Raw genomic sequence first — 70,541 nt, 5'->3', positions numbered from 1 at the left:
CCCAACTGAACAGGTATTGGGGGAGCCGGATGCACAGACCAGCTGTGACCCCGACTTTCACATTGATGGGTTAATGGCAGGTGAGAGGTAATGAAATGGGAATGATGGAGGAAAAGGAAAGCTGCTTGGAGTGTCAGTCCCTGCAGGTGTTGGCCCCTCTCCCTCAGGGGCCAGCTGGGGACCTTTCCAGTCCAGGAAGGCCACAGTTCTTGTGGTGGGCCCCACCTGGAGGTACATAAATCCGAACTCAGCCCATTTACTTCCTGTGCCTTCTGCCTCTGGGTTCAGGGGCAGGAAGAGGGCCCCTGCGGATCTGCTAGTCCTCTTCCAGCTCCCAGGGCCACAGCTGAGATCCCAGAGATCCTGTCCATTCCAGTGAGAAAATGTAGGGTGTGGCTTGGGGGCTGCACCTCACACAAAAGCCCACCCCCCGAGTGTGGTGGGTGGGCGTGGGACAGAAAGGGATCGGGTCTGTCTCCAGACAGCAAAGTTCCTGCAGAGGAGGATGCCTCGAGAGTTAGCTGCTCCGGCCCGGGGCCTGTGTGGGAGTCAGGTCATGTAGCGGGTGATGGCACGGAGGGCATAGAGCAGGGCAGCTTGCATGCGGGCCTCCAGGAGCAGCAAGTTCACGTGGACCTGGGGCACAGAGGGCTTGTCAGCAAATGATGTCAGTCCTCGCCATCCCCATCCCTCCCACATTGCCACCATCCCTGACCACTCACCTCATCCTTCTATTTCCTACGGCTCTGAGCGATTTGGGACAAGGACTGCTCAGGAATTTCAAGCATATTCATCTTTGTTGTGACTAATCTCTTTATCCCCAAAGCTAAACTAAGAGCTACCACTGAGCACCTGTTTGGGATTGGAGATTTACATTCATTTTCCCATTTCATCCTCCCAGCAATCGAAATGCAGGTAGTATTTATTCCCATTGTCAAAATAAAAAAGCTTGAGGAGGCAGAGTGACTTGCCCAAGGTTATACTGCTACTGATGGGTTATGGTTTCAACCCAGATCCTCCTGGCTGCCAAGGAGGACCCTGCAAAGCACATTCCCATCATATAGGTGAATCAGTGGAGTCTGAAATCACTTCGTGGAGTAGTACTTACACCCAGTACAATATACCCAGGTATCCTAGCTGGCAGTACAGACTCAGTCTGGCGAACCTTATTGGGCCCTGACCCCTTGCCCTCTCCACTGGCCAGGCTGATCCAGTTCCACCCTGCCCCTGTACCTTCTCTGAGTGGCGGAAGTGCCTCCAGAAGAGTCTGTACATTCTCTGGGTGGTCTTCTCTGGGTAGCAGGCCACTGTCTTGATATAGACCTTGAGGTTCCGCTCCAGGAGCTGGTTCACCTCCCCGTAGTCATAGTCATCATACCTAGATGAAAAGGCACAACAGCATCACTCAGCTTCCAGAACTAGCTCCTCTCTTCCAGCCCCACCCTGTAAAAGAAGGAACAGAGAGTAGCAAGAAAAGGCAGAAAGGAGGAAGCAACTAGAAGCTTGGTTCCTCTTAGAAAAATAGCTGATGTCATATGTCACAGACCAAGGAATGAATAGAGAATAAGCATGCTTTATTTGGTATCAACTATGTACCATGTGAACATATACTCAAGGAATCCTTAAAACCATTGTACACTACTGTATACAAAACTATTACATACAATATACTGTATTCACCAGCCTCATTTTGTAGATGAGACTGAGATTCAGAGAAGTCAAGTCACTTGTCCCAGGTCACACAGGTGGGAGTGGGATTCAAAGGCAGCTCTCCCTGGCTCCAAGGTCATATTTACTACTGCTTTACAGTAAAGGCCATGGAAAATGGGACAGGAGGTGAGTGCAAGTCTTTACCCTGGAGAAGGAAGGTGGAAATGGCAAAAAGGAGATGGCATTCATTTTAGAGATGGGCAAACGAAGGCCTGGAGAAGACAATTAAGTTGTTCAAGTCAAAGAGCAAGTTGGTGACCAGTCTAGAAGCTACTTTATCATTCGCCAGTCCTGCGAGCCAGTGAGTCATCTCAAATCAGTGTGGATGGGGAAGACTGGTTAAAAACTGGAAGACAGATCCAGTAGATAAAGGTATCAGATCAAGGACTGTGTTGGAGAATTGAGGATCCTGGACCTGAGAGCTGGGCAGGAACTAGCCTGTGCCTATCCATCCTTGGCCTCCTCTGAGTTAGAAACCTGACAATGACGAGTGGGATGGCAGCCAATTAAGTACAACTCAACCCACCCAGTGAAATATGATTAACAGTTAGGAATACACAGAAATTTACATTTATACCCTTTTAAAAATTGGCGATTTTTTTGATGCTTGAACTAAACTGTTAAATGAGAAAAGCAAGAAAAGAATCATGGTTCACTAAAATATGCTCATGTTTGCTTAAGTAAAATAGTGACACATACGCAAGAAAATATTGTTTTCATAAAATTATATGTATGTTTTGGTTATTTGTGCATGGAAAACAAGAAGGAAATACCTGACAATAAGAAGAAAGGATGGTTATCATGGATAGTTTTTATTTTCTTCTTTTTGTTATCTGTTTTCTAAATTTACTAAAAATCAGGCTGTATCTCTTTACAATCATCTATATATATATATATATATATATATATATATATATATATATTTTAAGTGAAATAACCATTATAATTTCAACTATACAAAAGCAACTACATAAGAAAGAAAAGAAACAATATAGAAAAATGTCACAGCCCAGCCTGTGTGGATCAGTGATGAGCATCGACCTATGACCCAGGAGGTGACGGTTTGATTCCTGGTCAGTGTGGGATGTGCAGGAGGCAGCCAATCAATGATTCTCTCTCCTCATTGGTATTTCTCTCTCTCTCTCTCTGATTACACACACACACACACACACACACACACACACACACACACGGCCCGGTGCACGAAATTCGTGCACATTAAAAGGGGATTAAGCCCTAGCCAGTTTGGCTCAGTGGATAGAGCGTTGGCCTGAGGACTGAAGGGTCCCAGGTTCGATTCCGGCCAGGGGCACATGCCTGAGTTGTGGGCTTGATCCCCAGTGGGGGGCGTGCAGGAGGCAGCCAATCAATGATTCTCTCTCATCATTGATGTTTCTATCTCTATCCCTCTCCCTTCCTCTCTAAAATCAATAAAAATATATAAAAAGGGGGTATTAATTAGAGGAAATATTTTAATATTGCATTTGCCCTTTCTCTATAATAGAAGTGTCAGAGATGAAAGAAAATTAGTAAAATGTATATGAAAATCTTCCTCCTGTCAGAGTCTGAGGCGCACCATGGGACCCAGAGTTGTCCCCGCCCACCCACGTGTGCCTCAAAATCGTGGAGACCCAGACCTGGCTGCCCCCCCACCCCCCCATTGGGCTAGATCCAAACCCGGCCAGTCCCACCCTTGTCAAGCCCCACTGGGCAGGGGCACGCCTTGAGGTCCCCAGTCAAGCCCCACTGGGTGGTGTGTGTGTGTGTGTGTGTGTGTGTGTGGCCTGAGGTCCCCTGTTAAGCCCTGCCAGGTGGGGGGCGGAGCCTGAGGTTCCCCAGCCTGGCACCAAGGTGGGAGGTGCGGCCTGAGGTCCCCTGTCAAGCCCCAAGGGGGTGGGGATGGGGGGTGCGCAGCCTCAGGTCCCTGCTGATTGCTCGTTAAGGCTCGTTACAGGAGCTCGGCCTCAGCTGTGGGTGCAGCTATCTTGTGTTATGGAAACCCCACCTCTGCTATGGGTGCAGTCATCTTTGTGGCGGAGTGACAGTCAATTTGCATATTCCCTCTTTATTATATAGGATACTTATCTCTATGGAGTGGGATTAAAGTGTTTCATTTATAAGGTTCAAACAGTAAGCATATTTATTATCTTTTGTAATCAGCAAAGAAAAAAATTTGCTTTGAAAAATAGCATAGGCAGGAAGAAAGGAAAAGAAAAAAACAAAAAAGGAAACCACTGTAAGTGCAGACTGAGGACTTGCAGTGCACACACATCCTGGATGAGGAGACCTGTGCTTACCTGATGCCAAAGACGCAGTGGATGTAGTTCCAGATGGCCCTGCGGAGCATGGAGGTGTCCACTCCACTGTGCATGGCCATGGTGTTGTAGGTGAGGCTGTAGGCTGCCTGGAACTTCTCATCTAGCAGCTGCCCACCCTCCGGGTAAAGCCTCTGGATCAGGGAGTAGCCATGGTCTTCCCAGGTATAATCCTGAGAAACGTGGGAAGGGATCAATAAATGGCTCAAGGCTGGGCAGAGAGACCCCATCCTCTAGAGCACACCTCCCCACCCCACAAATCTAATCTACTGCTTAGTCTGGGCCTGAGAAGCCAAGAGGGATGCACTGAGGGCACAGATGGGTCCCTTCATGATCCAGGGTCTTCCACGTCCCTCAAGGAATCTTGAGGGAGAGAAGGTACCCAACTCTAATCACTCAAATCATCCACCCTTTGATTGTAAATCAGGAGCAATGCCAAGTTCAGTGGGGAAAGCCCACCTGGGCACGGAAGGTAGGGGGCGCCTGCGTCCCTCGCCGGGTGAAGTCCTCATATCCGAAAGTGGGGTCTTCTACAAAGCACAGCATGTCTGGGTGTGGAGAGGGCTCCAGAATGTCAGCTGAGAATATCAGAAAGAGATCACAGTGAGGCCAAGGCATGGAGCACAGAGATCTTCACTCCTGAGTAATCATCAATGTGGGGCCAGGCAACGCAGAGGGTAAGGCCAGAGAAAGCCCCTCCCTACAGTGAGTGGAACCAGGATTCCCATGGGAGGAGGCGAATCAGGCCCAGGGTCGAGGCCCCCAATAATAATAACAGTCATAGCAGTAGGAGTTATTTATGGAGCCACTCATCCTGGGCTGGGCTCTGGGTAAAGAGCTTTGCTTTTCTTGTTCCATTTACCCTACACATCAATCCTTTATGCGTGAGGAGACAGGCCCGAGGCAGGAAATGATTTATTAGTGGTCACTCTGACAGAAAGGCTAACACAGGCCAGATTCTAACTCAGGTCTGACCCCAATATACAAGAGATGCAGTACATAGAGGTGCCTACTCCTCAACAGAGATGGCAGAAGAAGGGGGCAGGCCCTGGAACCTGGACGCCTGGATCCCGTACCCGAGGGGGTCACCAGCAAGCTCTCCGACTTCTCCAGCTCAAAGCGGCTCTCCATCTCTTCCTGAGACGTTCCCTCATCCCGCAATAGGTTCTCCTGCAGCTGCCTCATGCGTTCCATCAAAGCCTCCACGTCTCGGGCAGCCTCGAAGCCCTGCAGGGGGGACCCAAAGATGACCATCTACTCCTCTCTCGGCCGCCCCAAGAAATTCCACACATCTTTTCCACATGCCAGGCCTTTCTGAACGGGCAGCTCATGGTCTATGCTTCCCCAAGTGAAGTTTAAGAAGCTACAGAATCAGCCCTGGCCCAGGTAGCTCCTTTGGTTAGAGCGTCATCCTGATACACCAAGGTTGTGGGTTTGACCCCTGGTCAGGGTACATACAAGAATCAACCAATGAATGCATAACTAAGTGAAACAACAAATCAATGTTTCTCTCTCTGTCTGTCTCAAATCAAGCAATAATTTAAAAAACACAAAACTACAGAACAGACATGCACAGACATGTCTTTTCTGAGCATCAACTACCCTCACAGGTAAGGGACTTTTAAAATTCCTGTATTTTCGTATTAAAACAAGCAAGGCCACCTTACAAAATAAGAAGCAAACGTTGTATTTTGCAAGTGGTAAAACCCAGGAGACTTTTAGTCTATGGATCTACATGTTGAGGGGCCAGTCACATGGTTATTTCACTTAGTCCTCACAATTCATTATGAAGTAGGTCTTTATCCTCATTTTATAGATGAGGAAATGGAACTTCAAAGTCAGATAACTTTTCTAAGGCTTATCACTGTGAGGTAGTGAAGCAGTGGCTTCTGTCCAGGGATGACAGGCCATGCCAGCTTCCTCTCCCACCCAAACCCCGGCCAGTGACTTACCCCAGAATTGTTCAATGAGTCTCTGCTGGGGGGGCTGCTTTGCTCGCTGGGGGGTGAAGGTGCCTGGGGTACAGGGCTGCCCTCCGGGTCCCCCTCAGGGAGGATGCCACAGCCAAACACGAAGGAGGCCAGTGAGTGACAGTGGGTGAGCAGGACCAGGGCCTGGATGAGCTCAGCCAGGGACCAGCTATGCTCACCCGTCTTCAGCAAGGCCTGGAGAGGAAAGAAGGCCAGGCTTGCTCAGTGCCTGCCCCTGGGCTAGCGGCCATACCCCAGCCCGGCCCCTGTGCCGCCTCGGGGACCTGCCTCTCTACCCACTGTACCTGGATATGCTCCTTGGTGATGAGCCATGGGCGATGTGCCAGCAACTTGTTGATCTCATTAAGCTTGCGCAGCTTCTTAGGGGCACGGTGGAGGCCAAGCAGCCAGTCAGGGTCACCGCCAGTCTGCAGAAACTCGGCCATGTGGGAGCCCACCAGGTAGGAACACTGGTGGCGGGCAGCAGCCTATGGCGGTAAGGGCACATACAGCAGCGTGAGCTTAGGTCATGCTATTCTTTCTGTGCCCTCCTCAGGGTGAGTACCCCATGGAAGGTGACAGCATAGACCTCACTGTTGCCTGAGAGGCAGGAAATTTAGGTTCTAAATTTGCCACTGGCTTGTTGTGACCTTGGGCAGGTCATTTACTCCTTTATGCCTCAGTTTCCCAAGCTGTAGAGCAGGCACTAAAGATGCCTCTTTTCTAAAATTCTATAGTCAAATAAAGCCAGGGCTTTCCTCTCCTCCTCCTCATGTATAGAATCAATTCAGAAAGTCCCCAGCAAAAAGATTTGCAGCCCTGACCAGTTTGGCTCAGTGGATAGAGTGTTGGCCTGCGAACTCAAGGGTCCCAGGTTCAATTCCGGTCAAGGGCATGTACCTTGGTTGCGGGCACATCCCCAGTAGGAGGTGTGCAGGAGGCAGCTGATCGATGCTTCTCTCTCATCGATGTTTCTAACACTCTATTCCTCTCCCTTCCTCTCTGTAAAAAATCAATAAAATATATTAAAAAAAAAAAGAGAGAGATTTGAAGACTGAACCCCCCGCCATGTGGCCACCCCTAAGAAAGTCAGGGTCAGACAGGCTCACCATGATGGCAATGTAGTGGCGCCAGGAGCTGGCCAGGGGCCCATCTGTGTGCAGCAGGAGGTAGTGCAGGCGCCAGAATCTGCTAAGGTAGTCGGGGTGCAGGCCCATCACCACTGCCAGGTTGTCCACACGCCCACAGGACATCAGTGCCTCCAGCCCCAGGTTCTGCTCGAGGCTCTCAGCTCCTTCCCGTAGGACCTGCCAAGCAAAGGTGAGGAGAGATGGGTTCCCCTCCCGTCCTTCCCCCCAAAGAGACCAACACATTCATTACAGTGGATTATAATAGCAAGAAACTGAAAACAACCATGCCCCCAAAAGTGAATAAGAGAGTAAAAGATAATTTATTAAGTGATCAAATACTTACCAGATACCTTATATAATAACAACCAAAACTTTTATAATGCTTACACTGTGCCAAGCACTGTTTGAGCACTTTATATGTACTCATTTAATTCTTACAAGTATGAGATAATTCTATTCTCTATTTTTATTTTTATTTTTTTTAATATATTTTATTGGTTTTTTACAGAGAGGAAGGGAGAAGAATAGAGAGTTAGAAACATGGATGAGAGAGAAACATCCATCAGCTGCCTCCTGCACACCCCCTACTAGGGATGTGCCCGCAACCAATGAAAATACAGTTTTCTCCGGCCTTCATGGGGCTTCTGCTTTAACAGTGCAAAACCATACAGCCATGGGAAGTGGGTGCAAAATAGTTCACACTTCCCGAATGCTATCTCCATGCCAGGGCTGAGTTTAGAGCATCCCTTGCATTATCTCATTGAATTTTCCCAATTATCTTGTGAGGTGAATACTACTTTCCCCCATTGACAGATGAGGAAATCAAGGCCCAGAGAGGTTTCATTCCTTGCTCAAGGTTACAGATCTAGTAAAAGACAAAACCAGGATTCAAATCCAGATTAACCCCAAAGCCTAGTTCTTTTCTTTATTATAAAAGAGGAGTGGTTCTTTCTTTTTCTAAAAATATGTTTATTGATTTCAGAGAGGAATGGAGAGGGAGAGAGAGATAGAAACATCAATGATGAGAGAGAATCATTGGTCAGCTGCCTCCTGCACACCCCTCAGTGGGGATCAAGCCCACAACCCAGGCATGTGCCCTTGACTGGAATTGGACCCGGGACCCCTCAGTCTGCAGGCCGACACTCTATCCATTAAGCCAAGCCAGCTAAGGCAGGAGTGGTTATTTCTAAATGAAAATATAAAATACAAGAACAACACTTGAGCTTCAAATTCTGGGCTGCAGACATGAATAACCAGCTAGTGGTTGTTTATTTTCCATTTACAAAGGGTGGAGGGAACTGGGGGCTAAGACATTTGTTAACAATTTATTAACTACTTGGCCTACACGTTTAGGAGAGAAAAGAGGACAAGGAAACAAACAGTTGTTTCCAAAGAAAAAGAAGGAAACTATTATTTAAAAAATGTTCTGTGCATGTGCCTTGAAGGCACCCCCATACAGCAACTCCACACTAGAATGTCAGTTCCATGATGGCAAGGACTTTTGTCTGTCTTGTTATCTGTGGTATCCCCAGCACCCGGGACAGTACCTGACACAGATTAATCATCCAATAGCTATCTGTTAAAAACATTAAAAACAATGATGAATGATCTGACTCAGTAAATGAAAGGAGTCTCTGTTAAATTAAGTGAGAAAACAGAACAAAACAATACACTCCCCCCAAAAACATGCTGTAAACTATGACCTTGGTTCTGCATGAAAAAAAAACAAAACCCGCCAGAAAACAATGGCAAATGGTTAGGCAACACTGATTACTTCTCAGGGGAGAAGGAGATTCCGGAACATTGGGGAAAATTTTTATAATGAACGTATACTTATGAAGTAAAATAAAACTTTAATATATGCACAGTCAAGAGTGAGAAGATAAACACAGATGGTTCTATCTTCTTGAGGAAAAGCAGGCCTTGTTCTGGGGATCAAATGTTTGTTTGTTACCTAGCTGTGTTATTACCACTTTATCTCTTTGAGCCTGTTTCTTCCCAGCAAAATGGGGTGAATTTGCCTGCTTCCAAGAGCTGTCCTGAACATTAAATGAGTCAGGAACCTGAAGGGATAGTTTCAAAACTGCTATTTCAAGAGACAGGAAAAGACCCTCCTCACCAACCCATGTTCCATGTCCCTCCTTCCCAGCGACCAACAATTCCTAACCCCTTCCAAGCTTACCTCCTCCACTGGGATGAAGGCGCTGGGTCCTCGAGGGCCTCCCCGAGCCCACCTCATCCTCTGCTCCTAGAAGGAAACACATCATGGTTAGTTGGATGTAAAAGGGAGGACTAAAAGGAACGTTCTCTCTCTAGTCTTCTCCTCCTACCCAAGGGGCCACACTGAACTTGGAAAACCTCCTTTCTGGTGCAACCTGCATAGAGGAGTCATTTGGGAGATACACACCTGTTTGGTGGGTGGAGAGAGAACAGACCAGAGAGAGGGCTCGCCCCAGCCCCACGGGCTTAGCTCTTCAGAAACTGGGGAGGGAGTCGGGAGCCACAGTAGTGAGTAGGGAGGGCCTGGGAAAGGGAAATACACAGCCACCATACTGCACATCTCCAGGAGACCACCTACTTGGCAGCCCTGGAGAATCCATACAAGAACCCCCTCATTTACATCCTGAAGCCAGGTTACCAAGTACCCTAGATCCCTATGATAATTCTATTCTCCAGTCTGAGTGCTAATTATCCCTAGGATAATTCTATTCTCCACTTCAGCTGCAATCTCTCTCAAATTGTCATTTCTTCATCCCTCCCACCATCACCACCTCACAGACCACTACCATCTCGTCTGTTCTACCAACCACAGCCTCACCAATGGTTTCCCTGCCCTCTCCTACCCATTCCTCTACCAAATTAACAAAAAATAAATAAAATATGACCCCTGAGCACCAATTCTAGGAGTAGGAGCAGATTTAGTGAGTATGTGACCTTGGTGGTTTCTAAAGAGGGCAACCTTTCTACAGCCAGAGTAAACTTTATGTGCACATCTGATCAACTGGCTTAAAACTCTGCCTCCACCTCCCTCAGCCTTTGAGATAAATTAGTGACTCAGGCCCACTATTCTCCCATTAGTCATTACTTTTGCAGAGCTAACTTTTACAGTCTTCCAGGGCCTGGGAAACTTCTTTCAGACCCTCATCTGTGATCCCACAATTCCCAGTGCTTTTGCTTCTGAAAACATTGTCTTCTACTTGTCTGAATTAGGCCTCCCTACTACCAGATCACATTTTTTTTAAAAATATATTTTATTGATTTTTTACAGAGAGGAAGGGAGAGGGATAGAGAGTTAGAAACATCAATCAGCTGCCTCCTGCACATCTCCTACTGGGGATTTGCCTGAAACCAAGGTATATGCCCTTGACTGGAATCGAACCTGGGACCTTTCAGTCTGCAGGCCGATGCTCTATCCACTGAGCCAAACCGGTCAGGGCCCAGATCACATTTCGTGGAGAGCGGGGCCAGGTCATCATTCACACTAGCCTATGAATTAAGAACACAAAGAAAGCACAGAGGCTTCAAGAGAATCAGGACAGGGCATGCATGGCTGACAGTAGCAGCGCTTCTGACATGCATGTATTGGAGCGTCTTTGGAAACCACCAATGATGTACTCACTCAATCTGCTCCTAGTCCTAGAGGTGAGGTTCACAGAGGATGTTTTACTTATTCATTTGATTTAATAACTGCAAGAGGGGCTCTCAGCACTGGCCTTAGAAAGAGTTCAGCCAGCCCTATTCAGTTTAGCTCAGTGGATAGAACATTGGCCTGAAGACTGAAGGGTCCCGGGTATGATTCCCGTCAAGGGCATGTACCTGGGTTACATGCAGGCTAAAACCCCAGCCCTGGTCGGGGTACCTGTGGGAGGCAACCAATTGATGTGTCTCTCACATCAATAGTTTCTCTCTCTCTGTCTCTCCCCCTCCCTTTCACTCTCTCTAAAAATCAATGGAAAAATATCGAGTGAGGATTAAAAAAAAAGAGAGAGTTTTCCCGAAGCAGTTATACTTTCACTGGACAGAAATAACTCTCCCCATCTCATTAAAATCCAGACTCATTACCAATGGACCTACCTGTCCAGGAACTAAATATTATAACTGAACCTTCTTTCTCAGATGGCCAAAACACCCTGAAGGAGGCAGAGCTCTGGGGCTTTGAAAGAGGACAAAGGAAAGAACAATGGGACCTGGAAGTCCCCGATGTGAATAATTCTGCCACTAACCTGCTATGTGCCTTTGAGAAAGTAACCTAAACTCTCTGGGCCTTAAGCTGGGACAAAAAAAGATAGTTGGGCTGATTACTCAGGTCCCTTTCAGCCCACACTTCTGGGAGCTACCAGGCCAGGTGGGTCCAAGTCCAGCATAGAAACCACCAGAAGCCCCAAGCACTCCTGTTTCAGCTTCCCCTCCTCCCTCACCAAAGAGAAAAAGCCTAACAGCTCTGTGTGGGAGATAAGAATTGCTGACTCCACAAAAAGGGCCTCCCCCTCAGGGGATGTGAGGACAGAGAGGAAACCACAGCCAGGTGGGGTAGGGAAGGGCAGGGTGGAACTGGGATTTGGGGGTTGGGGGGATAGAGGACCCACTAGAGTGCTAGCAAGGTACAGGAACAGCCTTAGGAGACCCATTTCACTCTAAAATCTGCCCCATGAGCTGTCAAGGAAAAGGAACCTGTGGGTCTTAAGTAGTAAGTCAGCCCTGATGATGAGGATGATGACAATGGAGTACAGTAAAAGATAGGGGCTCTGACAACAACTGCCTAGGCTCAAACGACATCACCATCTGCTGCTACCTATGTGAGCCTTGGTTTCCTCAACAAATAATGGGGCTAATAGTACCTACTTTTACTGGGTAGTCATAAGGATTTAATGAGATAATGCCCTTACCTCAGTACCTCTATCACGGTAAGCACTTAATAGAAGTCAGCTATCATTAACCTCCTTGTTTTTTCAAACAATGGCATCTCAACCCAAGCAGTACTTTAGAATCCCTTTAAAAGCTTTTTAAAAATACCAGCGCGCTCTAGCCGGTTTGGCTCAGTGGAAAGAGTATCAGCCTGTGAGCCAAAGGGTCCTGGGTTTGATTCTGGTCAAGGGCACGTACCTTGGTTGCAGGCTCCTTTCCGGCCCAGACCCAGGCCCGGGCCCGGGCCTGCCCTGGTCGGGCGCATGCAGGAGGCAACCAATAGATGTGTTTCTTTTACATCAGTGTTTCTCTCTGTCTTTCCCTCTCTCTCCCACTCTCTCTAAAAATCAATGGAAAAATATCCTCAGGTGAAGATTAACAACAACAACAAAATATATATCCAAGGCCCCGCCTCCAACAACTCTAATTTAATTGGGTGGGCATAGCATAATTTATAGCCAGGGTGTGTAAGGCAGTGGGCTAAGAGCTTTCCAATCTGTGCAATTCAACAAATGTTTTTGATGACATTTCAGGTAGCAACAGTACAGGAGTAAAAAGACAAAGTCTCAGCCTTCACAGAATTTACAATCTAATAGAGAAAGGCAAATAAACAAATTAGGAATAGGATTTAAAATTATAGATTATATGAAGTAAATTAAATAGAGCAATGATGGGAGGTGATATGCAATATTGTAGGTCCGAGTAGACAGAGAAAAACCACTGAGCCAGGACGAGGTAACTTTTGAGTTGATAGCTAAATATTAAATATCTAAATGAATTGACTAGGCAGCAGGGCCAGCGTTCCAGTCAAAGAGAATAGAAATTGCAAAGCTTTGAAGGCAAGACCAAGTGGATTCTAACCCGGAGCTCTGATGCTAGGAATGCTTCTCTGACCTTGACACCCAGAACTTCAGAGGAAGCAGACAGGGCAGGAGACACCAAGAGATGATGCCTCCAAATCAGCTCTCCCCTATTCCCTGAGACAGGAAGTCAATAATAATACTGCTAGATAACAACCGTGATTACCATTGGCTAAGCATTTATTTCACACGCACTTTAAGGCAGGTACTGCTACCACTAGGTGCCTATTTTACAGCTGAGAACCGAGGCTCAGAGAGATAGTCACTTTGAGTCACTCAGCCAAGGAGGCAGCGAAGTTGGGATCCAAACCAGGTTTCTGCAACAGCAGACACTATTCCCATTCTCTAAACTTTTCAAGGTCTCAACAGCCCCAAGGCTTTGCATCTGGGGTTCATCCCCAGAAATCCAGTACCCCAAGCACAGCACCTGTCATACTGCATCATTTCCTACCTTGAGGGAGCACACTGGAACTAGTTCCCTGTTCTTAACCCGTGTCTAGCACAGAGCAGTCCAACAGAACTTTCTGCAATGATTGAATAGTCTATCTGCATGTCAAAGGTGGTAGCCCCTAGCCATGGGGGCTGAGCATTTGAAATGTCACTAGTGCAACTAAAAACTGAAAACTGAATTTTAATTTTTAAAACAATTATCAAAATTTAAATAGCCACATGTGGCTAAGGGCTACCATATTAGACAGTGCAGTTTCAGCACACATGATAAAGGCAAGACCCCCCCCCCCTCCAATTTATAGATTAAAGAACGGAAACCAGAAGGGGCAGGTGACCTACCAAAGTAACACAGCTAGCATGGGCAGAGGGAAGATCAACGGTTACTATTCCTATAGTTCCAACTGAGGGGGTCCCTCAGGGCAGCAAGAACACTCATCAGTCAGCCCTCTGGGTGGCCACTCAGCAGGGAGGGTTTCAGGCAAGTTGTGAAAAGAGGATAATCACCTCCGAGCTCAGTGCCTGGCTCCTAATTTAAGCGCTTGCTGAATGTGAGTTGTTGTATCAGCTTAGGCACTTGTATAGTTTCCATCGAATCTTCATCAGTTCTGGTGTGGGGGTGAGGGTCTCTATTTTGCACTTGAGGAAAGATTAAGGTTCCACAAGTGGCCAATCTGAGATTTAAACGCAGCTCAGTCTGGCTTCCAGGGTTCTGTCCACCACCCATATCAGCCTCTTGGAGTAGCCCCAGCCTTCATTCCTGGTATCCTAGCCGCAGCTTGCAACCCCCAGGACTCAGCTACAGACACCTGCGAAGTCACTCTGCTAGCTGGGAAGGGCAGAGACTACTCCGCCCCCGCCCCCACCCCTACCCCATGAGCAGCTGTGGTCTGCTGAACTCAGACACATGCCTGGGTTTACACCTGAGCGGGACACATAGCGCAAGCAGCCTCTGACCAGCCTTGGGGGAGGAGAGTGTGCGCGGTGCTTCGGACTGACCACGGGCGGGGCACCGGGATAAGTGCCTTACACATCTGACCTGGCTGATTTCCCCCAACCATGTGCAGGGAAATAGGTCCTACTATCCCTTCCTCAGCGACAGCTCACTGAAGCTCTTTCTGAGTCCTGTTCCAGACTAGCACAGCTCAGATCGAACTTCAAAGCCTGCGCAGTTCACAAGGGTCAGCTAAGCCAAGAGGGGCAAATAGTGACAAGCACTTATTAGGTGCTAAGAACAGTGCTGGGGATGTGACCTATAGAGGGTTTCCAGCCCAGCAAGGGGAACAGACAGGAAATGCCTGGTTATACAACTGTCACACTGTAATTGGGATAAAAAGCTCCTACAAGGAGAAGGGGGACTGGGAGAGGGTATGCAGAGAGGCCTTATCTGTCGGGGAGGAAAGGCTTCCCCGAGGAAATGATGTTTGAGGAAGTGATTCTTGAGCCTAATAGGGCTCTGAACACATGCTACCAATACTAGAGTGAAGTGTCTAACGGCATAAACCCCTTGAAAGGGTGTGTGAAGTGATGGTAGTTGAGGGGACCATACATGTGGGTTTCCCTTGGACCTTGGGCTACCAGGCTTTGTAAGTTCAGCACCTTGCTGTCTTCTAAGGAAGACATCTTCCCAAGGTCCTCTTTAAGAGAAAATATGTAGAAAGGGTTCAGACACCACCCACTTTCCCCTCTCAGACCTGTGGCTTCCATCTAAAGGCCACTCCCTCACAGCTTGCCCAGAACACTTCCCAGCCATTGTCCCTAAGAGGGATGGACCAACCCTTACCTCAGGCAGGAGGGACACCCTCAAACACACCCTGTGAGACACCCTGGGGAAAAGAGATATAAATGTTTGCTGGCCACATTCTACAAGAGCTGGCATTTTTGACAAGGTTACTGTGTTCCATGTATTGTGCTTTGGCCTTTGTATTCTCAGTCAAATCTGCATGGGAGGAAGATGCAAATCTGAGAAGTGATCACTTGGCCAGGTTCACACAGCAAGTGTGTGGGAGGGCTAGTACATGAACTCAGAGCTCTGCCCAGGTGCTCTTATTTTTATTATTACTATTTCTAAGCCTCACCTGAGGATATGCTCACAAAGAGGGAGAGGAAGAGAAAAATGGATCAGTTGCCTTCCATACATGCCCTGACCTGAGATCGAACACGCCACCCGGGTAAGTGCTCAACCAACTGAGCCACTCTGGCCGGGCTAGGCGCTCTTAATAAATATTACAGCCCTGGCTGGTGTGGCTCAGTTGGTTGAGCATCGTCCTGTGCACTGAAAGGTTGCCAGTTGATTCCCAAGTCAGGGCACATGCCTGGGTGGCGGGTTTGATTTTGTCAGGGCACATATGGAAGGCAACCATTGATGTTTCTCTCTCTAAAAAATCAATTAAAAATCTTTAAAAAAAAAAAAAATATATATATATATTACACCAGGTTCTTAAATAACATTGTTTCATTCAACATTGTTTATATCAATTAGCCTATGGTAAGGTTGGTTTCCTTATGCATCATTTTGCATAAAGTCACAGAACCTATAGACTAGGGTCCTCAAACTTTTTAAGCAGGGGGCCAGTTCACTGTCCCTCAGACCGTTGGAGGGCCGGACTATAGTTTTAAAAAAAACTATGAACAAATTCAGCAACAGGCAGCGGCAGCAAAAACACCCGGCGGGCCGGATAAATGTTTTCGGCGGGCCGCATGTGGCCCGCGGGCCGTAGTTTGAGGACCCCTGCTATAGACCATGTTACTGTATTTCCATTTTTTAAAAAATATATTTTTATTTATTTCAGAGAGGAAGGGAAAGGGAGAGAGAGAGAGAGACAGAAACATCAATGATGAGAGAGAATCATTGATAGGCTGCCTCCTGTACACACCACACTGGGGATCGAGCCCGAAACCCAGGCATGTGCCCTGTCCGGAAATCGAACTGTGACCTCCTGGTTCATAGGCCGATGCTCAACCACTGAGCCATGCCGGCCAGGATGTATTTCCATTTTTTCACAAAGAAGGAAACAGAGTGGAGTGACTTGGTCAAAGTCACACAGCTGAGAGTGGTTTTATTCCCCCACGTGTGACTCCTAAACCATGGTGGGGAAGGGTAAACAAAGTAACAGAAACCACAGGACACAAACCATCCACTGGTGGAGGTAGGACCTCCCCAGAAACCATGCTGCTCAGAGAAGCCCAGCGATTTTCCCCGGATCACCATTTAGTACTAGCAATTGTCTGTCTCCCAACCGCAGTAATACACTTGTGCCACTCTCCAGGCCAGGAAACTAAAGAAACAAACAAAACTCCCTGTAGTGCCAAGCACATTCGGAAATCCTAGAGACACCCAGGCCAAAAAAAAAGAGCTACTCTGTGGTGTTAGAGAAGAAAGCGTCTCCATAGTCCCTCCTGGACCTCAATTTTCCCCTCCTCTAAAATGGGACTACAGTATAGCTCATATTTTGCTAGTGTAGTCCGGAGGACTCAGAGAAAAGGCAAAACCCGAGCCTGGAATCTAATAGGTGCTTTATAAGATATCCATTATCGGTGGTGGGGGGTGGGGGAGGGCATGGGGGAGGCGAATGGTCAGATTCGGCCCAGCCGTATTCCTAGCCTCACTGCAAAGGGAGTCCCCGCGAAACAAACTTTTGAGACCTCAGACCACCTAGTCGGGCACAGCCTAATCCGCGCTTGATTTGGGAGCTACGGCCAGGGTTTTCGCCTTCTCCCGGGAGCTTTGGCCGCCGCCGGCCGCATACCCGGTAGCCGGCCAAGGCCCGGAAGCAACCGCGCCCCCTTCCAAATTGGGGTGCAGGTGGGGCGGGGGACGAGGTCAACCCTCGTTGGCCAGCCCCAGGTGCCCCGCTCCCCGCGCTGGGGGGCTGGAGCGGGAACGCATCCCACCTAGAAAGAGCCGTCCGCCCGCAGCCCCAGCCCGGAGGAGGGCATCTTCGGCGGGGGGCGGGGAGGAGGAGCGGTCTGGCCGCTGCGGCGGAGATTTGCCCGGACTTGACGACTCCCCCGACCGGAGCCCAAACCCCAGGCAGCCTCGAGGAGGCTCTCCTTTCATTGGCCAGGAGTCCGAGGAGCCAGGAGGGCTCCACAACCCCGGGGGAAGGGGAGGGGCGAAGAGGGTCGAGGTTGCCAGTTGATGCAACCCCACTCCAGGTTTACGCGCTCCACTCCTCCTTCCCGAGGCGGGGGTGGAGGAAATGTGGGGGGGGGGGGGGGGGCTGCGCACCGGCTCAGCCCAGGCTAGCCCGGAGCTCGGACGAGGCTCGGGGTTCAAGGGAAAAGTGGCGCGGCACGGCCGCTGCTTACCTCTCCGGCCCCCGGGCTGCTGCTGCTGCTGCTGCTGCTGCTGCCGCCGCTGCCGCCGCTGCCGCCACCGCCGCCCCGGGAGAACGGCAGGTAGCCCTTCAGCTCCGTGCGGCATTCAGAGTCCGCAACGATCATGGTGTGCGCCAGGACCCAGGCGCGGCTGGCCGCCGACTCGGACAGCGGAGGGGTTTGTGGCCGGACGCCCGCAGGAAGCCGGGACCGGGGGCCGCTGGGGAGGTTCTAGAAGCCGGGGTGTCTCTCCGGGCTCCAGACGCTCCCAAAGCCCAGAGTCCAGGAACGGCCGCTGCCTCGCCGGACTCTCCTCGCGCCGGGCTTCTGGGGCGGCGAATGGACTCGGAAGCCTGGGGTTGGCCGCAGCGCGCGGGTCTTCAGGGCCTGGGACGCCTCTGAAGTCCTCAGTGGCGAGGGCTGTTGGCGTACACCGTGCTGCTCGGCATCCCCGCCGCGGAACTGCCAGCTTTCGCAGGGCTCTGACACCAGCAGCGCCTCCAGCCCGCTGCGGTCCCCGGGGGAGGGCGGGGACACAAAAGCCCCACGCCGCAGCCAATCAGATGCCTGTTTCCTAGGGAGGCGGGGCGACACCCTCCTCAGGAGCCGGCGGCTCAGCCAATCGACGCCGGGAAGCGCCGGGAACTCTGGGAGCTGTAGTCAGCCCCGCACGAATGCTGCAAACTTTTGCAAAAGGATTTAGTCAGATTGTTGACAACACCGGACGAGAGTGACAGCCTGGGGAGTCATTATGGCTGCGTGATGAAACGGGCCTTCACCGGGCTGGGCCGCAGAGCCAGGTGTGAAATCTCTCCCAAGTGCGTTCTTCAGCTTTGCAGTTCCTGGAGGGACGGGTTGGGGTTCGGAGAGGTGGTGCTAATTATAGAGCCAGACCTGGGCACGCCCCTGTTCCCCTGGTCTCCGGGAGGGCTCCACCCTTTAAATGTATCAGACACCGAGAATCCACCTTATTTGTAGAGCCCCTGGGAAAGCCTTCATTCTTTGAAATGTCCTTGGCAACCCCCAGGCTAACTTCAGTCCCTATTGCTGCAGGTGTCCCCCGACTGCTCCTTTGAGTTTCCATCCCTGCCTCCCCTTTCTAGAAACTTTGTGATAAGGTGGTCCACTGGATCTCTCTCACCTCTGGCCACTCCTTCTCTGACTCCTCTTTATCCTTCCAACCCCTGGAACGTGGTGTTTCCCTAGTTTGTTTTTATCCCTCATCTATCCAGACATAGTCTCCGTCCTTGATCTCATTCCTTTCCTGGCCTTCGACTCTCCCTTTGGGAGGAAGTCTCTTCCACCAGCCCCTCAGCACCTGTAAGTTGATTTAATCTGCGGTCCCCTTCCCACAGATTCTCTTCCTTCACAGTTTTTCTTCAGTGCTCCACTTTTTTTCGTTTCAATTTTAAAGCCATTGTTAACTCTGAATAGAGAATCATGGCTGGAGTGAGGGTGGACTAAATGACCCACAAGGTCCCCTCTGAAACTTCCAAGTCTAGGCTTATGATTCCAAAGATGACCCTCATGACTTGGTCTCCTGCCTCCAACTTCTTGGGAGAAGGAAATTAATCTCACCCTCTGCTGAGCTCCCAGGGCACTTGATTTGGATCTCCTTTATAAGACCTATCACTTTCTACCTTGTATTATAATTTTCTGTGTGCAGGTCTTATCTGACTCTTTTGATTATGAATTATTTGAAGGTAGGGTCCACATCTTGACATCTTTGTCTTCTGCCACATGCCACTTAACCCAATGTTCTGGCCTTCAAGCCTTTCTTCCATAAATTTCCTCTGCAAATCTCTGCCTACTGAAATCCTACCCAGCATTCAATGTCTTCATTCATGTTTGTGGCCTGAATGAAGGCTTTGAAATGCCACTTCCTACAGAAAACATTGCTTCTTCAGCTCAGCTCAAAGTCCTCTCTCCCACTCTTCAACACATTGTTTCTACCTCTTTATGGTCTTCAACATGATGCAGCCTTGTTATGTCTACATACTTTACTGCTTCTTTCTAACAAACAATGGAATATGTTATTGACCACTTTTGCAAAGGAAAGAAACTTGAGCTTACTTAGAAAGGTAAAACTTCACATCAGGGTCATATAATATCTTCTTTTGACTGTACCAGGCTGTGCCAGAGCTCCTTTATTTATTTATTTTTAATATTTCCTATATAATAAAAGGCGAATAATATGCAAATTGACCAAACTGCAGAACAACTGGTTGCTATGGTGCACACTGACCACTAGGGGGCAGACTCTCAACACAGGAGCTGCCCCCTGCTGGTCAGTGTGCTCCCACAGGGCTAGTGCTGCTCAGCCAGAAGCCAGGCTCACAGCTGGCATGCCAGCGGCAGCGGCAGGAGCCTCTGGCCTAAGCCGGCAGTCGGACATTCCCCAAGGGCTCTCAGACTGTGACAGGGCTCCTGACTGCAAATCTCGTACACTGGACCTCTAGTATTTTTATATATTTCAGAGAGGAAGAGAAAGGGAGAGAGATAGAAACATTAGCTATGAGAGAGAATCATTAATCGGCTGCCTCCTGCATGCCCCCCACTGGGGATGGAGCCCACAACCCGGGCATGTGCCCTGACCGGGAATTAAACCCTAACCTCCTGGTTAATAGGTCAACGCTCAACCACTGAGCCAGGCTGGCTGGGCTGTCAAAGCTCCTTTAAAGCAGGAACTGTGCCCAGTTGTGTCTGTATCCCCCACTATCATGTACTGATTCCTCAGTAAATATTTTTGAGTGAGTCAATATGAATACTTTCCTCTGTAGAATAACCCTTTAGAATCTTCAAGGGACTAAATTTTTTCAAGGTTTCACTTACAAAGTTAGTGATTTTGTGAAAAGAAAAGGCAATACTGATATACTAAATTGCATGAGCTTTTGTGACCCGGTCTCTAAAGAAGGAAAAGCTCAAAAGAGGCACAGATACTACATTTTGCTGAACTCCAACAACAGTCCAGGATACATCTGTTATCTCCTGTAACTCTCACTACAACCTGGTGAGGTAGGCATTATTCCCCCATTTGACAAATGAGGAAACTGAGGTTTAAGAGGTGTGTTGGCCATGGTCCAAGAGTTTGGTAAAATGTTGAGTAAGGATTCAAATTCAGGCAGGCATGACTCTACAGCAGAAACTCCACTGTACCACTAATAAGAGAAGAAGCTGAGAGTGTATGTAAGAAGCAGGCTAGCACAAGGAACTAATGCATAAAGCAGAATTCCAATTAACTGGGAGTGAGAAACAGTGATCAAGTGGCCTATAACAGATGGGCCAGACATGCCTTTTGATAAGAGAGCCTCCATGAAAAGCCAAGTTATCTTCTGAAGGTGGTTAGGGCAGCTGGAATCTGAGCCAAAAGGAACCAATGAAAATATAAGTCACTGAACTGGCTCCATGCAGAGCAAACCTGCTGGTCAGTGTTCTGGATTCTTCCTTTTTTCTTTCATTCAGTAAATATTTATTGACTATCTAGTACGCACCAGACACTGTCCTGAGCTCTGGAAATCAAACCAGTAAAGCTTCCAGTTCAGTGGGTCATGGCCCAGTGACTCTGGCTGAGTTTATTCCTCCCCTCCCCTATGTCTAGTAGTTTGGGTTCAGTAAGGACCTCTACTTCCTGTTGCCATACTCTCTGTACTCTTGCATCAGCCATGCTGAGGCCACTGATTGACCAAAGTTTTATTATTCCTCAATCACATTCCAGTCCTGAAACTACGTCTACATTGCATTTGAAATGTTTTTGGTTTCCTCCTCTTCAGACCCTCTCTCAGATTTTAACTCTAATGGAAGTCTCTTCTGTTTTGTATTCACCCTTTCTGAATTAATTTTATACTCCCAAATTATTTGCTATAAGGACTTATCACCCATATGTAATTTTCTAAACTCTTCTCATTGTTCTCAACACACTCACCCCTACCATCTCAGAATACAATTCCTGCCTTGGGGGAGCTTTCAGGAAAAAAAGCCCAACTCCTTCAGGTTTAATAAAGCCAAAGCGGACTCCCCCTCTGTGGCTCATTCACACATTCATCCATTCAATCACTCATTAAGCAGTCATTGTGGTAGATGCTGAGGGAGGTCCTCCTGCGCTGACAGGTGCTGAGCTGAGGAGCTACACAATTAAAATTGAAATTGTCCCCTGGAGTTGTGCACCAGGAGGCAGAACAAACAGACTCTGAATCAGAGCCAACTATCTCTTAAGAGCACTGCCCAGGAGTCCTAGTTTTTAGCTATGTGACTGAAAGAGAATTCTTTTTTCAGCTCTTAGAACCTGTTTTCTCATCTGTAAAACAAAGGAATTGGAAATTAGCTCTAGCCACTGTGGAGAGGAATAGGCAATGCATATAATTCGGTTTAATTGATTATATACTGGGGACAGAAACCAGGTTTCAAAAAACTCACCGCTCTTAATAAAAACAAATCAAATACAAAAACTGACCAGCTGGGTGCTTTTGGATAATTCACCAAGAATTTAGGTTGGCTTTGTCGGCTGAATGAGTCCTTAGCGCCCCCTACAGGCAGGAAAGGACTAGGAAGAAGGGTGGATTGAGGTGCCCCACACCATTTTGAGTTTATAGGATTGTCAGGTCCCATATCACAGCCTGAAGGTCCTGGAAAGTGGCCAGGCAACAGCTAAGTAAAGATCGTGTGGATGCTGAAAATTCCCTGCTTCCAGGAGGGACCAGACCTGACTCCCCAAGTACCTTCCAGTCTGAATGCACTTCCCATTGTTTTGGCTCACTCCTGCATTTTACAGGCAGGAAGCCTGAAGTCCAGAGAGAATCATTCATTTGCCCAAGGTCCTCAGAAAGTTGGTCACAGAATGGAGACTAGAACCTTGGGGTCCAGACCTCCAAGTCCAGGGCCACCGACAAAGGCTGCCCCAGGAGTGACACCTTTCCAGGAAGAACAATTCTCTTTGTTCTGGTGTCTTCCTCTATTTCCCCCTCTCCACTTCTAGAGGACCTACATCCACTTCTCAAACACCCCGAGGCTGTCCCTGGAGCAAGGCCCCTGGCTCTTATCACCATCCTGGCCCATCTCTTCCTACCTTTAAGATTTCCCTCCTTTCCTCCCCACCCCCCCCAAAAGTTGCACCTGGATTAGGATAGCAGAGCTGAAGGTTTCTAGCTGTGTGAACCTAGGCAAGTCACACCACCTCTCTGAACGTGTTTCCTGTGTAAAATGGGGCAATAAAGTTTACCTCCACTGGGGCTGTTGTGAGGATGAGCGCTAATGCATACAAATCCCTTAACAAGGCTTGATGCAGATAAAGTGCTCAATAAACTGTAATTATTATTATTTGTATTGTTGCTGTTATTTTAAAGTACCTAACTTAGTGCAGGAAGACAGCGGGTGTTCAAGAAAGATGATTATAACCATTAATATTCAAGAGTTTGAAACACGGAGCCTGGCATTGAGCAGGAACTGAATACATAAACGGTGGTTAGTACTCTTGCTTTTTTCACCCAAAGGCTCCCAGTACGTTGGCAGTCCCTTTTTTTTTTTTTTTATTGTTGACACTATTACAGATGTCCCCAATTCTCACCCCCGAACCCCCGCCCCCCTCTTTGTGATGTCTCTCTGGAGGAAAAGCTGCACCACTTATTTTTGCTCAGCAACAGGCTCCTCTTACGTAAACCGCCCTGGCCAGTGAGCAGGGAGATGGGCGGGGCTATCCGGCAGCCAATAGCAGCCCGAAGCGGCGCGCAGGACTGACCCTTGCCGGTTTCCAGGCGGTTAGAATAGCTAACCCCCGAGGCGGTTTTCGGGGGCGGGGATTGTCTCCAAATGCTCCTGGGTCTGCCTATCAACCAGGCTCTGATTGGTGCGGACCTTGGAGCCCCACCCCTTCGTTCTCCCGGCCCCGCCTTCGTGGGAGGGGGCCGGGACTACCCCGTCTGTTTTTTATTTATTTCTCGCCCCCCCCTTTCTTTTCTTTTTTTTATTTTTAATGAAATTTTGGTTATAACTTAGTTTTTCCATTCCAAATTATGTGACATGTATTATTTAAGAAAGTTTGGGATATACAGAAAAGCATAAAAGTACAAAAGAGATGACCCGAATAGTTTCACCTTTTGTTTTTTAATGTGTTCCAGGCTTTCTGACTTAAGCTAGTATTTCACTTGTTCGTCGCGCTATTGTCTGGAAGCGACCAAAATGCCCATCAAAGCGGACTGGTTGAAGTAATAAACAGATTCGTCTTCACTATGAAACATCAGGCAGCACAGACACGGAGGGACGTAGCTCTACTGCTCTACGTGAAATGAAACTGTGTTCAGGATTTAATATTAGGTTAAAACAAAAAGCAAGTTGCACGGTCATACATATGGAATGATCTCAAAAATATATATGTACATGACTATACAGAGGCAAGAAAAGTCTGGAATTAATGGGCAGTTTGCAACAAATTGTTAGCATCCGGTTACCTCTGGGGTGGAGGGGGATAGAGAAATTGTAAGACTTTTTATTCATTTCTATAATATTTGTTTTTTTTTAATTGTTTTAATTGACTCTAGAGATAGAGAGGAAGAGAGAGAAATATCGATCTGTTGTTCCACCCATGGATGCATTTATTCTGTTTTGCTCTTTAAAAGAATATATATTTTTATTGAATTCAGAGAGGAAGGGAGAGAGAGAGAGAAACATCAATGATGAGAGAGAATCATTGATTGACTACTTCCTGCACGCCCCCACACTGGTTATAAAAACCGAGCCTGCCAAAGGAACTAAATAGGCACTTTTCGAAAGAGGACATACAGAAGGCCAAGAGACATATGAAAACATGCTCAAAGTCTAATCATCCGAGAGATGCAAATCAAAACAACGAGGTACCATCTCACACCTGTCAGAATGGCTATCATCAACAAATCAACAAACTGACAAGTGCGGCGAGGATGTGGAGAAAAAGGAACCCTCGTGCACTGCTGGTGGGAATGCAGACTGGTACAGCCACTGTGAAAAACAGCCAATCAATGATTCTCTTTCATCATTGATGTTTCTATTTCTCTCTCCCTTTCCCTTCCTCTCTGAAATATAAAAATATATTTTAAAAATTTTAAATAAAAAGTTTGCTTCTGTGAACATTATTGATGTCTGTCTTATTCAGCTCTGGCTACCATAATAAAATATCAAAGACAGGGTAGCCTAAACAACAGAAATATATTTTGTCACAATTCTGGAGGCAGGAAAGTCAGAGATCAAGGTGCCAGCATGGCTGGGTTCTGGTGAGAGCTCCCTTACTGGCTTGCAGGTGGAGCCATTGGTGGGACTACGTAGCTGAACTTGTCTTTTCCAGTTCTTAGTTCCCATAATAATAAGAACACACAGACCTCTTTGACTCATTTATTTTATCTGCCTGGCTTCTGCAGGAACCTGAGTTTGAAACCCCTGAATGGGGTCAAGATTATTTAACAAGGTATTCAAAGCCCCATGATGGTCCTGTGCCTTCCTTTTCATCTGAACTTCCTTCTACTCTTGCTCAAACACACTGTTGCTCAAGATCAAAGGATAAGGCAGTGACAGAAGGGAGATTAGAACCGGGGTTTCTCATCTCACTACCCAGGCACTTTTAACTACCTCATTTGGTTCTTTACTCATTAACTTGAGGTGCTTATTTTTCTTGATAAGACCAGGCCAAAGTCAGCCAATTTGAATAAAACCAAATGGAATGGAATGTCCAGAGGTGGAAATTTATGCTACCAGATGTGCAGTCTCATATATGGCTCTCATCAGCTTCTCACTCCCCTTGCTCACTGTGCCCCAACTTTCTGGCCACTTTGCTGTTCTTTGGCTATGTCAAGCCACTGGTCTCAGGTTCTTTGCCTTTCCTACTAGACTTCAGCTTGGAATACTTTGCATCTTCATAGCTTATGCTAATATAATCTTTAGGCCTCACCCTATCAGCTCACTCCATAAGGTGACCACCTTTTCAGATCACACTATATAAAATAGTTCACCTCCAGCCACTTTAAGTCCCTTTACCCAACTTTATTTTTTCTTTCACCTAACATATATATACTTGCTTTTTCCTCCCTCACATTATTGAAGCTGTGTGAGGGCAAGATTGTTTTGTTGTTGTTTTCCTGGCACCTAGCACAGTCCTGACACAGTAGGCACTCAATAAATATATATCAGATAGGTTGTGACCAATGGTTTGGCTGGATGGTCAGGGATTTGGAAGAAAGACGTTAGGGGGTGACAAGAAAATGTCTCTAAAGGGTGGGGGAGATATTTGTGTCCAATGTGAATACTTACCAAAGAGTGACCTTGGCAGAGGTAATGTTAATAATCAAGTGGAGTCCTGACTGGCAGGGCTCAGTGGTTGGCGTGTTGGCCTGTGCACCACAGGGTCGAGAGTTTGATTCCCAGTCAAGGGCAGTACCTGGGTTGCAGGTTTGCCCCCTGCCCTGGTTGGGAGTGTGGGAGGCAAACAATGGATGTTTGTCTCTCACATCAATGTTTCTCTCTCTCTCCCCCTTCCCCCTTTCTACTTTCTCTAAAAATCAATGGAGCTTGGTTGGTGTGGTTCAGTGGTTGGATGTCAACCTATGAAGCAGGAGGTCACGGTCAGATTCTCTCTCATCATTGATGTTTCTCTCTCTGCCTCTGTGAAATCAATAAAAATTAAAAAAATAAATAAATGAGTCAAGATCACAGCAACAGGAGTGAACCTAGGATGAACTACCTAGACCAGTGATGGCGAACCTTTTGAGCTCAGCGTGTCAGCATTTTGAAAAACCCTAACTTAACTCTGGTGCCGTGTCACATATAGAAATTTTTTGATATTTGCAACCATCTAAAACAAAGATTTATATTTTTGATATTTATTTTATATATTTAAATGCCATTTAACAAAGAAAAATCAACCAAAAAAAAATGAGTTCGCGTGTCAGGGTGTCATAGGTTCGCCATCACTGACCTAGGCTCAGGAAAGGAGGTCACAGAGGCAGAAGTGAGCCATGCTGGGCTGCATGGACTCAGGAAACAAGTTACAGAGGCAAAAGGGGGGGTGGTCCTTGGAGACATGTTCAGGGGGTTAGTCTAGGACAAGCTGCTGCTCCCCTGGTTGCAGGTCTCATGGGACTCCTCAGAGCTTAGGAGAAAGATAGCAAAGTATACACCCTAGGAAAGAAGTGGGGGGGGTGCAGGGCCTGCAGGTGTGCTCAAGGCAGATCAGGCACTGGCATCCTTTGTCTTAAGGGTTTTTATGTTTTTTGAAGGTGGGAGTTTTAGGGAAGGTCTCAACAGAATATTCAACAGCTTTCTAGGTGTGCCCTTTAATAAGCTGGTGCATCAAAATGAGTGTATAGGGGAGTTTGGTATCATTCTCTGGTCAGCTTCACTACTTTACTTTTATTTTGGCTCTAATTGTTGTTGTTTTCTGTTGTTGTTATTTATTTCCCTGACTTCATCTGCTCTGGGGTTTGACTGGCACTAATGGCACTAACTGGGCCCTGTTATCTATCTCCTTGACTAGGGTGATTTAAACTACTCAGTCTCTAGTTGGGGAGCAGAGGTGTACACCATCTGCTCCTAAGCATCCTTGCTTAGGGGAGATAAGACCTTGGTTAGCAGGCTGTTGATTGCTCGACCTTGTTTAACTACTTGTCTCAGTTTCCCTCATTGCACTTGCCAAGTAAGTTTTCCTAGCTTCTTGCCTCAACATCAGAAAGTCAGATACAACAAGTATTGGTGAGGATGTGGAGAATCCGGAACTCTTGTACAATGCCGATGGGACTGTAAAATACTGCAGCTGCTATGAAAAAAGTTTGGCAGTTTGTCAATAGGTTAAACATAGAATTACCATATGACTCAGCAATTCCCACTCCTAGGCATATATCCAGAAGGACTGAAAACAGATGTCCAAACTAATACTGGCACATGAACGTTTTTAGCAGCATTATTCACAATAGCCAAAAGGTGGAAACAAACCAAATGTCCATCAACTAGTGAATGGAGAACCAAAAGTTGTATATCTGTACAATAGAATACTAGTCTGCCATAAACAAGGAACGAAGTATTAAAACATGCTACGTGGATAAACCTTGAAAACATCACACTGGGTAAAAGAAGCTAGATACAAAAGGTCACACATTATATGATTTCATTTATATGAAATATTCAGAATAGACAAGTTTATAGAGATAGAAAGCAGACTAGTAGTTGGGTGGCTGGGGGAATAGAGAGTGACTGCTGAATATGTATGGAATTTGGGATGTAATAAAAATACACTCAAACTGCTAGAGGTGGTGTTTGCACATGTTGAAGATACCAAATGCCACTGACTTTTACACTTTAAATGGTTAATGATTCATTGTTTTTTAAAAAATATATTTTATTGATTTTTTACAGAGAGGAAGGGAGAGGGATAGAGAGTTAGAAACAACAATGAGAGAGAAACATCAATCAGCTGCCTCCTGCACACCCCACACTGGGGATGTGCCCACAACCAAGGTACATGCCCTTGACCGGAATCGAACCTGGGACCCTTCAGTCCGCAGGCCGACGCTCTATCCACTGAGCCAAACTGGTTAGGGCAATGATTCGTTTTTTGTTACGTGAATTTTACCCAATTAAAGAAGAGTGGTGAATAAGGAGGAATCTGTGGAATCTGATCATTATGAGTCTGTGCTAGGTGGCACCCAGCGAAGCAGTGGCATATGTGTCCCCATGCTCTTTGTTCCTTTGCCTGTTCCCAAGCTTTTTGTTCCTTTCCAGTGCTTGGAGTTAAAGATTCCTTTAAAAAACAAACAAACATATTTTACTGATTTTTCACAGACAGGAAGGGAGAGGGATAGAGAGTTAGAAACATCCATCAGCTGCCTCCTGCACACCCCCTACTGGGGATGTGCCCGCAACCAAGGTATATGCCCTTGACTGGAATCGAACCTGTGATGCTTCAGTCCGCAGGCTGACATTCTATCCACTGAGCCAAAGCAGTTAGGGCAAGATTCCTTGAGGTAGGGCACAAGTGGTTTAGTGTTTTCTGCTCTAATAAAGGACTATACCTAAAAGAAGAGGTAAAAGAGGGCGGGAGGGAGGTTGGAAAGAAGAAAGGAGGGAGGAGGGACTGAGAAGAGGGACAGAATGATTATGCTTTCAAGTAGCCAACCTCGCCCTTGGAAGATTGGTGGGATCTCAACCACACTACCTCCTCTTTCCCCATCATTCCCCTCCATGTTCCAGTTGGACAGGCTGAACTGTTAATTCCCCCAAACCCATGCTTCTTCAAATGTTGTCACTCAGCCTTGAATGCCACCCCTCCCTGTTACCGGGCTGCTGTTACACCTTTTCCACTGTGAGGGCCCTTCAAGCCCCAGGTCTGGGTAGTGCCTGTCCAGTATCCTCCCCAAGCATTCTGTACTCCTCACCATCAGAATATTTCCCACATTGTTGTTTAGTCACTTGTCTTTCCCAGTCAGCTGTGGGTCCCGTAAGGACAGGAGCTTTGTTTTGTAGTTGTATTCCCAGTGTATATCAAGTGCCCAGCATACAGTAGATGTTAAATATAAACTTTATTTATGTGTATTTTATTGATTTTTAGAGACAGATGGGTAGAGAGAGAGAGAGAAACAACAATTTGTTGTTAAATGCATTGGTTGATTCTTTTTTTAAAAATTTAAAAAATATATATATTTTATTGATTTTTCACAGAGAGGAAGGGAGAGGGATAGAGAGTTAGAAACATCGATGAGAGAGAAACATCGATCAGTTGCCTCCTGCACACTCCCCACTGGGGATGTGCCCACAACCAAGGTACATGCCCTTGACCGGAATCGAACCTGGGACCCTTCAGTCCGCAGGCCGACGCTCTACCCACTGAGCCAAACCAGTCAGGGCTTTTTTTTTTTTTTTTTTTTAATATATTTTATTGATTTTTTTACAGAGAGGAAGGGAGAGGGATAGAGAGTTAGAAACATCCATGAGAGAGAAACATCCATCAGCTGCCTCTTGAACACCCCCTACTGGGTATGTGCCCGCAACCAAGGTACATGCACTTGACCGGAATCGAACCTGGGACTCTTCAGTCCACAGGCCGACACTCTAACCACTGAGCTAAACTGGTCAGGGCTGCATTGGTGGATTCTTGTATGTGCCCTGACTGGTGAATGAACCAGAAACCTTGGCATATCCGGACAGTACTCTAACCATCTGAGCTACCTGGCCAGGGCTTAATTTTTAATCTATACATTTTAAAAGATTTGAAAATGGAATATGTAGGTTACGCAGCAATACATATTTGAGAATAGTGGAATGACCCGGAGTCTTTTTTATGGAAATCGGATGACAAAAGGTGACTCTTTTTCAGAACAAATATTACCCTAAACTAGAGTATACTGCTTGTTGAGCAGAATTTCAGTCCTCCCTAGCCCCTTCAACTAGGTGTCCTTATGCAGTGAACAACCTGCAGCCCATACCTTATGCAGCAGATCTGCAAGGATCCTTTACACCAGTGGTTCTCAACTCGAGCCACCTATTGGAAAAACCTAGGGAGCTTTTTGAAAATACTCATGCCCAGGCCCCCATCTCAGAGATTTGGATTTAATTGGTCCTGAGGCATTGGTTTAATTTTAAAACTCCCCAGGTATTTCAATGCACAGCCTGGGTTGAGGATTACAACTTTGTATTTACTGATGTGAAAATCTAAACCCAGCTCTATTGCAAATGTGTTTGCACTATATAGGCAAGTATTGACATGCTGATGGGATTCACGTCACAGCCAAAATCTAGCACAATGCCAAGTACTGGCATTTCAACATTTACTGCCAGGAACCTCTGCCTTTACCACCCGCCCCCAGATGTCCAGGCAAGCTCCCTGACCTGTCTCCCTGACGAGGGAGCTAATAGGCAGCTGAACCATGACACTGGAACTGCAACTCGAGATTGTGGGACTAGGAGTTCTGAAGTCAAGTCTGGACTCAGCACAAGCCTGGTTGTGCGACCTTGAAAAAGTTACTTCACCATCTCCTGCTTCAGTTACTTTGGTTATGAAATTAAACTAATGGTATGGACACATTTGCCAGAAATATAATGAGATTTAATTAGTAAAGTATTTGTAAAGTGCTTCATAAATATAAATTGTTGTGCAATTGTTAAGTAACTTCATGGTGTGAAATTCCATTGAAATATTTATTTTTTAAATGGCCCCGTGATTTTTTAAAAATATATTTTTATTCATTCTAGAGAGGAAGGGAGAGGGAGAGAGAAACATCAATGATGAGAGAGAATCATTGATTGGCTGCCTCCTGCATGCCCCACACTGAGGATGGAGCCCACAACCTGGGCATGTGCCCTGACCAGAAATCTAACTAACCACTCATAGGTTGACTCTCAACCACTGAGACACCCAGCTAGGCTGGCCCCAATGATTCTGATACAGGTGGTTAGGAAGTTGTTTAGACAGATCTGCTCACAGAGTTCTCTGGTCCCTGCCTTTTCCAAGTTTTGTTTGTTCAAGTCTTCTTGAGATTCTGAAACAATAGCCCCTGTTCTTTTAATAAATTACTCTTTCTCTTCCTTAAGCCAGCCAGTGCTGGTTTCTGTTACTTGTAAACAAAAAGAATTTAAACTAATGCAATAAATCAAGATAGTATTTTCCAAATTGTATTCTATGGAAGGCTATGTTCTAAAATGTTAATGTTATTCTGGGCCAGGGTAACTCAGTTGGTTAGTATTGCAGGTTGCAGGTTTGATCCCCCGTCAGGGCACATACAAGAATCAATCAAATAAATCATAAGTGGAACAAAAAATTGATGTTTCAAAAAAAATTGATGTTTCTCCCTAAAATCAATTAAAAAAAGATTAAAAAATAAAATATTCAAGTTTTGTACAAGAATAATGTTTAATATACTTTAATTTTTAAATCCTCAAATGCCTTTCATATTAAAAACTATATTATGGGGGGAGAGATCAACCAAAGGACTTATATGCAAGCATATAGGCCTAACCAATGGGCACAGACAACAGGGGGGTGAGCGCATGAGTGGAGGGGAGGTTAGGGGTAATGTGGGGATAAGGACACATATATAAAAACTTAATAAAGAAATAAAAAAATCCTATATTATGGTGATAAAAGGATATTTGACTCGGGGTGGTAAATATACAATATACAGACAATGTATTGCAGAATTGTATACCCGAAACCTATATAATTGTATTAACCAATGTCACTCCAATAAATTCAATTAAAAAAAAGAAATATGTATCATGATTATACTTAATAAAATGCCTTTACAAAAGTGTTCTATGCCCAAGGCCAGCAAATTTCAGAAACTATTATATTTGTAGTATAGTGGTCCTCAAACTTTAGTGCAAATCAGAATCACCTGGGGGAGCTTGTTAAAAGATTGCTGGGTCCCACCCTGTCTCAGCAAGTCTGTGATGAGAATTTCCATTTCTAACAAGTTTCCCAGATGCTGCTGGATCATGGACATTTGCTAGTCTTTTTTTTTTTTTTTTTTTAATATATTTTATTGATTTTTTTACAGAGAGGAAGGGAGAGGGATAGAGAGTCAGAAACATCGGATCAGCTGCCTCCTGCACACCCCCTACTGGGGATGTGCCCGCAACCAAGGTACATACCCTTGACGGGAATCGAACCTGGGACCCTTCTGTCCACAGGCTGACGCTCTATCCACTGAGCCAAATCGGCCAGGGTGACATTTGCTAGTCTTAAATTAGGCTGCTCCAAAAATTATTTTACTTCTTTAAGAATTCAAATTACGATTTTTCATTTTCATTTTATTTTTTTAATAGATTTTTATTGATTTTTTTACAGAGAGGGAGGGAGAGGGATAGAGTCAGAAACATCGATGAGAAACACTGATCAGCTGCCTCCTGTACACTTCCCTACTGGGGATGTGCCCACAACTAAGGTACATGCCCTTGACCGGAATCGAACCTGGGACCCTTGAGTCCGAAGGCAGACGCTCTATCCACTGAGCCAAACTGGTTAGGGCATCTTCATCTTCATTTTAAAGTTTCAACTTCTGCTTGCTTTATCCAATCTTATCATTAGACTTTTAGGGGATTTTGTATGCTTTTTAAATTTTAGTGAAAAAAAAAAGAGCAAAATGATCCTGGCCCTAACTGGTTTGGCTCAATGGCTAGAACATCAGCCTGCGGACTCAAGGGTCCCAGGTTCGATTCTGGTCAAGGGCATGTACCTTGGCTGCGGGCATATATCCAGTAGGGAGTGTGCAGGAGGCAGCTGATCAATGTTTCTCTCTCATCGATGTTTCTCTCTATCCCTCTTCCTTCCTCTCTGTAAAAAACCAATAAAATATATTTAAAAAAATGATCCTGATTGTGTGGTTCAGTTGGTTGGAGCACCGAAAGGCTGCCAGTTCGTTTCTGGGATGGGGAATGGGCCTAGGTTTTGGACTCGATCCCTGGTTGGGCGCACACAGGAGGCAACCTTCCCCTTTCTCTAAAATAAGTAAAAACATATCCTTGGTTGAGGATTTTTTTAAAAAGCAAAATGAAAGATCTTACTTGTTCCTTATGTCATTTGTAAACTTTCCAAATTTTGTACTGCTGTAAAATTTTCAAAAAGGCATGTGACCTTAGCATGGTCATTTCTTGTACCTTGTCTTGGAGATCATTTTGTTGTTGGCCACTTGAATTTCAGTACTTATACCTCAGGACTATTTATAAACTTTCCATCAGCAGCATCACAGGCAAGTGTTTTGAAAATGGCCATCTAGTGTCTTGTCTGCAAGAGCAGGGTCAATGACTTGTCCAAGGTTTTATCTTTCAATGACCCTCAAGCCTTTGTGTACAAGTAATAATAGGGTCTTGCAACAAATTGTTCATAGTAATTCTGGGGGCAAATGATCTAATGAATTGTTGAATTGAAAATGTCTTGCCAATGGCCCTAAAAATCACCTCAAAAATAACTTTTTTGGGTGGGGCTTAGAGGAGTTATACTACTAGTTTGTTAGTCTATTTTGAATCAAGAGCAAGCTCGGCGGAGCAAAATATAACCTAGGATATAATTGTGATTCTCTGCTATTAATAGACTTGGATTAGAAATCAAAAACCCTAGATGCCAAATTTCAACTCTAATTTACTAACCGTAGGCAACACATCATTTCTAATTCCAGTTCTCTCCATCTGCACAAAAATAATTAGAACAAGGATAACTAGTTCATATGAAGAATTCTCTAATCCATTTTATAAATGCAAAATGGACTGATGGTTCCTTGGATTGTACCTTTTAAGCAACTACTCATCTGTTTTCCAGGCTGCTCTTGACCTTGGGTTGGGGTTTACCCTTCAAGAAGCTTTCTCTGAACCTCTGACTCAGACAGGGAAAGGGGCCTCTATGTCACACCTGCCTCCCCCACTTCTCCCCATGTGACACAGCACCTATCCGCTGTGCTTTGTCTTTAAGTGCAGATACCCTGTCTGATACATTTTAGCATTTAGTGTTCCCCACCCCTCTCCAGACGCTAGAAGGCATTAGACACAGTTCACCGATCACAATTTATTATAATCTGCTGGCAGCATGGATATTAGTTACCAGAACTATGTCTTCATAGAAGTGGACAGTATGTAGCCATTCTATGGGGAACTGTGTGCACTTAATCATCACCATGATCTTTCAGTTTCTTGATGTTCTGCTTGTGCCGCTCAATTTCTTTCTGCAGACGCTCAATCTCCTTTTTGTGATGATTGATCTCTTCTTCATGGTGTTTCTTCAGGGCTGCCAGTTGTTCTTTAGTCCGCTCTCTACAAGTAAACAACGGCTCTGGGTTTAATCCTAATCCATTACCCCAAGAGATCTTTAAGCATAACCTGCAATACCTAAGGCAAAGGAGTCCCAATCCCACGGGAGTCTGGCTGGTCATCCTCTTCTACCTCTTCAAGCCCCACTAGTGAGAGAATACTCCACCTTAACATGTATCCATCTTTAGAAAATGACCAAAATGATTCCATTTTTCTGGTGCTAGTGCCTGAAATTACATCATTCATGAGCTACTCCTTTTACATTCCTCTTTAGAACAGAAAACTCCACAGAGGTGTGACGTATGTCCCCAATGCCTTATCAGAGGAATAACCAAGAGAACAGAATCCCTTTTTGGGGAAATGAGGACTAGACAAAGGGGTATAGTTAAAGGACAAATATTTGCAACCTATCCTAATTTACCTAGGGCTTTCTTTGCCTAGAGAAATGCATGGCCCACTGTAAAGGCCAAAAAGAAGTGGGGAAAGGGACCTATTGCATGGGCAGTACTTGGCAGTCCAATTTAGAAACAATATAGCCCTGGCTGGGTGGCCCCGTTGGTTGGAATGTCGTCCTGTACATCGAAAGGTTGCGGGGTTTGCTTCCTGGTCAGGGCACATATCTAGGTGTGGGCTCGAACCTGTGTTGCAGCATGTATGGGAGGCAACCAATCGATATTTCTCCCACTTTGATGTTTCTCTCTCTCTCTAAAAAACAAACAAACAAAAAACCAATAAAAACATCTTCGGGTGAGGATAGAGAGAGAGAGAGAGAGAGAGAGCGAGCCCTACTAGCTGGTTTGGCTCAGTGGATAGAGTGTCGGCCTATAGACTGAAGGGTCCCAGGTTTGATTCTGCCCGGGGTTTCGGGCTTGATCCCAAGTAGGGGGCATGCAGGAGGCAGCCGATCAATGATTCTCTCTCATCATAGATGTTTCTATCTCTCTCTCTTCCTGTCTGAAATAAAAAAATAGATTTAAAAATATATAGGAGCCCACTTAGGTGGTCTTTAAGGGCTGTACTTTGGCTTTCTGGTATGGCAGGGGCCATGGTGATAATTCTTTTTGTTTTTCCCTTTAAGAATAGTTTCCTGATTTTTACAGAGAAAGAGGAAGGGAAGAAAGAGAAACATTCATGTAAGAGCCCACAACTCCAGCATGTGCCCTGACCTGGAATGGAATCAGCAACCCTTCCGAGCATGGGTGAGGCTTAACCAACTGAGGCACAGCGGCCAGGGCCAAGGTGATAATTCTTAAGAGTGAGGAAGAGAAGGCAGAAGTGAAAAGATGGCCAAAGGAGAAGCAGAGATAAGTTCTATGCTATTCCTTACTGTGCAGAGAAGTCAGTAAAAGATAACTCAGGGTTGGTAAAAATGTAGAGGCCCAGACCACTCCGTACTCTTTTTTTGTTTGTTAATCCTCACCCGGGGATATTTTCCCATTGATTTTTAGGACGAGTGGAAGAGAGAGAGAAAGAGAAACATCGATGTGTTGCCTCCTGCATGAGCCTGGACCAGGACCCTGGTGGGGAGGAACCTGCAACCAAGGTACTGCCCTTCCCGACCCGGTCTGCATGTCAGTCGCTCTCCAGAGGCTCTATCCACTAAGCCAAACCAGCTGGGGCCCCACTCCATACTCTTTTAAAATTAAAAAAAAAAAAAAAATGATTTCAGAGAGGAAAAGAGAGGGAGATATGGAAACGTTAATGATAGAATCATTGATCGGCTGCCTCCTGCACGCCCCCCACTGGGGATAGAACCCGTCACCTGGGCACGTGCCCTGACCGGGAATCAAACGGCTACCTCCTGGTTTATAGGTGATGCCCAACCACTGAGCCACACCGGCGGGCCTCACTCCAGACTCTTAAGAGAGAAAGTCATCCAGCTGGGCGGAGCCGGACAAAAGTCTCCAGGAAATGAGGAAGGGAATTTCAAATCTGGAGCCCTCAGCTCCTATATGACTTCCTCGCTCTGGCCAACCTAGGCCTGTGGAGGTCGAGGAGTGGGTCTGAAGAGTCAGGGGACCCATCCTTCAGGGGCCAGCAAAACTAAGGCGTGTGGAGGAGAAAACATCACAGAAGGATATTGGGTGTTGGCGCAGGGAGCAAACTCGGAGGTTGGATCCAGACAATGAAAAGGCTCGGGGGCGCTTCGCACGATCTGGGAAGAACTCCATGGGTGGGGATGGCAAACGATTCTGGAAGAATCGGGCCGTGGCTTGAGAGTAATGGAGAAGCGCAGGTGGAAATGGCTTGGACTGGGGGCCCTGGGACTACTCAGCAGGGCACTAGGAGCAAGGGTGTCAGGGCTCCGGAACCCGGGGGCTCTGGGGGGGAGGGGGCGACCCGGCACCGGGGAGGGAGGGTCGGGGAGGGGAGGGGCGGGGAGGGCGACTGGAAGGGTAAGAAGGCCGGCGGGCTCTGCGAGATCGAGGTGGACTCCGCCCCGGGGCCTCACCGGAAGTATCGTTCCTCTTCAGCCTTCTCTCTTTTCGCGAAGCTCCCACCGGCTTCCCTGATGGCGCCCGAGTCGGTGCTGAAATTCGCTGACTGCGGAGAGAGACATGACATTGGGAAAGGTGTGGGGTGTGGGGGGCGGAGAAAGGGGGGCGGGGGGCGGCGTCCGCGCTCAGGGCGGGGGCAGCGGCCGCTGCCGCGGGCCTACCCGTCCGCAGCCGAAGCCTCCGGCTCGCATGGCCTGCACTCCCCACGCTCCGAGCCGCAGCCGCGCCGCCGTCGCCGGGACCGCCATGGTAGTCAGTGCCGCGCAGCTCCGGACGCAGACGGTGCGGGCTCCGGGGGCGCTAACGGCGCAGACGGCGGGCGACCAATCCTTTCCCCGGAGGGGCGGGACGAGCCCGGGAGAAGCGAATCATGGAAGGGAGAAGGCGGGGCGGGTGTGGTTCGCGGCGAATCTCGAGCAGGAGGCGGGCCTATCGGCAGCCAATCCCTAGCAAGGTCTCCTGGGCCAAAGGATAGGAAAACAAGAATGGAGGACGTTGGAGGCGAGTCCCCGGCGAGGGGAGGGTCAGAAGCCATTAGATTGAAGCGAGGCGTCCACTCCCCACCCCACGATTCCAATCCCAAAGTTATTATTGTTAATAAACACCCAAAGGAAACCTTCCCTTTCCTGGACCGCTAGGGTCAATCAGATACTAGACGAGCCTTGGCCGGTGGTTCAGTGGTTAGAGCGTAGGGCCCATGTACTCAAGGGTCACGTGTTCGATCCCCGGTCAAGGGAACAGGTACCTGGATTCAAGGTTGCACCTCCCGCCTTTGGGATGTTTCTCTCTCTCTCTCCCCCTCCCTCCCTCCCTTCTACTCTCACTCAAATCAATGGAAAAAATATCTGCTGGTGAGATGAACAACAATAGCAAAGATGCTATAAGAATAGTTAGATAAAAAAAAGATCGGTAAGATGTTGTAGGGATTGGAGTGGGGATATCTATGTCCAAGATAGCTGGACTTAGTTGGGTTGTGGGTAAAAATGTTGTATATATACATGTATATGGTCTCTTTTTTTTTTTTTTAAATATATTTTATTGATTTTTACAGAGAGGAAGGGAGAGAGACAGAGAGTCAGAAACATCGATGAGAGAGAAACATCGACCAGCCGCCTCCTGCACATCCCCCACTGGGGATGTGCCCGCAACCCAGGTACATGCCCTTGACCGGAATCGAACCCGGGACCTTTCAGTCCGCAGGCCGACGCTCTATCCACTGAGCCAAACCGGTTTCGGCTATATGGTCTCTTTTTAAAAAAATATATTTCATTGATTTTTTTTTCTTACAGAGAGGAAGGGAGAGGGATAGAGAGTTAGAAACATGGATGAGAGAGAAACATCGATCAGCTGCCTCCTGCACACCCCCTACTGGGGATGTGCCCGCAACCAAGGTACATGCCCTTGACCAGAATCAAACCTGGGACCCTTGAGTCCACAGGCCAACACTCTATCCACTGAGCCAAACCAGTTAGGGCCATGTATATGGTCTCTTAAGAGGTATCAATGTTGTTTTGTTGCATTGACATTTCACTCTAAAGTCTCAGTTTAAATGTCACCTCAAAGAAATCATCCCTGATCCCCTTAGTCATTCTATCATAGCTCCCTGTTTTGTTCTTTCTCTCTCTTTGCACTTTTCACTTTCTGGAGTTATCAGAGTCGTGATCAAATAGGCATTAAATTAATATTTGCAAAATGAATTAATGTGTTATCAAATGGTGTGGTGCAACGAAGAGAAGAGCATAAGTAGGAGTCTAGGGAAGGCTTTGCCTTGACATTCCTTCAGCCACGAACAAATATGAGCAAGAAAATAGTAGTTTATAGTCTTTGCCTGCCTATGTCATATTTTCTCTCTGTTCTCAGTTTTTTTAAAATATATTTTATTGATTTTTTTACAGAGAGGAAGGGAGAAAGATAGAGAGCCAGAAACATTGATGAGAGAGAAACATCGATCAGCTGCCTCCTGCACATCTCCCACTGAGGATGTGCCCGCAACCTAGGTACATGCCCTTGACCGGAATCGAACCCGGGACCCTTGAGTCTACAGGCCGACGCTCTATCCATTGAGCCAAACCGGTTTTGGCATGTTCTCAGTTTTTTGTTTTTTTTTTTTTGTCCTGTGGATGAGAGAGTTAGGCCAGATTATCTATGTTACTCATGATTATAACACTTCTTTGTTTTCTATGAAATGGTAGAACTGTTTTTATTAATCATCTTAAAAATATTTTCTTTTACATTTTTTTTATTGATTTCAGGGAGGAAGGGAGTGGGAGAGAGATGGAAACATCAATAATGAGAGAGAATCATTGACTAGCTGCCTCTTGCATGCCCCCTACTGGGGATCGAGCCCGAAACCCAGGCATGTACCCTTGACCAGAATCGAACCTAGGACCTTTCAGTCCACAGGCCAGTGCTCTAGCCACTGAGCAAACCAGCCAGGGCTATTAATCATCTTTTGGTTGGAAAAATGCCAGTCCTGTATGACTTGGGAGAATGGATGTTGGGGCACATTTTCAAATGTTCATTTCAGAAATTTTGGAAAAAGACAAAAGCAGGGTAGAAATAATAATCATTTGTAATTTCTACCTGGTGATAATAATTTGGTGTGTTTCTAGATGATCTTTAAATACCGTTTCACTTTCAGAAACTCTTTCTACTTCTCATATTGCTATTTCTTGACTATCTCCTAGGCTGGGCATCCAGTGGAGGGTCTTACAGAGTTTGTGTGAAAGATCCATCTACGCCAGTGATGGTGAACCTTTTGAGCTCGGCATGTCAGCATTTTGAAAAACCCTAACTTAACTCTGGTGCCGTGTCACATATAGAAATTTTTTGATATTTGCAACCATAGTAAAACAAAGGCTTATATTTTTGATATTTGTTTTATATATTTAAATGCCATTTAACAAAGAAAAATCAACCAAAAAAATGAGTTTGCGTGTCACCTCTGACACGCATGTCATAGGTTCACCATCACTGATCTAGGCACTAGGATGACTGTAATAAAAAAAAAATGGAGAAATTGTAAAATTTCAACATTTAAATATAAAATGTTTCAGCTGCTATGGAAAACAGCTTGGCAGTTGCTCAAAAGTTACATATAGAATTTCCATATGACTCAGCAATTTCACTTTAGGTATTTGGTATATACACCCCCCACCCCTTACCCCCCACCCCCAATAGAAAATTGGTACTCAAACAAATACATGTAGCTTCAGGTTCATGGCAGTACTATTGTCACAATAGCCAAAAGCCAAAAGATGGAAACAACCCAAATGTACATCAACTGATGAATGAATAAACGAACTGTGGTATATACACACAGAACAGTGGAATATTATTCAACCGTAAAAAGTAATGAAGTAGTGAAACATGCAATGCCTTAGAATGTGGTTCTCGACCTTCCTAATGCAGCGACCCTTTAATACAGTTCCTCATGTTGTGGTGACCCCCAACCATAAAATTATTTTCGTTGCTACTTTTTTTTTTTTTAAATATATTTTATTGATTTTTTACAGGGGGAAAAGGGGGAGAGATAGAGAGTTAGAAACATCGATGAGAGAGAAACACCGATCAGCTGCCTCCTGCACATCTCCCACTGGGGATGTGCCCGCAACCCAGGTACATGCCCTTGACCGGGATCGAACCCGGGACCCTTCAGTCCGCAGGCCGATGCTCTGTCCACTGAGCCAAACTGGTTTCGGCCTTGCTACTTCTTAACTGTAATTTTGCTACTGTTATGAATCGTAATGTAAATATCTGATGTGCAGGATGTATTTTCATTGTTCGCGACCCACGGGTTGAGAACCTTGAAAACATGCTAAGGTGAAAGAAGGCAGACGCAATAGGTCACATATTGTATGGCTGCATTCATATGAAATGTCCAGAATATGTAAATCTATAGAGACAACATAGAATGGTTGTCAGGATTTGGGAAGTAAGGGGAATGGGAGAAACGGCTTAATTGGTGCCAGATATCCTTTCTAAAGGCCAATGAGTTGTGCACTTTAAAACGGTTAACTGTATGTCATGTGTGTTTCACCTTAATTTAAAAAAAAAAAAAAAGGAGCCTTCAGTCAGCGGTGTCAGGCTGGGCTCCGAGCCCTTTAAGGGCCCCCAGGAAGGAGGCGAGGCCGGAGGTGGGTCTGGAAGAATCACGTGAAGCAGCGCCTGCGCAGAAGAGTCACGTGGTGGCTGGGCCCGGGGAAAATGGCGGCTTCTGGAGAGAGCGGGGCTTCGGGCGGCGGAGGCAGTACGGAGGAGGCGTTTATGACCTTCTACAGCGAGGTGAACCACGAGAGATGAAAAATGACGCCCGGGCGACCCCTCCTGGGCCCACTCTCCCGCCGGCGGAGGCAGGGGTCCTCCTGGCCTGGACCGTTGGGCGGCTCCTCCGGTTTGGCCTTCGGGGCGGCGCGGGGCCGGGGGTGTGTGTGTGCATCTCTCCCTGATGGCTGCTGTGGTCTCCCCTGGGCCATGAAAAAGGGCTCGGGGCCGGACTGCTGCGGGGAGACGGCGATTCTGGCCAACGAAGCCTCGGGGCGCGCGTGGAGTTGCCAAGTCGGCGGAGTTGGGGCCGGCCTTGCTGGGGGCGACTTAACCGTCCTGGCCCCCGTTTTTACTTGTAAACGGAAGCACTCTCTACTTAGTCCTCCGTAATGCATGGTCTTAGTGGTTACTTGTGCCAATCGCGAATGCCAGGCACCATGCGTCATGCCAGGGAGGCATCTCCATGTTACAGATGACAAACCCGAGGTTTAGGGAGACGAAGTAATTTGTAACGGCTTGTGTCCTGTTAGGACAGGAGTCAGTTTGGTCTGAGCTTCGTTTGCTATCGCATTTCCAGCACCTACTACCTACGGTGGTTCAGTAAGTATTCGTTGAGCAGGTTAATGAATGAGAAAATGAAGGAAAAGCGTACCATTTGGAGACAGAGGCCCTCGGATTGGATTCGTGCATGGCAGTTACTGAATTCTCTCAAGGCGGTGATTTTGCAGATCTCATTTCCACGTCTGTAAAACGAATTAATATTAAAACGAGTTTTTACGAGGGTTAATGGAGTGAGTATATAAGAAAGAGTTTCATAAGCAGCAGCATCTCTCACGGCGGTTCTCAACCTGTGGGTCGCGACCCCTTTGGCGGTCGAACGACCCTTTCACAGGGGTCGCCTAAGACCATCCGGCATATCAGATATTTACGATTCATAACAGTAGCAACATTACAGTTACGAAGTAGCAACGAAAATAATTTTATGGTTGGGTCGCAACATGAGGAGCTGTATTTAAAGGGCCAGCAGGTTGAGAACCGCTGCAAGACTTAAGGCTGCAGATGGAGCCCGTTAAGTCGGCATGGATTTGCGGAGCAGAGTTGCTTCTCACCAGGCTGTGAGCTACTCAGAGTGAAGCACCGGGTCACGCTCATCTTTTGACTTTGCTGTTTGTAACAGTGTGTTACTAGTAGTTTCTCCCAAGAATTACATTTAAAAACGGAAATTAGCGCATATCGTCTGTTCTTTTGAAATGCCTGATTCACGTGAGAGTGTTCAGCAATTATAGTGGAACTTGTTTCACTTACCAACTCTTAGTTTAAAAAGAAAAGAAAAGAAAACAAACAAACAAACCAGTTCTGGTTTGTTTGAATTAGATGAGAGAAAACTCATAAAGGAGGACCCTTCAATCGTCAATGTGTAGTGAGCACCTGACATGTACCAGTGTGCTGTGTATGTGCGGCAGATACGGTAATGACCAGCAGAGAGAAAAGGCCTGTCTTCATTTCATTGAGCTTGCATTCTATAGAGAAGGATAAACAGTAAACAAACAGATATTCAGTATAATGTCAGGTAGTGATTTAAGTGCCATGAGGAAAAATAAGCCTAGAAAGATGATGGGGGTGGGGAAGTGGCATGCTATGTTAAAGAGAGTGAAGAGGGAAGATGCTGAGAAGGAACGGCTTCTTGTGTTGTTGAAATGATTCCCAAAGTCATTTGATCAGAGGAATAAAGATGGTAAATAATATACCAGGCATTCATTTCAACCAGCATTCCAGTTCTGATAGTGGCACCAAAGATGTTTTCCTGGGACTTCCTGGTGCCTGTTCTTCTAATTGTCTTCGGGCCAGGAATTTTTCTGACTCTGTTAGAGTTAGGTAGGCAGAGTTATTTGCTCTCTCCCACATACTTTTTTAATGCTGCCTTTAATATATATTGCAGTGTAATTGCATTTTTTTCTTTTAAAAAGTTGTAAATTAAGTATGAACACACTTGAGTACATCTTCTATCGTTAGAGTGGAAACTGAAGGTGGTGGATGTGACTTTGAATTCTCTCAACGGTTGCTCTGGAATCAAGCTGTTAAGATTAAAATTCTTATTTATAAGTTGGGTAATTGGGAACAACTCAGTTAACTTCTCTGTCTCAGTTTTCTTATCTGTAGAATGGGGATGATTGTATTTACTGTGTAGGATTGTTGAGAGGAATAAATATGTGTAAAGTTTTCATATTATTAAAATTCAGCAGATGGTAGCTGTTGTAATTATTCATCAGAATGGTTAGTAAAATAGCTTGCACATGTAGATACACAAATATTTGCTGGACATGTCAGTGAGTAACTAGTTAAGGTGACAATTCAGAATTTATTTTTAAACTTTACTAATGAAGTTCTTATCTCTTTTATTTTAGGTGAAACAAATAGAGAAAAGAGATTCAGTTCTAACATCCAAAAATCAGATTGAAAGATTGACCCGTCCTGGTTCCTCCTACTTCAATTTGAACCCATTTGAGGTGAGTGGTTTGATGTTGCTGTGGTGTCATGATGGGGAGCTTTGCATAGTTGCAGGCAGACTTACATCAGAACACACAACTAATTTGTATTATAGTTGGAATTGAACTTGGGTGTTTTTATTGTGAGCAGAACCTGAGAGGTAGCATGTTAAGCAAAAAGAGATAGTCTTTGCTCTATCAGATATTCTCCATCATCTTTAAGCAACCCAAATATATATGGGTTTATTTTCAGATGTAAAGGGATCGCTCGCTAGCTTTAATAAATTTAGGATTTTCTATTTACTTTGCTTGTTAAAATTTTCTGTTTCACCACAGTTTAAAAAAATATGAAAAATCCCAACAGCTAAAAAATGATCACAAGATTTTAGATAAGGAGATAGAGTTTTTTGGTTTCCTTAGTTTTATAACTTTAAACTTTTCCTTTTTATAAAAGTAAATCATATTTCTTATTAAAATTTGAAATATAAAGAAAGCAAGAATAAACATTCATGTATAATTCTCCCTAAGAGAAATTCTAGCTACTCTTTACTGTTTATATTTAAACGTTTTAATAGTTTTATTTAAAAATAAGGAGGATCATATAGATACTTGATGCTACTTATTTATTCAAGCTATTTTAAATGCGTTGTTACATAAAATATAGTTTTGCAACATGTTAAAAGTCTCTATTATTTAAACAATGCTTTTATTGTAGGATTTTAAAATTAGCTTCTACATATTCACAGTTATAAATTGAAATGAATATTGTTAACATAAAAATAACACTTATGGAGCGCTTAAAAAAACCTCTTTATTGTGGTAAAAGATACATAATCTAAAAGTAACCATTTTAACCAGTTGTAGGTATAGAGTTAAGTGGCATTAAGTACGTTTACAGTGTTGTGCAAACCATCATCACCATTTCTAGAACTTTTTCATCATTTAAAACAGAAACCCCAAACCCATTAAACAATAACTCCTCATTCCTCCTACACCCTGTACCTTGGTAACCTCTGTTCTGCTTTCTGTCTCTGAATTTGCCTATTCTAGGTGCCTCATATAGTGGAATCATACAACATTTGTTCTTTATGTCTGGCTTAGTTCACTTATACTATTTTCAAGGTTCATCCATTGTTTCTGTATTTTTTTTTTTAGACACATTTTTATTAATTTTAGAGAGGAAGGGAGAGGGAGAGAGAAACATCAATTGGCTGCCTCCCGCATGCCCCCTACTAGGGGTGGAGCCTGCACCTCAGACATGTGCCCGATGGGAATGGAACCAGTGATTTAACTGAGCCGCACTGGCCAGGGCATTGTGTCTGTTTTTCAAAGGCAGGAGCCACTGACTAGAATTGTCCCTATCTGGGGCCTGTAGGGATTAGTGAGGGAGGGGCATGGGTACTGACTGACTGACTGACTGACTCTGGCTGGCCTGGCCTGCACAGCCTCTGCCCAGCCATGTCTTGTGTTGGAGGAAGGAACCTATCTTAGCAAAGTCCCCAGGTAATTCCTCTCACTGGGGCTACAGCTACTTAGGTCTAGAAGTTGACCCCTTGGTGGGAGCAGTGCCACCCTGCTTCCTCCTGTCATTGGCCCCGAGTTTCTCCCTGATACTAGTTGTTAGCACAGAGAAGATCTTTTCCCTCCCCTCTCAGATCCTCCACCTTGAAGATATGTAAGGACCCATGTGTTCTGAGTGAGATAGTGCCTCCCACTTGCTCCCCAAGTCTTTGTTCTTTCCCACCCATCATTGTCCCCATTCTTAGTTCTAATAAAAGACAAAAAAAAGAGAGAATTTTTATTTTAAAATAATCTCAGATTTGCAGAAAGGTTGCAAGTACGCTATGAAGATGATTTCTTGAACTGTTTGCAGCTTAGTTGGCAATACATTTTCCCATCATCCTGAAATATTTTATGCTCTTCCTACAAATAACATTTCCTACTGAACCACAGTATAACCATCTAAGTCCTCAGACCACATTCAGATTTGTTCATTGTATCAATAATGACCTTTATAACAAAAAGATCCAGTTAAGAATCTCCTGTTACATTTAATTGTCATGGCTCTTTAGTCTTCAGTCTGGAACAGTTCCTCAGTCTTTCCTTGACTTTTGTGATCTTGACATTTCTGAAGATTACAGGCCACTTATTTTGTAGCAAGTCTCTCAGCTTGAGTTTATCTGATATTTCTTCATGTTAGAATAGGTTTATGCAATATTAGCAGGAATATCACAGAAGCGATACTGCATTCATGTCTCTGTAACTTAAAAAGTGGTACATGGGCCCTGACCGGTTTGGCTCAGTGGATAGAGCGTCGGCCTGCGGACTGAAGGGTCCCAGGTTCAATTCCGGTCAAGGGCATGTGCCTTGGTTGCAGGCATATCCCCAGTGGGGGTTGTGCCGGAGGCAGCTGATAGATGTTTCTCTCTCATCGATGTTTCTAACTCTCTATCCCTCTCCCTTCCTCTCTGTAAAAAATCAATAAAATATATATTTTTTAAAAAAAGTGGTACATGGTTGCCCGGCTGGTGTGACATAGTGTTTGAGCATCAACCCATGCACCAAGAGGTTGCAGGTTCAATTTCTGATCAGGGCACATGCCCAGGTTATAGGCTCGATCCTCAGTGCGGGGTGTGCAGGAGGCAGCTGATCGATGTTCATTCTCTCCCATTGATGTTTCTATCTGTCCCTCTACCTTCCTCTCTCACAAAAATTAATAAAAACATATTTTAAAAAAAATTGGTACATGATTTTGATTTATCCCATTACTGTTCATGTTAACTTGATCACTTGAAGAGTTGCCTGCTTGCCCTAGCTGGTGTGCTAAGTGGTTACTGCTTTGGCCCATGCACCAAAGGGTCATGGGTTTGATTCCCTGTCAAGGGCACGTACCTGGGTTTCAGTTGCATGTAGGAGGCAACCAGTCAATGTGTCTCTCTCATATAGATGTTTCTCTCTCCCCCACTCCCATTCCTCCCTCCCTTCCACTTTCTCTGAAAAGCGGTGGGAAAAAAATATCCTCCCATGAGGATTAACCAAAAAAAAAGTTGCCTGATAGCCCTGGCTCGGGAGCTCAGTTGGTTAGTGTTGTTCTGATAATGCCAAGTGGTGAGTTCGATCCCCTGTCAGGGCACCGAACAAGAAACAACCAATGAATGCATAAATAAGTGGAATAACAAATCTCTCAAGTCAATTAAAAAAATAAAAATAAGAGTTGCCTGCTAGGTTTTTTTCATGAAGTTACTTTTTTTTTCCTTTTCTGTAATTAATAAGTATTTTATGGGGAAGTACTTTGAGATTATATAAATATCCTGTCCTTAATCAGAGTTTCATTTTATTAATTTATTTGTCAGTAAGGACTTGGGGTTTCTATATTAGTCACTGGGTTATATTTAGATATTTATTTTGATGCTCAGATTGTCCCAAATTTGGCTAGTAGGTTACCTTTCAAGTGAGCTCCTGTCTTTTTAATATTCTTCATCATTCTTGGATTACTAGGCACTCTTGTACTTTTCCTGACCCAGCCTGGAATTAACTATTTCACAGAGGAGCCCTGGTTCATTTCAGTGAAGAATGGTATTTAAAATCAAGATTTGGCCCTAGCCAGTTTGGCTCAGTGGATAGAGCGTCGGCCTGCGGACTGAAGGGCCCTGGGTTCGATTCCAGTTTGTGGGCTCGATCCCCAGTTGGTTGTGGGCTGATGGAGAGGCTGTTGCTGCAGGAACTCAGGGACGCAGTGAGAGTGCGGGTGGGGGAGTTTACCTGGAAAGAGGCCATGCACCTGCTGGGAAGCCACCACTCTCCACTCTCATTTCCTCTGGTAAAAATCTCAGATCCAAGCAAGATGTATGTCATAAATAAATCCCTCCCTACGAGTCAGTGAAGCTGTGCCATGTCGCTGAAGCTCTTCATGTGTTTTCTGCTGGCTATTGAAAACAGGCTTCACCCCTAGTAGGGAGCATGAGGGATATAGCCGATCAATGATTCTCTCTCATCATTGATGTTTCTATTTCTCTCTCCCTCTCCCTCTCTCTCTGAAATATATATAAAGATTTGAATGGTAGGTGTACTCAATGCAATTGGGATTTCACTCTCCCAGATTCTATTGGTAGGTAGAGCTAAGGAGAGAGAGTGTATGTGTGTACATACATATTTACACCCAATTTTAATCCAACACCATGGTTTATTCTAGGTTTTTTCCCCTTCCATGTTTATATTTCCCTTCTCTAGTGAGAAATCTCTAATAATGTATTTACTTAATTGACCCTCCTACATGCAAATGATCTTCCATTACCATGCCTTCCCTTATGTGAATGCCTTCATCCCACCTTGCTGCCTCACTGCACAACCATTCTCTCCACAACGGAGCTCAAAACTCCCATGCCAGGTCATCCTTCCATGCAGCATGTTCCTCACCTGATTCTGGTTCTTGTGCCCACCACCCCCAGGGGGCTCTTTTCATTCCTCTTGGGCTGCAGCATCCTCCCTGCCAAACAGGCACCTTTTCTACCCTCTTCATCTTACTTGGGCTTTGAGTCCACACCCCTCTACATGGAGTCCCTCTTCACTCTGCTCAGGTTCTAGCTCTCTGTGCCAGCCATACTTTACATAAATGCTCTCTACATCCTGCTAGAGCTCCAACATCTTGTATTGGGCAGCCCTTTTGCATTGGATGTCCTCCTGTATGGGCATCTCCCCTACCATGTCCAAGCTTCCACACCCCATGCTAGGCCACTCCTTTGTGGAGATGGCCTTACCTGGACTCCTGTACCCTGTGCCAGACCACCTTTCCTTGTGGACACTCTTACCCTGCTTAGTCTCAAACACCTATATTGGGGTTTATTCAATGGACGTGCCTCCCTCTTTCCTCTTGAGCTCTCACACCCTGCACTGGGCCACCCTCCAGTGTTAACAGTCCCCCCCTGCTTGTGTTCTAACACACTGTGATGCCAGGATGCCCTCCTTAGCCTACTTCGGCATTCCATGTTGGTCTGCTCTTCTATGTGAATGCTCCTCTCACCCAGGTTGGGCTCTAGCACCGTGTGACTGGCCACCACTCCCAGTGTTGTCACTGTCTTTTTTTCTTCATTACAGATGGGCTTTCCCACTCTGCTCTGGGCCATCTTGACTCCCCACCCAAAGTAGATGTCTGCTTTGCCTGGCGCCACTTAATGTATTTGTATTGCATTGCTCAGAAAGAGAAGGCGAAGACGAAAACCTTAAAAAATACTTTTGATAAGATTTTGGGGAGGGCGGGCATAGGGGGAGATAATTTGAGGGGGTAATAAAGAACTTGATGATGGTATGTTCTTTCTATCAGCTTCTGTTAAGTCATACTTTTAAATTGAGCATAGTACATGAAAAGGGGACAAGTAATCATACTAGTATAACTTAGCCATTTATTTGTTAAGGTAATTAGGGTTTCTGTGGAGATCTGATTGATGAGGAGTGACAGATAATAGGACCAGTATGAAAAGCTAGGATTGTAATGACCTACTAGTTAATGTGGTTCTGGAAGTGGAACTCACTACTCCGTAGCTCCTGTCTTGACTATAGGAAACATGTTTGGATGCATAAAGATGTGAGGAGGTGGGCACACTTAGGAAGGTGTGAGATTGTATTTGAGTGGGCAGGATTCCATGCCTGTCCATTAGAAGTTTTGTCTTTTCTATTTCATACAAATGTGCTGGCCACTCTATAGGATGGGTGTCATAAAGTTGCTTTTTCTTTTTTTTTTTTCTTAATATATTTTATTGGTTTTTTACAGAGAGGAAGGGAGAGGGATAGAAAGTTAGAAACATGGATGAGAGAGAAACATCGATCAGCTGCCTCCTGCACACCCCCTACTGGGGATGTGCCCACAACCAAGGTACATGCCCTTGACCGGAATCGAACCCGGGACCCTTCAGTCCGCAGGCCGACGCTCTATCCACTGAGCCAAACTGGTCAGGGCAAAGTTGCTTTTTCTTGTTAATCCTCACATGAGGATATCTTTTCCATTGCCTTTCAGAGAGAGTGGAAGGAAGTGGGAGGGAGAGAGAGAGAGAAACATCAATGTAAGAGAGACACATTGGCTCCTGCATGTGCCCTGACCCGGGGCGGGAGGGCGGGGAGGGTGTGTGTGTGCAGGTGGAGGATGGGGAGCAAACCTGCAACTCAGGTATTTTCCCTGACCAGAAATGAAACTCAAGACCCAATGGTCTAACCACTTAACACACTGGCCAGGGTGTCACTAAGTTGTTTTTTAACACTTAAGTCAGAATTAGGTGTTCCTAATGATTTAGGAAATCAGTGATGTATTTTTTATGTAACAACTATCGAAACATCTAAATCAGAGGTGGGGAACGTCTGGCCCATGGGCTCAAGAAATCATTTGGTCTGGCGCTGCCAGCGCAACCACAGGTGGGACTCAAAATTCAATAAATGTAGGAGCTTATTTCATAACAACAAATTTATATTAAGTAAATTAATTATATTAAGTGAATGATGTTATAAATATCCAAATAACCCTTGGCAGAAAAAGTTTCCCCACCCCTGATCTAAATGAGTCAGATTTTTCTACAGATGTAAGCAGACTGGTCTTTTTCTAGTAAGGAGAAATAATGCAGTAGTAGCTGTCCTCTCAGCTATCAATTGAAATGTAAATAGTCTTCCTATACACCACCTTACTGAGCAGCAGGTAGAAAAGGCAGACATTAGTCTGGGAATTAAGAGTCTTACTACAGGAATCCTTTTCCAGGGAGCATTTTTTTTCCTGACTGCCATCTCAACAGCTCTGTATTTGAATACATTTCTAACCTTCAGCCATTATGCAGTCATCTTTCTTATGCATTCTGTAATTCTTAGATTAAGAACTCTCTCCCGCTTCCTTCCATAAGCTCCAGTAGACCTGTGCCCCTGCTCAGTCCTACCTTTTTCATGTTCCTTTAAAAAAAACCACAAAAAAAGCTTTATTGATTTCAGGGACAGGAAGGGAGAGGGAGCGAGTGAGAGAGAATCTTGGCACATGAAAGAGAAACATTGACTGGCTGCCTCCCACACGCACCCCAATGGGAGAACACACCCACAATCTGGGCATATGCCCTGACCAGGAATCGAACTGGTGACCTTTTGGTGCATGGGATGACACTCAACCAACTGAGCCACACCAGCTGGGCTCTTTTTAAAAAATTTTTAATTTAACTTTAAGGCTCCAGCAGATGGTACCACATATTTTATTTTCTGTTTATCTTGTTCAGCACCTTGGAAATAAAGGTATTTAACATGTCAGAGAATTCAGGTGTGATGTTAAGGCTGGATTCCTCTTTTAAGTCTAAGGCCCCAAAGAAGGAGACTTACAGTTTATTTGAGTTTGGGAAGTTATATAAATGCCACAGTCAAGCATTTTTATTGCTGTATGATGATTAATGAACTCTTTGTGTTCCAAGACTGTGGGTTTTTCATTGCAGTATCCCCAAAGCCCGAGACACAGCTCAGAAAAATCTTCCAAGAATCTGAACATCCCGTGTGCTTCCTTAGAGCCATATTGGTAATGTGGCACTTATCATTTTTGTTTGTTTTTTTTGGAAATTTTATAAGAGTTTATTCGAGCCAAACTGATAACATGCAGGGAGCAAGATCTCAAACACTCCCCGGCATTTATCATTTCTGTAAGGGTTACTACTTATTACTGTCGATACCCACCCTGCTAGACCTTAAATTCCATGAAAATAGTCTGTGAGCACAGTATCTAGCAGTCCTGTGTGCCCTAAAAGTTTGTATTCAATGAATAAATCTGGCTTCAAAGAGATTTGGGCCACAGGTAATGGTCATTGTCTTCACTGTGTTTCATGGCTGCCTACAACTCTTAAAGATAGGAAAGGACTTGGATTAGCTTTGAAGGCACTCGGTGAATATTTGTTGCTGGTAATCAGTGCACACGTGCTATAACTTGGAAAAAATCCTTTTTGTGTGTGTGTTATGTATTTATTTATGTAAGTATACATACCCTCTTTTTGCCGAATCATTTAAAGGTAAGCTGCAGACATTGTGACTCTTTATGCCTAAATACTTGAGCATTATCTTTTCAAAACAAGGGCACATTTTCACATAACCACAACACATGACCACACCTAGGAAAAACAACATTATTTCAATAATATAATCCAGCCTAGAGTCCACTTGCAAATAGTCCCAATTGCCCAAAAAAATATAAATTATGGCTTTAAAAAAAACCACTTAGGAACCAGTTTATGAATTATATTTGGCATGATTAGTTCTTGGCTCGTTTTATTGGAGGCTGTGTGTGAGTGTGGGTGTGTGTGCGTGCTCGTGAAGGTGGAAAGTTTACCATCCTTTCTCATTCATTTTGGACACCTTCTGGGGTTTGTTGGACTTTGGTTTGCTCTAATGCATTCCTTTTCCCCAGAACCACAGTAAGGTAAAGTTCTCTGAATATATGTGTACATACAGTTATCTCTCTTTATCTGTAAATCTTACATGGCTGCATTCTTTCTCTCTGAGTTTTTCCCAATTCCTTTCTCCCTTGGGAAGGTATGAAGGGGCACACTGACTATTGAAAATTCTGTTTTAAAGTTCTTTCTCCCTCACCTCTGGTTGTATGCCTTGCATTTGAGAATGGGTATGCTCTTGTCATAACCTGCAAAGGTCTATTGAGCCCTGGCCGGTGTAGCTCAGTTGGTTGAGCATCGTCCCATGCACTGAAAAGTTGCTGGTTCGATTCCCAGTCAGGGCACATACCCAGTTTTAGGGTTCGATCCCCAGTCAGGGTGTGTGTGGGAGGCAACCGATCGATTTCTCTCTCTCTCTCTCATAGGTGTTTCTCTCTCTCCCTATCCCTTCTCTCAAATTAATAAGAACATCTCAAAAGTCTATTGAATGTTATGGTTGATTCAACTTCATTGCATACCAATAATTCTGCTATAGTTGGGCTGTTTGAATGCTTTGAAAGCTTGCTATAAATCTTGACATTACTTGACAGGTTTTCCTAAGTCCCTTTAAGCATCTGATTAGGCTTAGCAGATTACTTTTCAGTTTTAATTTCTCTGGTTTGTATTTTTCTTTTTTTGTTAATCCTCACCCAAGGATATTTTTTCCCATTGATTTTTAGAGAATGGAAAGAAGGAAGGAAGAGGGGTGAGAGAGAGAGAGAGAGAGAAACATTGATGAGAGAGACACATCAATTGGTTGCTTCCCGCATGCACCCCGACCGGGAGCTGGGATTGAACCTGCAACCCAGGTATGTGCCCTTGACCTGAATCAAACCTGTGACCTGTTGGTCCCCAGGCCGGTGCTCTAACCACTGAACAACCAGCCAGGACAGTAGGTATTTTTCATATCAAGATTTTTTTTTCCTCTCCCACCCCCCTTAATAACTGATCCTTAGTTGATGTTTATCTCTCTCCCTCTCCTCTCTTTCTAAAAAAAAAAAAAAAAACTTAAAAAAAAAGTAGTTTGCCCTAACCCAGTGGTTGGCAAACCGTGGCTCGAGATCCACATGCGGCTCTTTGGCCCCTTGAGTGTGGCTCTTCCACAAAATACCACGTGTGGGTGCGCACGTACAGTGTGATTGAAACTTCGTGGCCCATGTGCAGAAGTCGGTATTTTGTGGAAGAGCCACACTCAAAGGGCCAAAGAGCCGCATATGGCTCTCGAGCCGCAGTTTGCTGAGCTGCAGTTTGCCGACCACTGCCCTAACCGGTTTGGCTCAGTGGATAGAACATCAGCCTGCGGACTGAAGGGTCCCAGGTTCGATTCCGGTCAAGGGCATGTACCTTGGTTGCGGGCACATCCCTAGTAGGGGGTGTGCAGGAGGCAGCTGATCGATGTTTCTAACTCTCTATCCCTCTCCCTTCCTCTCTATAAAAAATCAATAAAATATATATTAAAAAAAAGTAAAGTTCTTTAAACACACACACACACGTTCCCTTGCCTGTTTATCTTTGCATTTCTAGTACATAGTGTACTCAGCAGGTAGTAGCTACTACATAAAATATTTGAATGCATGTATGTATTTGTGGTAATGGGATTAGAATCCTTGATGAGGAATGTCAACACCAGGATACCCAGGCTTGGAGAAGAATAGTTAAATTTATTTTTTAAAACAGTGTTGCTAAAAAAACAAAACAGATATTTCTGCCATTTGGAATCAGACTTTCCTACAGGGGGGCCTCAGGCCTTGATGTCAGGTTTCCACAGGTGATTGCAATGTTCACTCTGGGTTGAGAACTATCGGGCCTGTAAATTATAGATATAAAGTGGCGCCAAGTGGGCACTTCTCAATTGAGGTGAAAATCAGCCAGTCTTATTTTTTTCCCTGTTGAGTTCTATGCTTTTTCCACATTTGCAAAGGTAAGTAGGGGATAGGAGGTGTGGGTACTTTTATTAATGAATGAAGGAGAAATACAATATTTTCTTACAGTTTGGAATATGTCTCTGGGTATAAGGTAAGTTATTATTTTTCTGATGGAGTGAAAGTAACTACTGTATTGAAAACCTAAAACAGAATAGCTATTATTCTGTTATCGATTTGCTCATTAACATTTCTGGAGCATTTTTAGAACTGTGTGCCAGGCACAGTTCTAGAATACTGAGTACTATTCTCTCTATTTTTTTATTGATTTAAGAGAGGGAGAGGAAGAGAGAGATAGAAACACAATGATGAGAGAGATTCATTGATTGGCTGCCTCCTGCACGCTCCCTACTAGGGATCCAGCCTGCGGCCCAGGCATGTGCCCTTGACCGGAATTGAACCTGGGACTCTCTGGTTCATAGGCCAACACTCTATCCACTGAGCCAAACTGGCTAGGACTGAGAACTATTCTAGAAGTTGATTAGAATATGTATACTTATTGGGCATCTCTTAAATTTATGAGGTCTTTTAATTTTTTTTACAGTGTTGATTTTGATTCTTTCAGGTTCTTCAGATAGATCCTGAAGTGACAGATGAAGAAATAAAAAAGAGGTTTCGGCAGGTATAGTACTATTTTTCTGTAATGGATGGAGTTTGAACATTTTGAAAATGTAAGCATGTGATGGTTTTCTTAAGATTTGCTGTTATGACGTTTGGGCCAACATTTAACTTTTTTTTTTTTTTAAACTTAAGGCTATGTAACTCAGATAAAAACCTTATAGTGACATAAAATCTTAAGTATTTGGTGGTCATAGCTTACCTCTGAGTGGAATGAATTTTATATCCAAATAGAATCTCTTTAGCCCCTTAATTAAAAGGGAGAAGTACAAGCAGAATTGTAGCACTTACATGGAGTCATACTAAGTCCCCTGGCTTCCAGGAGAGAACATGTTAAATGATTTGTAACAGTTCTTTATTCTTTTAAGACCCCATTCCTTAGTAATTTTCTTTTGTAAATTTAAATGACTATCCAGGAGATAACTGGTTTAATATAAGGAGTGCTTTGTAGAAATTCTCTAGGAAAAGAGATCCACAATGTCTGATTCTTGTTCAGTCTAATCCTATATCCTATCTAATAAAAGGCTAATATGCAAATTGACCGAATGGCGGAATGACCGGTCACTATGACATGCACTGACCACCAGGCAGTAGATGTTCAATGCAGGAGCCTGCTTCCTGGTGGTCAGTGCACTCAGCCAGAAGTGGGGCTCACGGCTGGCAAGCACAGTGGCGGTGGTGGGAGCCTCTCCTGCCTCTGTGGCAGTGCTAAGGATGTCCAACTGCCGGCTTAGGCGGGGAATGGGCCTAAGCTGTCAGTCGGACATCCCCTGAGGGCTCCCAGGCTGCGAGAGGGTGCAGGCTGGGCTGAGGGTCCCCCTCCCCCAAGTGCACAAATTTCATGCACTGGGCCTCTAGTATTTAATAGCTTGAGCTACAAAGTAGTTTTGAGAGTTGAGTAAACCTTCAGTCTTTCCTTCTGTGAGTTGAATAATCACAATCCCGATAATGTCTTTACAAATTGGATTTTCTATGTATTTCATGTTTTGTTTTGTTTTTAACTTTCCCCAATGTCTTTATTTCTGTTATGTATTACAGTTTTCAACCGGTGTGCTGCAAGAATTTGAAAAACATGCAATACCTGAATATTTAGTCAGGGGCACTGACCTCTTTTCCCTTAGATTATCAAATAAAAAAATGACAACAACCAACAACAATAGCCGTTTGGTGTGAATGAATCAAAATTATACCTATTGTACCCGGCCAGTGTGGCTCAGTTGGTTGAACATTGTCCCATGCACCAAGAGGTTGCTGGTACATTTCCTGGTCAGGGCATATACCCGGATTTTGGGCCCCATTTCTAGAAGTAGGGGGTGTGTAGGAGGCAGCCAATCAGTGTTTCTCTCTCATTGATGTTTCTATCTCTCTGTCCCTCTCCCTTCTGCTCTCTCTCTAAAAATCAATAAAAAAATAAATATTAAAAAAACCTAGGATGTTAATTTAAAAAAAGTAAATTATGCCTATTTCTTTTTTGTCAGTTCGACAAAAAATATATTTTTTGGTGTGTTGCAGAATTTAGTAATTAGTGTGCCACAAGATGAAAAAGGTTGAAAACCACTGTACTACATATTTAGAAGGGCTTGACCAGTGCTGAATATTATTCTTAGCTCCTGCATGACATCCTTGTTAATACTCAGTGTTATGCTTGCTTCTTTTTGTCTTTTAATGCTCATCCAAAGATATTTTTCCATTGATTTTTTTTTTGTTACTCCTCACCTGAGAGTATTTTTTCCATTGATTTTTAGACAGAGTGGAAGGGAAGGGTAGAGACACAGAGAGAGAGAAACATCGATGTGAGAGAGATTTGTCAATTAGTTGCCTCTGGCACACGCCCCAACGGGTTGGGACCAAGCCTGCAACTGAGGTATGTACCCTTGACTGGAATTGAACCCAGTCCGCAAGCTGAAGCTCTATCCACTGAGTCAAACTGGCTAGGGTTTTCATTAATTTTTAGAGAGAGTGGAAGGGAGGGAGGAGGGGGAGAGAGAAAGAGAGAGAGAAACAGAAACATTGATGTGAGAGAGACACACTGGTTGCCTCCTGCACACACCCTGACCTGGGCCGGGTTTCGGTCCTGCAACTGAGGTATGTGCCCTTGACCAGGAATCGAACCTGAGACTCTTTGGTCCGCAGGCCGATGCTCTAACCACTGAGAAAAACTGGCTAGGGCATGCTTGCCTCTTGAATACAGTAATTGCCCCCTCATTGCTGACTCATAATCATCTTATGATCTGCTATTAAGCCAAGATGTTTTTATCTTTGCCTACTTAATCTTTTCCCATTATGTAATTTTATAGTTTTTTTTTCTTCCTGAGTTCTCTGCACTTACATGTATTCAGTTTTTTTCTTTCTCTAAAATTTCAAGTTTGAACTGGGCAAGTTACTTTCAACCTTTCTGTGCCTGTTAACCTTAATTGTGAAATGCACATAATAATGGTGTCTACCTCGTGGGGTTGTTAATGAGGGTTAAGTGAGGTACTACAGTAAAGCACTAGAATAGGTCTTGTCATATATGTCCTCGTTATACGGTAACTGTTGTCAGTGTGGGTTAGACAATATGCTAAGTTATTTACTTGCATTATTTCATTTCGACCTTAAAACAACACAGTGAAATGTAAGTACCTAATATAGGTGGAAGATGAGGCAGATAGGTTAAGTGAGTTGCTTAAGGTCTTACAGCCAGTACATGATGGAAGTTGGAATTAGACCCCGGGGTTCTGTCTCTAGTAATGGAGGATTTAGCATTAGATTCCCACTTACTGTCATTCCTCAACACAGTCCCTCTGTTCCAACTACTTGGTTTCTGTCTGTCAGTGGCAGTAGGTCAGTGGTTCTTAACCATGACTATCTAAAAGAATCAGCTGTGGAGATTTTTGTTTTTTATTTTGACTTAAAATTTTTAAGTTATAAGGATAAAGCAATGAACACCTATATACTCACCATCTATTTGCAACAGTTTGCTTCATTATACATATATTTTTGGCTTAATTTTTGACAAGTAAATCACAGACACCTGATACTCCAGCATGAATCTCCTTAAATAAAAAAGGACATTTTTTTTGGCATAACTACTTGTTACACCTAACAAAATTAACACTAATTCCTTACTATTATTTGATACCCATTCTAGTAGAGGTTTAAGAAGTACAGATGCCAGAGGCTCATTCAGAAGCTCTGAGGGTGGAAAGTAGACATCTGTATTTTTTGAAAGCTTCACAGGATTGGAGCACAGCCAGAACTGAGAACCACAGTTTAATATTAGAAGTTCTTTTAATGAAAGAGAGGATGTCCCATACCTATTCCTTAGTGCTCAGAATAAGGAACCTAACAGGAACTTGGTAGTTTTCAATGTCCCTCCTCCTTCCTGTGATCACACATCTTCATAATACTAGGCTTACATTTATCCTCAACATTGTGATTAAAACCCTAAATGCTTCCCAGTTGTGCATTTACCTTTTGGTGCTTGAATTTTGTTAAAGACTAGTATTTCTGGGCATTTTATGATATTTATTAATTTTAAAAAAATGCTTCTGGCCTGACTGGTATTGCTCAGTGGTTGAGCATTGACCCACGAACCAGGAGGTAACCGGTCAATTACCGGTCACGGCACATGCCAGGTTGCAGGCTTGATCCCCAGAGAGGGGCATACAGGAGGCAGCCATTCAATTATTCCCTCTCATCATTGATGTTTCTCTCTTTCCCTCTCCCTTCCTCTCTGAAATCAATTAAAAAATATTTTTAAAAAATGCTTCTGGCTAACAGTCTTTTTTGCCACAGTTTCTTAGAGCTTTTGGTTTAAAGAATGCAGGCAAAGAGTAAATGTTCCTTTTTCCTTATAGTTATCCATCTTGGTGCATCCTGACAAAAATCAAGATGATGCTGACAGAGCACAAAAGGCTTTTGAAGGTATTTGTAAGTTTACCTGCTTCTGAATAATATAGTCAATGTTAGGGACGAACTGTTCCTTGTCCTGGATCAAGAAAAGAATTTAATAGTTTTGTCTTCTGGTCATGAAGAAGCTGGTTTTCAGTAGAAGAACAGTTGTCATTCCAAAGCAAAATGTCGCTGTTTAAGAAATAGACCTTAAGTTTGCTTTGTTAAAGCTTCTATGTGCCAACAAAGACTGTTACTGCATAGGATCCTTTTTTTCTCTGAACATAAAAAATAACTGGCAATGTTTTATCACTGGATTAAACCTGGATGTGGTGTATTTAGCCTTGAGTGTATATTTAATTTTTTCCAAGGCTCTCAAGGAAAGTCATTGCTATAGTTATATGTTTTTAAAATTAGTTTAACAACAGTAAATAATTTAACAAAGTAGGGAATGCTTTTAGATGGCACAAGTCCGTTTACACTGCCTGAGTATAGTTCAGACTTGCAGAGGGTGTTTGCAGAAACAGTTAATTTCAATGTTTTGCATTAGCTGTGGACAAAGCTTACAAGTTGCTACTGGATCAGGAACAAAAGAAGAGGGCCCTGGATGTAATTCAGGCAGGAAAAGAATACGTGGAACACACTGTAAGTATTTATAGAGCTGCTGTGTTTACAGGAAGTATTAGCAAGCCGTGGGCAACTTGTAGAAGGGTAAATGTTAACATAGCAATGCCTACTGTTGAAATTGTGATTGCATATGTGGTCTCCACCACTTTGCTGTGGTGGTCGTGAATAGTGTGTGCCTAAAACTATTAATTCACCCCTACACCTCAGGATGAAGAGTGGTTAGGACACTGCTCCGACCTCTTTCCTTACCAGTCCTGTGTTGTGGAGAGATGGCCTTTTTGTCCTCTCTTTACAGGTCACATTACTCCATTTGAGAGTGGAGAAGTGGAGCAGCCATGGTCACACTTGACCCTTGATTTTTATGCTTGTCCCTGTGAAGGGGTTGGAACATGGGCTTGAAGTAGGCTGGCAAGAGGATATGAGTAAATTTTTTAAAAAGGAGGAGCTACCTGTTTGTATTAACAACAGGGAAGGACTCAATTGAAATAAATTTAGTTAGAGCTGGTGTTATTTTTTCATTACTGAAATCTGAGTGGCGGGAAATGTTAAGGTGGCTTGCTTGAGGTAAGAAAGGTTTTTGTTTAATTTTTTACTTGCGGGGCAAGAATCTTGAGACCATTTATAAGGGCTATTTCAGTCAGAAGTGAATATGGATGTTTTTGAAGAGCTTTGGAATCTAAAACAGAACTTCATAACCAATAATAATAATGACTCCAAGTTTAATGAGGAAAAGGAGTAAAAAGAGGACATGGACGACCATAATTATATCCTACTGGTCTTGTGTTGGAAATGGCACGTGTAGGCCCAATTCTGAAAAAATCAGAAAAGTACCTGAAAATTCGTACTTGAATCATTGTAGTAGTTTCCTTTCATCTGAATTTTGCTTGTAAAGGAGCCACCCTCAGTCTTTCTGACCACAAGGTGGCAGTGGGGCCTTTCTGAGCTTGGAAAGCACTGCTTTTTGCTGGTGTACAACCCTGAGTGATTGCTTAATGGAGTGATGTCATTCTTGTGTGGATGAGTATATTTGACTTTTTTGGGATCTCAATAGTTGCCAAAGTGGTAAAAACACCAATTAACATGATGTGAAAATTATTGGTGCAGAGGGGTTTCACAGTGAAAATAAAAGAATGCAGTTGTAGAAATGCCAAAAAACAACACGCCAATATTTATTCTGTAGCTGCTTCTAAAACTTGACACACAATGTTTTCTTTACTAAACACATAACCACAAGCTGTGCAAGATAAGTGGGTGTGTTGAATTCATTGGATCTGGCCTAGGATTTGATGAGTGGGGACAGCTCCCTCACGGTCCCATCATCCTGCCAGTCGATGGATTTAGATGAGGCGGGAGAAAGAACCCCTTGCTCCTAGTTCTTGCTGATTGCATTGCTGTTTTGGAGGGGAGGCTCTTCTTTTCGCAATGGAAACTTCTTGTTGTGCGTATAGAAAAGTACACATACGTGTGTGTGCAGGCTCGTGGGTATTCTTAAATTATGAGCGCTCATTTTTTGATGAAAACAATTTTTTTTTAGGTGAAAGAGCGAAAAAAGCAATTAAAGAAGGAAGGAAAACCTACAAATGTGGAGGAGGATGATCCAGAGCTGGTGAGTTAAATGAGGGAAAAGCCACCTTACCTGGTGTGTGTGGGTTCACTGGTGAGTTAAAGAGAGAGAAGTCTAAAGAATGCTGCACACATGCTATAAACATTTATTGAGTATGTATTGGAGTTTGTAGTTGACTTTATTTTATGAAACACACAAATGAAGCATTATCTATAGTTTTTAGTACTTTTAATTTCTTTTGAAGTACTTTAAAAATGTCGGTACTTGTGAAATATAGAGCAAAGTCCTAGATATTTATGATTTTATTCCTAATCTTTTCCAGATATCTCACCTGTACTTCATTCAATAGCAGTTATTTTTAAATGGGACTTATGTTTATTGAATTTTTGTAAAGCATTGTACTTAGTTTTAAAAGAAACAGTAGTCATTTTTATAACCATATTTATGAATTTCTGTGATATTTAAATCACACAAGTATAGTATTGCAACTGGTACAGACAGCTTTGAGAAAAATCACAGATGACTCTTATTTTTATTTATTTATGTGTTGATTGACTTTACAGAGAGGAAGGGGGGGGAGAGAGAGAGAGAGAGACAGAAACATCGAAGTGAGAGAAAAACATCTATCAGTTGCCTCCTGCATGTACCCCGGCCGGGGATCCAACTCGAAACCTGGATATGTGCCCTGACTGGGAATCGAACCTGCCACCTTTTGGTGTACAGGATGACCCTCCAATCAACTGAGCCATGTCAGCCAGGCCACAAGTGACTCTTTTTTTTTTTTTTTTTAATATATTTTATTGATTTTTTACAGAGAAGAAGGGAGAGGGATAGAGAGTTAGAAACATTGATGAGAGAGATGGATCAGCTGCCTCCTGCATGCCCCCCGCTGGGGATGTGCCCGCAACCAGGGTACATGCCCTTGACCGGAATCGAACCTGGGACCCTTGAGTCTGCAGGCCGACGCTCTATCCACTGAGCCAAACCGGTTCGGCCACAAGTGACTCTTAAACAGCTGTCTATGAGCCATGAGTTCATTGTGCTCTCTAGGTAATAATTTACAGTTATGGAGAGCATTGGATAATCCAGTGGGTTATTTATTGGAGATTGGTTAAGCGAGAGATTCTACTTAAATATTTCTGTGTTTTTGCCTCTTTAGCCTGAAAAATTTAAAGTCATCTTAATCTTGTCTCAACTTAGGTCAGCATGTAAGTTATCCATATACCTATCTTGGTTTTAAAGATTTATAGAGAAGAGGCTGTCTTGCTAGGGAAACTTCTTTGCAACTTCTCTTGCTTCATTGATTTTGCTAACAGTGACTGGTCCCATCATCATGACAGTAATGTTGCTTGAGAACTACTAGGCTATATTTTCCAGTGGTCACCTATTTTGGGTTAACTCTCTTCCAGTATTTTAGTTTTTTTCTCCTCAGTCTTATTTTCTCTTCCTTTTAATTACCCTCTGTAGTCTTTTCTGAAGGCCCTCTTACAAATATTCCTTGGTTCTTCTAAGTTGTTAAAACCCTATTTTTTTAAAAAAATAAGTTTTTATTGATTTTTAGAAAGAGGAAGGGAGAGGAATAGAGAGATAGAAATATCGTTGAGAGAGAAACATCATTGATCGAAGCTGTGTCCTGCATGCCCCCTACTGGGGATCGAGCACGCATGTGCCCTGACGGGATCGAACTGGTGACCTCTTGGTTCCTGGGTCAGTGCTCAACTACTGAGCCACACCAGCCAGGCAAGCACCCTAACTTTATGTTAGTTGTCTTTTTTTCTGATTATAAAGGAACATATGCTAATGATAGAAAATTTGGAAAAAGCAGAAAAATATAAAATATTGACAATCACCAGTAACTGTTCACCCAGGAGAGTTTAGAGCTTTTAAAGATATTAAAATATTCATGACAGACTCTTTTACTCCTTTGATGTTTGTCTTTATTAGAGATTGGAGTTGGTCAGCACTGCTTTCATTGTGGACAGTAACAATATAACAAGCGAGAAATTTTGGGGCTCTTTTACTTACTTTTCTCTTCATATATTACTCTTTTCTCCAGTGCCTCTGATTTTAGGATGTAGGTTCTATGAAATCTGCATGATGAGTTATTTTCTAACTTTCTTTGTATATTTATTTATTTATTTATTTATATTTTTAATTTTTTAAAATATATTTTATTGATTTTTTTACAGAGAGGAAGGGAGAGAGAGAGAGAGTTAGAAACATCGATGAGAGAGAAACATCGACCAGTTGCCTCCTGCACACTCCCCACTGGGGATGTGCCCGAAACCCAGGTACATGCCCTTGACCAGAATCGAACCTGGGACCTTTCAGTCCGCAGGCCAACAGTCTATCCACTGAGCCAAACCGGTTTCGGCTCTTTGTATATTTAAAATACTTTATATTTGGGGGGGAAGTTTTAGAGATAGAGTTCTGTTTTCTTTCCTTTTTTTTTTTTTCTTTTTTTTTTTTTTTTAAATTAAATCTTTATTGTTCAGATTATTACATTTGTTCCTCTTTTTTCCCCCCATAACTCCCCTCCTTCCAGCTCCCACCCCACCCTCCACCCTCACTCCCCACCCACTGTGTTCATCCATAGGTGCATGATTTTTGTCCAGTCACTTCCCGCATCTCCCACACCCCTTTTTCCCCCAAGAATAGTCAGTCTATTCCCTTTCTATGTCCCTGATTCTATTATAATCACCAGTTCATTCTGTACATCAGGTTATTTATTCACTTGATTCTTAGATTCATTTGTTGATAGATGCATGTTTGTTGTTCATAATTTGTATCTTTACCTTTTTCTTCTTCTTCCTCTTCTTAAAGGATACCTTTCAGCATTTCATATAATACTGGTTTGGCGGTGATGAACTCCTTTAGCTTTTCCTTATCTGTGAAGCTCTTTATCTGACCTTCAATTCTGAATGATAGCTTTGCTGGATAAAGTAATCTTGGTTGTAGGTTCTTGGTATTCAGCACTTTGAATATTTCTTGCCATTCCCTTCTGGCCTGCAAAGTTTCTGTTGAGAAATCAGCTGACAGTCGTATGGGTATTCCCTTGTAGGTAATTGAGCCTCTTTCTCTTGCTGCTTTTAAGATTTTCTCTTTGTCTTTTGCTCTTGGCATTTTAATGATGATGTGTCTTGGTGTGGTCCTCTTTGGATTCCTTTTGTTTGGGGTTCTCTGCGCTTCCTGGACTTGGAAGTCTATTTCTTTCACCAGGTGGGGGAAGTTTTCTGCCATTATTTCTTGAAATAGGTTTTCAATATCTTGCTGTCTCTCATCTTCTGGCACTCCAATGACTCTGATATTAGACCGCTTAAAGCTGTCCCAGAGGCTCCTTACACTATCTTCACACTTTCGGATTCTTTTTTCATTTTGCTTTTCCAATTGGGTGTTTTTTGTCGAATCTTTGGTTTGATTATTGTACTCCTCTGGTCTGCTATTGGGTATAATATTCTTTATTTCAGTCCGTGTATGCTTACTTTCTAATTTCTTTATCGTAGCATCGAGGGTCTCATTAGTTTTCGTGAGGCTCTGCACAAATTTATGGCAAGCCCTCAAAATTGCGATTCTTAGCTCCATATCCTCCATTTCTGTCATGTTTTTTTGTCTCCGCATCTTTTATGCTTTCTTGGTGCACCCCCTTGTGGTCTCTGTGCGCAGTCTTGTCCTAGCCAAGCCTTAATTGTTGTAGTTAACACTAGAGGGATTTGACCCCCAGGCCAACTGGCTATAGGAATCAGCTGTATGGAAAACGTCTGCCTTCTGGGGAGGCGCTAATCCAGCCTTTGCCTGAGGCGATCGATCGGCAAATGGCTGTGCGCAGGGCCTGGGCGGGGCGGGATCAACAGGGCGGGCGGAGGGAGCAGTTATGGCCACGCTCAGTCCCGTTCCCAGAGGCTCTGCTTCTCAGAACCCCGGCAGCCGCTGCAAACCTCGGAGAGAAAGCTGCCCTCAGGTCCCAACTGATGCCGGATAATCCCGCTTCTCCCGTTTGAGTCTGGGTCCCTAGAGACTCGCCCGGATCTGGAGCCCAGAGTCTGAGACTCACTCCCGACAGAAAACGACAACCGCGCCCTCAGCCACCAGCCCGCTTTGCGCGCGCACCTCGGTACCTTTGTATTTTCCACACTGCGCCGCCTCTGAGCCTCGATTTGCTGTTCTCTTTCCTTCTAGTTGTAGAGTCTCTCTTCAGCCAGCCTTCCTGTGGTTCTGGGTGATGTCCGTTCAGTCTTTTAGTTGTATTTTTGAAATGGTTGTTTGCGGCAGCGGTCTCCGGTGTTTACCTACGCCGCCATCTTGGTCTCCAACATTTTTTTTCTTCTGTTTTCTTTCCTTTTTTAAAAAAATATATTTTTATTGACTTCAGAGAGGAAGGGAGAGGGAGATCGAAACATCAATAATGAAAGAGTGTCATTGATTGGCTGCCTTCACGCCCCCCGACTGGGGACCAAGCCCTCAATCTGGGCATGTGTCCTGACCACCCCCATGACGTCCTGGTTCCTAGGTTGATGCTCAGCCACTGAGCTACGTCCGGCCAGTCAGAGTTCTGTTTTCTATCTAATATGCTAACTCTTTCTGACTCTTCCAACAAGGATGTTGCCCCATCCTCAGAGTTCAGAGTAGAGGGAAGGAGCAAGAAGGGATAAACCTGCTCTTTCTGAGAACATCCAGGAAGTTGCTACATCACTTTTCCTATTATCCTATGGGCTGAAACTTAAGTTACGTGGACCTCACTCTGCTACAAGGAAGCCTAGGAACACAGGCTTTTATGTTAGGTGACAATGTGCCTTAAGGTAAGGGATTTTAGATGGAGGGAGAGGAGATGATGGGATGGGTGGGGTGGCAATTACAGCCCTGCCACAGTTAATAGACCCCTAAGACTGGTCTTCTTGATAACAACTTCATATCTCTAGTATCTAGTCTGGTGCCTAGCACAGAGTAATCATAAAATTTTTGTGAAAAGAAAAAGAAAAGGAAGTTAATTTTGGAAGGTTTTTGGCACAAAGGATCCTCCAAAATCTCAAATGGTTGTGATGAGTAGGTAGTGCTTTTTACAAGACGTAGTTTCCTATGTATCATCTGATGGTGAAAGTGGTGGAAATATCTCAGAGGTAGATGTGTTATTTATCTCTCGAGACCATAATTAAGTGGTTCTCTTTGAAGATCCTTTTCTTTGCCGAGTTCTAGTCTGCTTTTGTCTTGGGCTCCATCTGAAAGTACTTGATTCAAGTAGTTGGTAAAATAATTTAATTTTATTTTCTTTGGTTCTTAACTTTCTTGTAGTTCAAACAAGCGGTATACAAACAGACCATGAAACTCTTTGCTGAGCTGGAAATTAAAAGGAAGGAGAGAGAAGCCAAAGAGATGCATGAAAGGTATATATCAATATATTCACTTAAACCATATTTAAATACCTAGATTAACTAACATTGCTCTTTGGGGATTTTTCCAAAGAAGGAATAATGTAGTAGGTCATTTAAACAATTATCTAAAATAGTTATCTGAAACAGCCAACGTTTTGAATCACAAAGGTAAGAAATTCTGACTTTGGGAAATGCTGAATAGACTTGTCCACAGGGAGTTTATAATCAAGGGTGCTGTGTACTTTCTTCCTGATTTCCTGGAGTGAAATAGGCAGTTATTGAGGCCATTGTTACTGAGGCCAGAACTTGTTGTGTCTGGTGGCTGCAGCTTTGGTGAGTTGTAGTATCACACACACACACACACACACACACACACACACACACGTATGTATAATCACATATGCAATGTCTATTGTCCTAAAGTATGTTTTCCCTGGCTCATCAGAAATCTTGAGTTTACTGGTAACTTAGTTTATGTATTTTGTGGATTGGTGTTAAGCAATAATTAGGTTTTGCTAGTTGAGGTTTATGAAATGTTCTTCTTTTGGGATAGGATTTTGTGCAGAGATCCTTTTGAGTAAGGACCTCTGTAATTGTAATGGTCATTCTACCGAAGTAGGTGGCCTGGGTTCTCGAGATAGTTTGTCAGTGGCTGAGCGCAGAACCTCCAATTAGGGTTGGCTGGGTTTTGATGATCTTGTCTATCTGTGTAATGAAAATTTATGTCTTCCCCATAGTCTTATCTGCATGTTTTAAAATGAGACATTTATGAAACAACTTAAATTTATTTTATTTCATTGTTGACAATATTACAGATGCCCCCCAATTTTCCCCCTTTTACTTCCTCTATCCCTCTTCTCCCAGCCCCACCCCAGGCCTTAACCACACTATTGTACTTTGGGCCCTTCTCAGATAGCTATCTTTGGTTGTGTTTCTTTGTGGTTTTTAATCCTCACCCAAGGATATTTTTTCATTGATTTTTAGAGAGAGTGGAGAGGGAGAGTCAGAGAGAGAGAGAAATATTGATGTGAGAGGGACACATCTATTGGTTGCCTCTCAGAGATAGACAAACATTGATGTGAAAGAGACATATCTATTGGCTGCCTCTTGCATGGGGATTGAGCCTGCAACTGAGGTATATGCCCTTAACCTGAATTGAACATGGGACCCTTCAGTCCGCGGGCTGACCTTCTATCCACTGAGCCAAACTGGCTAGGGTAAGTCAGCTGCTATCTTTGTAAAATCCTAGGAAATCGATTTACTTTATATGTTTGCTTCTGTGGGGAGATGCTTTAACTTGTATAGTTAGCACACACTCTTAAGTATTGTATAAGTACTACAGTCTGGCTTTCCTCATAGGAAGCGACAAAGGGAAGAAGAAATTGAAGCTCAAGAAAAAGCCAAACGCGAAAGGGAGTGGCAGAAAAACTTTGAGGTAAATTTCCAAGGTGGTCAGGGAGGGATTCTTATTCCAGAATAAGAAAACTTCCCAGCAAAGAAACTTGGTTTCCGGAGCATTCCCAGGATTGACTGGGGCTGACAGGGAAATGGGATATGGGGGAAGAGTGAGTTGCCCTGCCTCAGCCTCCTGTGAGCTCTGTAGCCTTGGCAAGGGCAGTGAGGGTCCCGGAATGGTGTCTTAGAGATTGTGGTAGGCACACGCTGCTAAGTAGGCTCAAGAAAAATGGCCTGCCTGTTTAATTTAGGGGCAGACATGGAGAGGTCTTTTAGTAGAAACCGAGGTTCTTATGGACCTGATGTCCTGCCTACAGAGAGACTTCTGGCTTCTGAACCCGACTCCTCTTTGACACTCTAGTTACATCCTTCAGGTGCACAGCTAGTTATCTGAATTGAGCAACACTTGGTCTCAGGGTAGGGATTGGCTAACCAGAGTTGATGACTTTGTACCACTGCATGCATGAATAAAGAGAAGATGAGTAGGCCCCTTGATAAGGAGGAAGAAGTCCCTAGTGGCCCTCTCAGTACAGCTGGTGCTGGCTTTGAGCCTCCATCCAAGTGTTGGTGGGGAGTAGGACAGATGCAGGGAAAGAGTGGCTGTATTATACTGGCTGGCCATATGGCTTTGAGAAAATGATTTGACTTCTCTGAGCCTTGGTGTTGTCATTTGTGAAATGCGAGTGGCACTGTACACAGATCAGTCAGCTTTTTGTGAGGATTAGAAGTAGCATGTGCTAACTGTCCAGCCCAGAGGTCCCCAACAAAGGGTGGCCTCATTGTTGATATGAATATTACTCATTGTGTTTTCCACTTCTGACCTGCGGCTGCCTTATCCTGCCTTCTAGGGGTGGTACGACTTTCCTGGGCAAAGGCTTGTTCCAGATGCTGAGCTAGGTTACAGGCAGTGGCAGAGCAGGTCAGGCCCTTCCCCTTATTGACTAGTTTCCTTCCCTCCAACCACGTTTGTGTTTAGGAAAGTCGAGATGGTCGTGTGGACAGCTGGCGAAACTTCCAAGCAAATACAAAGGGGAAGAAAGAGAAGAAAAATCGGACCTTCCTGAGACCACCGAAAGTCAAAATGGAGCAGCGAGAGTGACGCCTGGGCCAGAGCCACGGACCTTCCCCCACCGTCTCCCACCTGCTCTGAAGGACTCATTCTCTCCTCCCGTTTCCCCCAACATAGAATAGTATTTGCTTTTTAGGCCATTTTGTTTTCAATACAATTTAATATCAATCAGAGTAATTCTTTTGTACATTGAAATGAGGGGCTTGGTTTAAAAAGGAACCTTCCTCCAGCCCTTACCCCCAGGCCAACCACGATCGGAAGGTGCCACCGCTGGTGCTGCCTTCTCCACCCCGTAACTTAATGTTTTGTACTTCACTGAATTGTCATGGTTAGAGACTTCGTGTATAGTTTGTGGAAATCATCCAATTAAACATTGCTTAAAATGGTGTTGCTGTGACTTCAGATCCAAGCCCGGGCCACCCGGGGAAGCCCCTTTGCCTCCCTGTCTCGCTTCTGGGTGTGCATCCTTCAGAGCCACAGGTCAGATAGGGAAGGCAGTGGGCACACAGAGCAGTCGCTTGACACCCTGACGTCCTGGGTGTTAGGCATGTGTTTTCCCGTCTGACTGACCAATCTGTGTGGCATGAAGCTCTGCGCCATCCAAACCTGCTCACTTTCCAAAGAGCTGGCTGTCCTCCATCTAACACCATTTTGTCCTAGCCTGTCTGCATTCATTAGTGGTCGTATTCTGTATGTGTAATAAATTTTTATACCCTAACCATTACTGTAGTCTTCAGGTGTTATTCCAAGGTGGGTCCCTTGTCTGGCTTGGTCCAACCCTGATATCCTTTGGAGTTCTGGCTCCCTTATTTGCTAAACCTTATTTGCTAAACCTTAGTTTCTTCATCTGCCAAATGGGAATATAGACTACTGTGGCAGTTTTTAGGGAGGAGTAGCCATCTATACTAGTATACATAAAAGGCTAAGCGGCCCTGACCGGTTTGGCTCAGTGGATAGAGCGTCGGCCTTCAGACTCAAGGGTCGCAGGTTCGATTCTGGTCAAGGGCATGTACCTTGGTTGCGGGCACATACCCAGTAGGGGGTGTGCAGGAAGCAGCTGATCGATGTTTCTCTCTCATCGATGTTTCTAACTCTCTATCCCTCTTCCTTTCTCTCTGTAAAAAATCAATAAAGAAATATATTTTTTAAAAAAAGGCTAAGCGACTGGCCGGCTACTCGACTGGCCAATAGGTATGATGTGCACTGACCACCAGGGGGCAGACGCTCAATGCAGGAGCTGCTGAGGGACAGCAACTTTGCAGAGTGCCCTCTTGCACTCTGGGACCCCTCAGGGGATGTCAGACTGCTGGTTTGGGCCCGATCCCTGCAGGCCAAGGGACCCCCACCTGCTGGAGGGACCCTGCTTGTTCCACAGACACCCTTTGAGCCCTGGCACCGCCCCAGGTGCAGCCTGGTGGCCAAGGAGGGACTGCGGGAGATTGGCTCCAGGGTGGGTCTGGCCCATCTTGCCCAGTCCTCCCCTGCTGGTCACCTAATTAATTTCCTTTCAATGTGCATGAATCCATGCACTGGGCCTCTAGTGGCATATATAAGGTAGCTGCACAGTGCCCAATGGGTGTTGCCAATATTCTTTCTGTGTTAAATGAAGGTCCTGATTACTTTGAGAATTAATGTGTGAAAGTACGTGGCTCAACGTACATACTCAAATGTCCTGCTGGCTATGAGAGACAGCCTTTGGGAGGGACATAAGGTGAGCTACAGAGAAATGACGAAGATATGAGACACTGGGTGATTGAAATTAGACTTGCTACAGTATTTTGTAGATGAGTAAAGAGGAATAATGATCACAAGGCACAATCTCGTGTACTGCAACTTTGATTTGCTTCCTTTGGAGGGGTCAGAAACTTGGGTGTCTTACTGTCCTCCAAGTGCAGCTGAGCACATCCCAACTACCGCCAAGTTCGAGCATGAGGGCGGGTGGGGTGGTTAACACTGGACCAAGGCAGA

The 70,541-nt window shown here is 44.6% G+C and overlaps 3 protein-coding genes across 3 annotated transcripts in view; 1 reads left to right on the top strand and 2 right to left on the bottom strand.

Moving 5' to 3' along the window:
* Positions 1–18,085, bottom strand: part of SESN2 (sestrin 2) — a 19,215-nt gene extending 1,130 nt beyond the window's left edge. The window contains exons 1-10 of the mRNA XM_070404507.1: positions 17,649–18,085; positions 9,308–9,373; positions 7,105–7,302; positions 6,301–6,483; positions 5,978–6,190; positions 5,102–5,252; positions 4,485–4,603; positions 4,008–4,198; positions 1,234–1,378; positions 1–636 (exon numbers count right to left, since the gene is read on the bottom strand). The exon at positions 1–636 is cut by the window's left edge and continues 1,130 nt beyond it. Of these exons, the coding sequence (XP_070260608.1) occupies positions 550–636; positions 1,234–1,378; positions 4,008–4,198; positions 4,485–4,603; positions 5,102–5,252; positions 5,978–6,190; positions 6,301–6,483; positions 7,105–7,302; positions 9,308–9,373; positions 17,649–17,783 (1,488 nt within the window). The 5' untranslated portion in view covers positions 17,784–18,085 and the 3' untranslated portion in view covers positions 1–549. The remainder of the gene's footprint in view (positions 637–1,233; positions 1,379–4,007; positions 4,199–4,484; positions 4,604–5,101; positions 5,253–5,977; positions 6,191–6,300; positions 6,484–7,104; positions 7,303–9,307; positions 9,374–17,648) is intronic.
* A 16,058-nt stretch (positions 18,086–34,143) lies between these two features.
* On the bottom strand, positions 34,144–37,181 carry ATP5IF1 (ATP synthase inhibitory factor subunit 1). The gene is made up of 3 exons (XM_070404506.1): positions 37,060–37,181; positions 36,853–36,944; positions 34,144–34,403 (listed from the first exon to the last, which is right to left on the bottom strand). The coding sequence occupies exons 1-3, from the start codon at positions 37,144–37,146 to the stop codon at positions 34,256–34,258; spliced, it is 327 nt and encodes a 108-aa protein (XP_070260607.1). The 5' UTR covers positions 37,147–37,181; the 3' UTR covers positions 34,144–34,255.
* A 3,902-nt stretch (positions 37,182–41,083) lies between these two features.
* DNAJC8 (DnaJ heat shock protein family (Hsp40) member C8) lies at positions 41,084–69,291 on the top strand. Its single transcript, XM_070404505.1, has 9 exons — positions 41,084–41,182; positions 43,570–43,671; positions 54,567–54,623; positions 58,459–58,525; positions 59,043–59,137; positions 60,654–60,725; positions 65,970–66,061; positions 67,409–67,484; positions 68,481–69,291. The coding sequence occupies exons 1-9, from the start codon at positions 41,105–41,107 to the stop codon at positions 68,601–68,603; spliced, it is 762 nt and encodes a 253-aa protein (XP_070260606.1). The 5' UTR covers positions 41,084–41,104; the 3' UTR covers positions 68,604–69,291.
* The last annotated feature ends 1,250 nt before the right edge of the window (positions 69,292–70,541 follow it).

The sequence above is a fragment of the Myotis yumanensis genome, unplaced genomic scaffold, assembly GCF_028538775.1.
Source record: "Myotis yumanensis isolate MYYU_CA2020_CCGP unplaced genomic scaffold, mMyoYum1.0.hap1 SCAF_2, whole genome shotgun sequence".
Lineage (NCBI taxonomy): Eukaryota > Metazoa > Chordata > Mammalia > Chiroptera > Vespertilionidae > Myotis > Myotis yumanensis.
This window is presented reverse-complemented; position numbering and strand designations above follow the sequence as displayed.

What these genes read in the sequence shown, in the direction of transcription:
- ATP5IF1 (XM_070404506.1), bottom strand. Translation starts at nt 37,146, where the DNA reads ATGGCGGTCCCGGCGACGGCGGCGCGGCTGCGGCTCGGAGCGTGGGGA. An exon ending in GAGGCTTCGGCTGCGGACGG is followed by an intron (nt 36,945 to 37,059) that starts GTAGGCCCGCGG and finishes CTCTCTCCGCAG; the next exon opens with TCAGCGAATTTCAGCACCGA. An exon ending in GAAGAGGAACGATACTTCCG is followed by an intron (nt 34,404 to 36,852) that starts GTGAGGCCCCGG and finishes GTTTACTTGTAG; the next exon opens with AGAGCGGACTAAAGAACAAC.
- DNAJC8 (XM_070404505.1), top strand. Translation starts at nt 41,105, where the DNA reads ATGGCGGCTTCTGGAGAGAGCGGGGCTTCGGGCGGCGGAGGCAGTACG. An exon ending in TTATGACCTTCTACAGCGAG is followed by an intron (nt 41,183 to 43,569) that starts GTGAACCACGAG and finishes CTTTTATTTTAG; the next exon opens with GTGAAACAAATAGAGAAAAG. An exon ending in AGTGGCAGAAAAACTTTGAG is followed by an intron (nt 67,485 to 68,480) that starts GTAAATTTCCAA and finishes GTTTGTGTTTAG; the next exon opens with GAAAGTCGAGATGGTCGTGT.